Here is a 72,089-nt window from a genome sequence, read left to right on the forward strand (position 1 = left end):
AATATTGGTTTTCTTGCCTGCGTGTTTTGGACTATTGTCTTGCTACACGGTCCTAAAACTAGACAATGTCTACAAATACACGGCCCCACAGTCTTCTCCCAATATGAACATCCCAAACAATTGAAAAGCTATCACTGTCCTAATACTTTCTGACTGTATCTGCGGCAGGCTAACAGTATGCAGAGGCCAAATGAGTTGAATTAATATGGAGTACTCTGTCTAGCTAAAATGAACAAAGATAGACTTTCTGCCACAAAGCCAGAGCTATATTCAGATTGTCTTTAGCAGTATATCAAAGTGCTAATTAAAAACTCTCACATTATGCATGTTTCATTTAGGAGAACTGAATGTCAGTCCAGATGGACAAGCTTTGTGTTCATCACCCAAAAGGAAGAATTATTGCTAGAGCTGCAACTAATGAAATAGTTGAAAAATAGTGAAAAATGTCTATCACAGTTTCATAAAGTCCAAGGTGGTGTCTTCTAATGTCTTGTTTTATCAGTCCAAAACCCAAAGATTCTAAGTTTAATATGATATTGATTTAATTTCTTAAAGCCTATCATCTCAAGCTTTTTTTTTCTTTACCTACTCTCTGACCCTCTAAAAAATGTGATTATGAATCTGTATTGCAACACAGTCTCGTTTCCCAGAGCACTGAGTGAAGATACCATGGATTGAACCGGTGCCGCTCTGTGTTCACTTGGCTGTGTCTGCTCGGTGAGTGAAGAGGAGTGGGAGAGGGAGGGGAGAAAGAGCAGCGCAGCAGCGGGCAAGCCACCAGCCCTGAAACCTAGAAATATAGGCGAACTTAGCTTGCAAAACGAAAGAATAATGTACTTTTACGACATGCGAGTTTGCACAGACCAACCGGGATTTCGGCGATAAGGCTGGGTCGCCTGTGGACTCTATCCGGGACGGCTGGAAACTCAAGAGGAAAGAAAACAACAACACTGGAAAAAAGACGGGGGTTTCACACAACAGTGACAATAAAACAACACTCCCCGACAAGTGGTCTGCCTTGTGCCGAGGGTGAAGTCCGAACTAAATAACAGGAACTATTTGGTGAATTTATATTCTATTTGTGACATTGTACGTGTTAATTTCAACATAGTGCTTCTGTGTGAACTTTAAACTCAGGAAACAATGAAGACATAGCGAGCAAGAACTCATCAAGTGTCTCAAAGCTGCTAGCCATCCCGCTAGCGTTAGCTTGGCTATCTTGTAGCGAGCGAATGCGAGGTGAAGCTAACGCCCGCTAGTGCGGCCAAGTGAGCGAAGTTAGCTCTTCGGCTAACATTAGCTGGCTAGCTTAACGCGTTGTGAGAAACTTTTGGTGTTGTTTCCCCCAGAGCCCAAACACTGAAGGAGTTTTGTAAGAACAGAGGGGAAGGGCAGGTTCCCTTCTGGACTTCCCCCCTCTACATATTGTCCTAATATGATGGCTACGGAGGTCAGCAATGAGGATACGGGCTTGGTCACGACAGGGACAGGGGTGGCAGGCGGAGGAGGCCCGGAGACGGCCCCTTTCCCCTACTATCCCAAGCCGAGCAGAGTGCGAGTCTCTGATTTGGGACAAGGACCGCCGCCAACCCTCCGCCAGCATTCAAACCCCTTTCCGGACTCGCTTCCCGACACGAGTGCGACCTACCCGATGTCTAGTGGGGATGTGACCGGACCAGCGCTTTCCGCAACAGGGAGTGGCGGAGCAGTAGGTGGACATTCAGTTTTACAAGGAACAAGTTCAGGGACCCTGGGCGGAATTTGCTATTCTCCCACTTCGGAGGGTCCAGCTAGTCGGGTTTCACCCACATCAACAGGCCCGGATGGACCCGCTGACTTCCCCCCACTGCCACCACCACCTCCTCCCCCTCCGGGATGCGGGGTGCCCGGTAGCACTGTGGATGAAAGCGACATGCAGGATGGACCGGAATACGAGGAAGAAGAGGTGGTGTTCCCCCTTTCTGCACCACCTACGAATCAGTAAGTACACTACCAGTAAAAATCACATATTGTTCACTGAGACCTAGAAATCAACATTTTCTAGCATCCTGTACGTCTTGTTGTGTTGACTTCCTTCCTGCTGTCAGACACGTGAGGTCTGAATTTGACTTGGTGTTGACTCCTGCAGGTGTAATAGTGTCTTGTGCTACTCACAGCTATCGTCAGTTATGATCTACATCCCACAATCCTTACTCCATGTACTGTGGATGTAACCAATAACCAAACAGTTGTGGCCATGAAATAATCCCAATTAAACAAAACTGGTTAACTTCTGTGAAGGCTTTGTATTTGTTTTTTTACATTTTCAAACTTGATATGCTTTTTGTAAAAATATAAATTACTCCGATTGAGTTGAATTGGCAGCAGAATGTGCAATTTGATGATACATTGAGTTGTTTAAACAGTCAAAGTAAAGTCAATTTGTTGTTGTATCAAATTGTTACTCCCCCATTCAAAATGAAGCCAACAGCACACACAGTATTGATGATTGTGTGCATATTTTTTTACGATTAACATGAAGGAAAAGTTAGAGGAGGCAGCTACAGTGAGCTGGTTTGATGAAGAGTTGCAGATGACGAGGGTTTACTTTCCTCTGAGTGAGGTCAGTGTCAGTCATCTAAGTAAGCAACAGCTTTAAATGAGTCTTTCCTGTTGTCTCAAAAAGAGTGTACAGAGTTTACTTGGGTCAACAAGGAACACTTACATCTATAGGACGTCCTGCCCAGTCAACTCTAATACAATACTGTGTAATCTGTATTGACCAAATGCTTGATTTAGTTTGATTTACCAGCAATTATCCCTTTACATTTGTAACATGGAGTAAGTTAATCAACTCATTTCTGGCTGACTTGTAACTGGTACAGAGTCACACTACAGCCCCATAATGTCTGTAGTTAGTATGTCACTGTAATTAGCTTTTATTGAAGTATTGTGCTCTATCATGCTGCAAGGAGAGCATATGCTAACCTTTTTTGATTGCAGCATATTAAATGCATCATATACGTTGTATTTTAGAATTGCATCTGTAATTCTAGTTTTTTTTTTTAATGAATTTATCAGGCATGCACAAAGGCACATGTCCAAATGTGTGTGTGTGTGTGTGTGTGTGTGTTGGTGTTGTAATAACCTAAATGCGGCCCTCCCATTTGTTTCAGTCTCATTAGAGAACTGCTGAGCTTTGTCATTTCTGAACCCTCATACTGTAAGATGTGGAAGTGACTGGACCTGGAGTGTGGATTCAGCTCTTCTTTTAGGAGCACACCCTTTATCTCCCTGTCAGAAATACAGAGGGAGGCGAGCATTTCACCAGTCTTGCTCGGAGTGGTACTGAACCCCTAAATGCAACAGCAATTAAATCCAATGTCTCACACATAGTACTACTGTGGAAGTAGTTGTTCTGTCACGGCAGACTTCTTCATGTGTTTGCTCTTGATTTCCAGTTGATCAACTTGCGGGGTTTCCAGTGAGGCTGTGGAACAGTTGTGCATGGATGGCATTGATTTTCTTTGGTCTTGCTTTGTTTCACAATGAGAGTCTTGTAGTCAAATATTTATCTGCCACATCCACTAACACACACAACTTTACATGCTGGTGAGAGTCAAAATGAGTCTACTCACTCTCTCGCTCTTGCCTACTCTGAGATGCTTTTACTCAACCGAGTTGTGCAAGGCTCATACGCAACACCAGCTTTTCCTCTATATTGGTGCTGTGGTTTTGGTGAATTGCTTGTAGTGGTGAAAAATGCACCGGAAAGCTGGACCGCATTTTTGTTGTTGTTTGTAGTTATTATTAGTCAGCGATTTCCCCGACATGTGTTGTGAAGTGCATGATGGTGTTCGTCAAAGGCCTTCAAGGATGTCGATCTGTAAAAAGATAGTGACAAAAAAAAAAATCATGCTCTTACAATTTACTACCATATTCTTTCTCTCTGGCTTCATTTTCGCACTTGATAATTAGTTGACTATTATCAGAGATTTGGACGCACAAAACATCTGGTTAAAAATAACATTTGAGGTCAATTGCTGCATGTACGGTGTGTGCTCATCGTGAGAACACCTGCCATTGGCAACATGAGCGAGGCCCGACACGGGCTCTCCTAAGAGCATACAGCCTTCATTCATCCTCTTGTGTGTCAGTGGAGGCTTCTGGAGAACAGAGGGGCTATAAGGTGCTGCTATCGCCTTGTGATGATGACCCAGTTAAGGCGAGGTTCTGTCCCTCATTCAGGATTTGTCACTGATCCACTGTGATAGACGGGGGCTGATATGTGGACCCTCTGCGAGATTACTGTCTCATCCAGTAGTGCTGTCTTACAGACGATGCCTAATCTAATATACAGGGATTCAGGCAAATGCGTAATAGTCATGGACATAGCTCATAGCTTTGGCCTGTAGGCAATATAGTGAATCTCATGCCATAAAATGAACCTACCTTCAGTCACATTATTGATGTGAACATCCAATCTATGTCTAATACAATAAATACCTAATGTTCTTGCAGTGGTGGACTTTTTCTTTCATTGTGCCTATAATAGCATGTGCTAGTGGCAGCAATGGGTGTTACATTCACAGCTGACTACCCAGAATGATTCTGAATTTCACCCTGTCCTTTCAGCGGTGTTTGCTGGCTATGTAATCTGGCTCCAAAACTGATCTTGTATTCCTTTGAGTTATGTTAGCAGCCTGCGAAGTACATGTTGGAGGAGTGATGGTGGAAAACTTCCACACACCGCTGTAAGTGGTTGCACAGTGACGGTGAAAGCTAAACTTGGCACATTTGCGGAGTGCGGTAGAGTGAATGTGTTTGTGAGAGCTAGAGAAAGACGAACAGCAGTCACGATCATTCACACCTCTGTGCAACAGTCATTCATTCATAAACAATGGCCGCAGCAATGCGATAGGAATTTCACACGGATGATAGTTTAACAAAGAGGCAAGAGTGACGACGTCAGGTGGCCCGAACAGAGCGTGTTCCTGCTGCCATTAGAAACCTGCGGCCCAGTGCATGAGCTTAAACAAACCGAATGTTGGGAAATGAGTTGTTGATTTTGAGTTTCCACGAAGATTAGTGAGGATTTTAAAATTATAAAGGGTTCCCCAAGGAGGTGGTGGTAGGATGAAGGGGAAAAAACAGGGAAAGAAAGGATGGATTTGAAGAACAGTGGCTGTGTGAATGAGTTAAGCACTTGGCTGTGGAAACGTCTCTCTAACCGCAGTGTTAATTGAGTAGCCACACTACCTAATTACCCTTTGTTTAGGGAGGCAGAGACAGTGGAGTTCTGAAATCATGTCACATAGCTTAACAAGGATATTCCCTGGTGGAGATTGTTCCCACTAGCCAAAATGTTACAGCACTTTTATAACAAAGCGTGGTCTTATGAATGGAATTGGATCAGTCATTACACCGTTTTGATGACTGGTGAGCCCAGCAATTAGTATTAAGCCTGTAATTTCCTGTTGTACATTTTTGAAATTACTGTAATACTCCTGGCTGAAAACGTTACACACTGCAGCTTGTATGGAACTGTGTTTGCATCCTGTCACACAACTGCCCCCTCGTATAGCAAAGGATGCACATGCATAGGGTTGTTCTACTAGACCCCATTGATTGGAATACCAGTCCCTCTGTAAAGTCCTCGCTGTGGATTGATAAGGCAAAGCCTATGGTTTCCATAGGTTTTCAATGTGTTGCGCAACGTCCTGTCATGCCCTTCTAATACCCACACTGCCCTGCCTTTTCTCTCCTACATCCTGTTTTCAAGACTTCTGAGCCTCTCATTGTGGCCTTAACAGGATCTTCCAACTCATTTTAGTTGTGTTTGTTAATACCCAGGATTTTGTGTTTGAATGACTCCACATTATTTGGGTGTGCTTGAATAATAAGTTGGGTTCTTTGCATAGAAAATGTGACAGTGCCAGGTTAATGTTAAGTACCATAGTACAACAGGCAGGACGTCCTGCAGAACAAGTATAATAAAGGCTTGTCTTGTCATTGCTTTGTTACTTGTACACAAGAGCAGCCACATAACTGAAAGCTATTGTTGCACATTTCCATTTGATTGAGATGCACTGTCTGACTGTTACTCCACATTCAGGTTGACAAGAATCGATGGCTTAGGGTGCTTTCACACCGAACCTGTTAGGTTAGTTAAAAAACAAGCTCTGGTCAGTTGTCCCGGTTAGTACGGTTTGTTTAGGCTGGTGTGATTGCTGTCTATCAAATGCTGGTGCGAACCAAACAACCCAACCAAGACGGTCTGAAAAGGTTGTTCTCGGTCAGCTTCCAAGTGGACTCTGGTGTGGTTTGTTTATCGTGTGAAACGAACAAAGCACAGTATTTTATGATAGCGGTTATGTGATGTTAGCGAGATTTCAAAAGCTCAACCGCTAATAAATCCATCTGCTGGTTGTGAAATCTGTTGAGGAAGCGATTGCCATTGATCTGCATTTAAGGAATGTATATGAGCACGTCAGCTTGGGTATTTCCCAGATTAATAGGCCCGTTAAAACAGCCGTGCTTGTGTCTCACTCTGTGTTCTTTGTCATTTCATTAGCTCCATTAAAAAGCATGTGACAGCCATCCCACAGATCCCTGCCTCATCCACGTGTCTGTGCGCTCCCCGATGTTCGTAGTGTGCGTTCGCACCAGTTATCTGCGTGCAAAGGGGATTTTGTACAGTCCTGTCTCTACCATTATTCATCATCACATGCAGTAAATTTTCAGTCTAATAATACTAATACTGCTTATAGTGGTGCAACGGATCATAAAACTCACAGTTCGGATCGTATCACAGATCAGAGTCATTGATCGAATCATAGATTGGATCAGCCAAAAGAAAAGATGGATCTTCCTGGTCATGCTTTTTTTGCCACCAATACTAATTTCAGATCCCTTTGTTGTCCCTTTGGCTTTTTTCGCCACCATCCCAAAACATATTTCAACCTCTCTGAATGTCATCCTTTTACTTTATCATCATTTTTTAGTATTTTTCTTTTTTTCTTCTTAAGAACACACAATTAAAATGATAAGGAAATAAAATATTGTATTTTTATTGATTAAAACAAATCTTGTCATTAGTAGTTTAGATGATGTATAAGCTGCTTAGAGCTAGTGTAAACAGTTCCTAATTCATCTGTAATATCTATTTATGTTGTTGTGAAAATATCTTCAAACAAATGTCTCGATTGCATATTTTACCAAATGTTGACTAATAACGATCGTCATAAAAACTTTATTTCACACTGTGATGGTTAACGTTAAACTGTGTAATTAATCCGGACTCCACATGAGGACCGAACCGCAAGGGGGGGATCCGTACGGATCAGTGATCGACGATAGTATAAATTTACATAAATAGACACGTTAGAAGCAAAAGCATTTAAGTGCACATTAATTCTGTCAGTTACCAGAATTAGATTTCCCCATGTGGGTACGACAGCAGGACGACAATCACCAAAACGGTCTAATCACGGAGTTACCTGTCAGTCTGTATAACTTAGTTTTTCTCCTCTTGGTTTGTTTGTAAAATGGCCGTGTAAACAGGAACAGGACCAGAACTAAAATGCAACGATGTATAATGTTTCTATTTGTTCTGGACTAAATGAACTAAACTACAGGTGTGAAAGCATCCTTAAATCTGTAGGAAGAGAGTGTTCTTAACTGGACGCTCCCGCTTTTTAGGAATCTAAAGCACGGGGAATATTGTACGGGTAGATGACAGTGAACCCATTATCGCTGATGTAATGGCGTTATTTTGGGGCCGCTGAATCACAGCACGAAAGCCGAGATGTCTGCTTTGGTCCCTGTGTGTCTGGCCGCGCATTAACATGACGAAGGTTTGTTAGCGTTCAGACTGAGCAAGGCGGACGATGCATGAGTAGGTCCTTCCAATCCCTCCATCTGTACACGTGTAAGTCTGCCCCTGTGTGCTGGCATTCTCCTGCCCCGACTGAGTAACAAGCTGCGGTGGTCTATTATGTGCAAAGTGAAAGAAAAACAATTCACAGCTGCTGTCAGGCCTCCACGGCTCTCCACCGGTTTCCATTGTGGAAACTTGAGCCCACAATTATGATTAAATGGTTAAGAGATCACAATTTACATAATAGTTGTTTGGCTGGTTGGTTAGTGCATAATCCCACACTGTGTTTACATTAATAGCTCTGGCGTTCATTGACTAAAAGAATGCTTGGTGTGGAGTTGAAACCAGTTTGAAGTGTTGAGGGTGAGTGAGTGTGTGTTTAATCTTTAAGCGTAGTTGAAGCCAGGTGTATATAAAGTACTCTCTTAGGTCAGAAGGTTGTGTGAACTGTTTCCACTGATCCCCGTCTGTGTATTTGAGTGGTCATGGGCAGCACATGAATATGTATTCATACAGTAAGATGCCACTCCCTATGCTTGTTGTCCCACTGCTTCAAAAGCCAATCGGCAGCATTCTCATGACGCGTGGCTTTATGAGAGAGAAAGAGGGGAGGGTAAGAGAAAGAGAGCGCCACAGCAGGATGAAGTTGGCACAAAGACAACAGGACTAGTTCACCTCAGTTTCTGAAAGATCACTTTCATCAGAAGTAGAATCTAACGGATAACGGAACCAGACACGGTCTTCTAATCGTCCTCAAATTCGCTATCGCAACTAAATGCATGTGCATCTCCGTGTCCTCCTGTGCGTCTTACCTCCGTGGATGTTGCTCATTGACATCAGTGACGGGAGATGACTGTATCAGGGCGGCAGCGGGGTCACTTCATCATCATGCCTTGTACGGATTTAGAGCTACCTTTGCTCTGCTTTCCACGTTGGAGCTTACAGTTTTTGCCGGGCCAGCAGCGGTATCAGTGGAGTGGGTGCAACTTGTGAGACCACAGGACGCAGGAGGGAGATGCAGCAGAGGGCGAACTCGGCGTAAGTGGGGCATCCAATCACCCCGCAACTCCAACCTTACCTCCCCAACAGTAGGCGGGCAGAAAGAATCGAAAACTCCTGCTTTTTATTTTAGATTCCAATTTTACTGTAGTTAATAATACTGTTATTTAAATGAGGGAATGAGGGAAAATCAGATAATGGCATAATGTGCCTTATTTGTCTAATGATATAGTTCACAGATCTGACACATGGGAGTTCATATTACTTGTGTAACTACATGGTAATAGGTGAGACTAATTGAGTACAGTGGCTCTGTTTAAAAATGTTAGTGCAGCGTTTACATGGCATTACATTTGTGCGTAGAAAACATGTTGTACTCGATACTCCCCCCTTTTAAAAAGCCAGCTGCTCCACTGAGCTGCATTGCTAATGTACTGTAATGCAATGTTTCATTCATTTTGATACTGATGAGGGCTGACAGGACGTCTGTGGAGATGTTTGAGTACAGCTGCATCTATCGAGACAGAAGACGATGAAGAGGAGAGACATGAGCGGAAGCAAAAGAGTTCATAAAAGAGCTTAATGAGAGACAGACAGACAGAGAGACAGACAGACAAGGTCTAACTCACTCAAGTCACAGCAATCTGTCCTGTTAGTCTGATTGGCCCCAGAGACTTGGCTCCAGCAAACAGAAGTTACATTTTCCTAGATCGTGGTAACGGTAAAGCTGTATATAAAGTAGATGGGCACAAATAGTAGACTCTTTGTTCACCTGAAATCTTAATGTTGGAGGACTTGGTGTCCTTTTCAAACCTTCGCTTGTAATTGCCTAAACGTCTGTACTATTTTTGGCAATGATTCCACCCTGGGATGACACACTCTGCCCCAGAGAATTTATATATTTTCATTCTATTTCTTATATGTTATTGTCAGTAATTGTCTTATTCCATTTATAAGTCATTACGTAATTCCTCCTTTGGGTAGCATACAAAATACTTCAGCGGGTAGTCTTCCAGTGCTGTCTAAAACACACTTATCAGGAGTTTGCTGCACATCGAACAGCTAAAGCTGTTTAGCCTCGAGTTTATTGATATTGCCACATTTATATTGCTGTATACAAATATCTGTTTTGTCTGTTTGTACATTAACTGTTTCCTATTTAATTGAAACATCAATTACAGACACACGTGATATGCTCTCACATATTTTCTTTCCCACAGTTACAGCACAAATTAGACAAGTTGTGTTCCATTCTATTCTATAATTGTAGAATTAAAAAAGTAAAGTATTCTACTTTATAAATTGTGGGAATAGTGCTTCTCTCTTTCTGCAAACTATTTAATTTGGTCATCTTTGTGCAGTTTCTCTCAGACATTGTGGTTTGATTCTTTAACTTAAATATCTCTAATTCCAGTTGTAAGAATCCAACTAATCTCTTCACTCTCTGTGCTTTCTGTGGCTCCATGGTGCCACAGGTTGTTCTTTCCAAATCCAATGCTATAAACTGTGAGAAAACCACAGGGAGGGTTTAAGTGGCTCAACACTACAGGCGTAATCGACAAATAGTATGTCACCCCTGTCTTGTCAGAGCTCTTGTGATGCAAGTTTTTTTTTTTTTTTAAGGCATTCAGCCTTAAAATGTAGCCAGAAGGATTTTATACACAATAAATCTTGCTGCAGTGCTTGCTGAAGCCTAAGCTTTATATTTTGGCGTATTGCCCAAACTCACTAGGCTTGGACATGTTCAATTTCAGCAGCGCAAAGAAATATTGTTCCCGACAGCGTGACACAATTAGCTGAACTATGCACATAAGTTAACATACTAACTACTTTGCTCACAGAAAGCATGGCCTATGGCGCTTGTCTCCCAATGGAGTGACTAATTAGCTGTCTTGTGTGAAAGTGAGGTTGAGGATGTGAGCATAGGAGTGAAGGACACTGTGGGTGACTCCTGCTTACTCCCCTCAGCACTTTGAAACATACTTTGGTGTGGCGTCATTAAAATGTATTTGTGACTTGATTTGTATGGAAAAAAACACAGTATGTTGCCATGCATGTGAGTTACCTCAATTGCTTGCTTTAATATCAATCAATTTGTTTCAGTTAACCTGTTTTAGTTGACTTTGCTGGAACTGGTTGCAGAGAGATAAATGCCTTTCCCTGAACTGAGCGTCCACAGAGGAGAGAACCAGCTCGTCACTGTGCTGCTCGCTGTTCATGTTCTGACATGACGGGGCATTCCTCGAGCTGATAGCACCGCTGAATCCTATCACCGCTGGCATGGCTCATGCGCATAACGATCACAATAGCCTGTCGTAACACCCGCCCTGCCTACCTTTCACATCTCATCATGAACGGTGTATTTTAAAAATGTCTTTTGACAGAAATTATAGATCATATATAAAACTGCAGTAAACTTGAACGAAGTAGCGTTTTCCAAATGTATACGTGTGATGTAAGGTGCATAATAAGCAAAACATACACAATACTAGTTAAAACACCATGTTTTCATCTGATTCTTCCCTGAAGATTCAGACACTAGGACATTAGAGGGGTTTGTGTTAGACGTAATCAATGAAATCAACCAGGCTATCAAATATTTTGTTAAACAAACAAAAATACGACAAAGCAAGCCGTGTGCAGCATGTAACCCCAGTGGAAAGTTTGTTTGTGCTGAATATGGATCATCAATACTGTATTAAAACACACCTGAGAAGACCGGTTTATGCAGTTTATGCACCTGCTTGATTCATAACCCAATGAATGACGTAAAAGGGTCTCTATTTCCCTGTATATTTGAGGCATATGGTGCGAGCAGGATTCAGTAATTACAGGATGCTAACAAGCTGCTAATTGGTGCATGTCTGCCCAAAGCAAGAGCTATAATGGTAAAGTATGGTAGGCGAAGTTGTGGTTTAGGTAATTTGGTTTTGAGATTTAAGTATTCAAGATGACTTCAAGCTTTTTTTTACGCTGTAATAATTGTAACCTGGCTGGTTTGGTTTGTAGGATGGTGTGCCTCGCTCTTCTTCCTCCCGTTCTTCTTTTGCAGTCATCTTCCTTTTCCCATTTCCCTGTTCACTTCTCCATCAGTGTTATTTCCCCCAGCTTTCCTTTTAATTAAGGGCTGCTTGGCCCTATACTCTCCAACTGCTCTCAATCACCCTCTCCAATGCTCTTCTCACCTCAACCCCCCCTAAAGCCCCTTCACGGACCCTTAACTCCTCCTCTTCAGCACACCTTCTCCAGCTTCCTCCATGATAGAAGACTTCAGCAGGTTTTCTTTACAAGTAGGGACCTTTACTCACCTCAACCAGATGGGAGTCCTTTAGATCCCCAGTGAAAAGAGCTACTGCAACACCTCATTCATCCTCTCACTGCCGGATGTTTTTTTTCCAGTTCGAGAGGCACCAGTGGCCTAAATTTGGAAAAAATGTGTTCATTTTTTACCCCGGCTGGCAAGGCCCAGTCAAGTTCAGCCTCACCTATTCAAATTTTAACCAGTGTTGTTGCTGAGGCTTCTGTTTAATTCATGAAGCAGCAGACTTTAATGGTGGGCTGGAAACTAAAAAATAAAAGCTTTTGGATATCCATTTGTTAAAGAATACATGACCTGCTCATTCTGTCTGGGTCGTACTCTGGTGAAAGTAGGAAGTCAAATTGATTAGCTCTTCATATCTAATATTGATTTAATTTTCTTTCAGTATTTTTTTTATTGGTCCTTTACTTATTTACTTATTTCCCTCATCAAGAACTTTAGAACTGTTCTGAAAATGAAAAGAAGCTCTATGCTCTCAAGGTTTAAGTCTTGATATCTAAGACATCAGATAACCGGATGAAAGTGCTGATTCAAGTTTGCGATTCTGAAATATTTAGATTTGTTATCGCAATCATACATTTTTTATTTCTAGTTATTTCTTGAAAGTGGACTGTGAAGAACTCAAATTAATTGTCTTGTTCTATATCATTAGAAATATGTGTGATCTGTGACCTGTCATTTTGTTGAAGGTATTACTGTATGTGTTGGGCTAAATTCAGATTAATTAACATGCCTTACTTGGTTTCTGGATTCTGTTGGCCTTTTAAAACAATAAATCTCATCTTTCTCTTATTATTTTACCTCAGGAGGTTGTTGCTTGTATTGCCACAGTTCTTGTATTAGTTTGAAGTGTTTTCTTTTTCTTTTTATTCTGATAACTTTAACATTTAACTGAAATGACGTGTAGCGTATTGGAATAAATATTGTTATAGCATGATATGGATGTTTCATTTTGCCCAGTTCTATCAATCAAGCAGTTGGATTTATGGTGTACTTGCATCTAAACAGAAATATGTACTTCCCTGCTAAACAGACTTGCATCTCAATACAGTTTGAGCTAACGCACCATCTGCCACCGCTCCTGATCATCTCCTTCTCATCTCTCCGTCTCAGGTGGTACCATGGCAAGCTAGACCGAACCATTGCTGAGGAGCGGCTGCGCCAGGCCCGGAACCCTGGCAGCTACCTCATCAGGGAGAGCGACCGCCGGCCCGGTTCCTTCGTCCTGTCTTTCCTCAGCGTGACCAACGTGGTTAACCATTTCAGGTTAGACGGAGTACATGCAACACGCAGAAATAACTGAATCTGCAATAATTTCCTACGTTTAGTGCCTTATAAAGAAGTCGGTGGTCCCATTGCATTTAGCATGTTTGCAGTTGCTTTGGGATGTAACTTTATTTGACCTGACTTGGCCTACAATTTTTTTTCCCTTGCTGCTATAATTTACAGGGGAAACCAAAAGGATAATGTAAGGATCCTCGAGGTGTCATCTGTGTTTACCATACCAATTATAGAAGATAGCATACCCTACAGCTGAGAGAGCTTTGTGTTTGGAATAGTTTGATCTGACATGAACTGTTGTATCTCTATGTTCTATTGAGCCCTTTTTAGTAGGTGAAATAAAACCTAATGTGGCGTGTCATAATACGCCGGCAGCATGCCACCCTCAAGTAGAAGATAAGGATAGGGGAAGTACAGAAGTTATTTATTACATGCTCACCAAAAGGGCAGAGATCCATCGACACCACAGCCAAAGAGCAACCTCAGAGATGAGCCGATACTGAATTGAGAATGTTTAGGTTTGAAGTGGTTTCTGGTGCCATGTCATGCCACTGTACACCACCTCAGCCTATTTGTGTCACAGTCATTCGAAACAGACTTGAGAACAATGTTTTTATTATGCGTATCTACTTGCACACTGCAACCCATGACTGCGTGTGTAGTGTGACGCAGAAGACTTCTTTGTGTGGGTGGACCTGAAGTTAAAGAATGAAGAAGCACACTTGTCTAGCAACAATACCTTGGGGTATTCAACAACCTTATAGTCAATAAGACAAAACAGAGTAGCATTACAAATCATCCTCCCTTTCTGGATATGTTATAGGCTACAGCCAGACTTCTACGTTTCCATTTTAAATGCATATCTTTTGCTATGTCTACACTGAGTTTCCACACTACTCACAAAACAAAGGAGTTTAGAAGCGCTACCAAAAGCCGGGCAAGGCAAGGCAAGTTCATTTATAAGTTTGAAAACTGGACAGGCGGGACTGCATACGTTTTTAAAACGATGACATAGACACCTGCGTTCGCTACTTGATTGGGTCTTAGCAGTCACGATGCATCCTTCACTGATATGTCACGCCGTTATCACATGACCCTTTTCCAGAAGAAAACTAATAACAGCCATGATTATCAATCGACAACCAGTGGTTAATTCAACATGGATAACGGATTCCAGGCGTTGCTGACCTTGCTGACTATACTAGCAGCTGTTGTGCAGTTAAATTCAACATTTTATAGTTCTACTACTGCCGACATGTGGAGAAAGCAAGCTGTTATTGGAGTGATTGGAGAGTGGCGTGTCCAGCAGCGTTGTCAGACCTACAGAGCGGACGTTTGAAGTCACGGTTTGCTGCTTTGAGGAGGGCGACGGATACAACACGGACGACTTTCCTTTTCTTATTAATGCTATTTTGCTCTGCACAACTATTGTGAAGTACACAAAGAAACTGTAAATAAACAAAAGCATAAATGCTCTCTAGTACAACAGAGTGAAGTCTCTCGCCACCCGGCAGAGCTACGAGTGTAAAAACAGACAACAAGAAAACCGAGGAAACGAGTGAGAGACGTGTGTTGACCACTTTTATTGACCCAAAGTCTAGTGAACTTTGATTATTAAATGTTGATTTTAAAGTACATTGTGTGTGTGTGTGTGTGTGTGTGTGTGTGTATGAGAGAGAGATAGAGAGATAGAGCAAGACCTGCAGCCTTGTAACCAAGTTTGAAAAATAAAACTTTTGAAAATATAGAGGAAGGTCTTAAGTATCAAGTTAGACCTTTTTATTATTAAAGAGTACTATAATACTCTGTTGTATTTTCTGGAACTAAACAACTAATCCACTTCCTCTTTACACTGGCACCCGCATGCCCAGTGTACGTGAATAGTCATGTGATAGTCGATCAATAAGCATGCTACTGAGAATAACTTTTTAGGTTTACAGGTACCACCCAGGTTTCAGCATTCCATGGTGTGTGTTTAATACCAACTGTACGTGCTTAAAGACTTAATGTGGGCCTGTGATGAAAGTCCTTTCATCTTATCTGTCCAGTCCATTGTGCTGTTTTTGGCTAAACTGTAATTTCATAAAATGTTACGGTATTTGCTGCTACTACTCTGCTGCTCATGTTTGACCGTTAGTCCTAATTTTACCCTTTAGAAAGCAAAAGAGGGTCTGAAAAATCCTAGACATTTCCTCCAGAAAATGCACTTCTCTAATAAAGTAACAATGACATCATCTACTTCACTCATGATGATTTAGTGTGGAGCCGTGATGTCATTGACATCACGGCTCCCCACTAAATCCACTAAATAAATGCTGGTAGATGCTTGAAAAAGGAAGCCCTTTTGTAAGGAGATTATGAACATACGGTTAATTGCGTGACACTTCAAAAGGTTGATGTCCTTAGATTGTGCACACCGCAAATGAGTAAAGTGCATCTGTTATAAACCATCAATCAAGGATCCACTCAGTTGATGAACAGAGATTTAGGATTAGTGGTTCTGAACTGGGGTATGCTTTAAAACAATCACAAATTACAAACATCCTGGTCATGATACAGGACAGCCTCCATCTCTCTCTTTCTCTCACTGTCTGAAATCCTCTTTAGATACATATTTTCTATTTTCTGACATTGAAGGATTGTGGTACAGCTGCTTAGTTTTATGTTGTATCTTAGTTTATATGTGATATGTTTCATCTGTGGTATGATGAAAAACAATGTTGATGCGGAACAGTCCAGATGGATATTTCACTGTCCAATGAATCAAAGTAGAACATGTTCCATTTCCTTTACTGCACAGAGATGAGCCTGAATTTTACAAACAACTGTGCCTTCTTTTGTCATTGTCGTGTTTTTTTCTCAACAGGATAATTGCCATGTGTGGAGACTATTACATTGGTGGGCGGCGGTTCTCTTCTCTATCAGACCTGATTGGTTACTACAGCTACGTGTCTTGCCTGCTAAAAGGAGAGAAACTGCTATCGCCAGTGGCGCCCCCTGAGGTAAGACTGTATACCCTAATACTAAAAGTTAAAGGTCAATTCCGGTATGTTTTAAATGTTGCAGCATTTCCCTCCAATTTTACACACTACATGACATTACTTGATATTTTTTCCCCTTGTAGTTGTTTTTAAAAATGAATATTGTGAAATACACCTTGTCTAAATAATATGAGGTACTCCCAGTCAGTTAATTGTGTAACATTTGAGCTAAAATTGCGTACTATTTAATATTTACTTAATCTTTCATTTGTAAGGCTACAGCCACACTAATTTGTTTCTGTTTTGAAACAGGGTTTTAAAATTAAAACGATCTACTTCCTCGCGGGCGTTTCAGCATCGTTTTAGAAATATTTTCCGTCCATACTTACACGCCTGAAAACGAACATCACGTGACTATTCACGTACACTGGGCATGCGGGTGCCGGTGTAAACAGGAAGAAGATTGGTTAGTTCCAGAAATTATGTTAGTCTTTAATAATAAAGAGTTGGGCTTGATACTTAAGATCTTCCTCTATATACAAAAAAGACAAAATTTGCAGAAGAAAATAACCATTTCAAATCAAATTTACTTTAAAAATGAACACTTACAAATCAAAGTTTTTTTTAGATTATGGGTCAATACATTTGGTCCACACACGTCTCTCACTTGTTTTGGCAGCTTGTTGTTTTCAGCAATGGGTCACTCTGACTAAGTACATTAGTCTCCTATCAAGAAAAACTAAATATAAAATATTTAAAATATGCCAAATGCATGCAAAAACTGTGACAATCAACCGTAAGGTATGCAAAGCTAAGCTTGATTTCATGAACTGTTGTCCTGTAAAAGTAGTTTAACCTGATTTAAATGTTTGAGGGTTGAGAGATATTTATCTCTTTGTAGTGGCTTGAAGTCGGCCTTGATTCCTTTAATCAGCCACTTGCTCAATTTACTAGGGAGTATGTTGTCACGTCTTCCTCTTTCTTTTGCTTTCAGGCAGTATTCAGAACTGTTTAAGGCAAAGCTCAACCTAATGCTAATTACCTTTTACAGAGGAGTGTGATATCTCCCAGAGGGACTCGTGGTAGATCACTTGATTTTGTGGAGTAATTGGGGGATTTAACATGGATGTGGCTTTTGAAGGTCAGAGTTTTATTCTTTGTGTGCATGTTTCCACAGCCCGTAGAAGACAGGAGGAGAGTCAGGGCCATACTTCCATACACCAAAGTGCCAGATACTGATGAGATCAGGTAAGGCTCTCATAAATATGATCTACAATCTTTGAGACACAGACGATCCCTAATGATTTGCTTCCAAATAGCAGCCTAGTATTCCTTTTGATTTTTTGGGGTGGCCTGCTCTTCTCCTCACAGCAGCCTGGAAAGCACATCATCTGACTTGTTATTGAAAAACAGTCTTGCCCCTGTCATTAAGCTGCAGTAGGCACACTTACTGATGATCCCAGCTATCCCTGATTTCCTGAATCTGATAAACATCTGTCTGAAGTCAACCTCAACCATGAGTCTGCCAGGGAGCCTCTGGCTTAAAGGAGTAGACAGACATGCAATTACCTTCCATGTTATGAGTCAGAGGAGACACCTGCTGGTAGTGCTCTGGTATTACAATGGACACCAAGCAGACAGCAGACAACTTCTTTATTTGACATTATCTAGATTACAATGCCTTGACGAAGCAGAAGTGTGATAGAGGGAGATGGTTGTGTTGTATTACAACAACATATGCATCGCAGAGTTTACAGTCCCATTCATACAATCTGCTCAGTGTCACAATGGTATTACCTTCTCTTAATGCCCATTTTGACTCGCTTGTGTCTTCAGCTTCCTGAAAGGGGACATGTTTATTGTTCACAATGAACTGGACGATGGCTGGATGTGGGTGACCAATGTTCGCACAGAGGAGCAGGGCCTCATTGTGGAGGATCTGGTGGAGGAGGTGGTAAGTACAGCACAAGATGTGTATCAAAACATCAAAGACAATTCTATGGAATAAAGACAAAATGATTAGTGGCATCTGCACTTTAAGCTCTGTGGATCAAAAGAAACCAAAATAAGGTGACAACAGTTTATCATACCAAAAATTGCATTAGCATAGCACCAAAGGTTATATGATGTATGAATATAAAACACAACAGTCCACACATGTAACAAAGACTGCACTCGTTGGTCCATTAGAGTTGGTGTCAGTTGGTTGACAGATTTTGGTTTCTTCTATTCTTTCAGGGACGGGAGGAGGATCCACATGAGGGAAAAGCGTAAGTTGTGTTGCACTGAACTCACTTTTATTAGTGATCTGATCAATTGGAAAATTTCAAAGCAGGACGTAAAGGTTCACATGCATAGTTTTCTCATTCGATATGATTCTCTGTGATGCTGCACTCATTAGTCAACAGGATGTTATCTAACCTAGTCAGTTCAGCGTCTTTGTTAGCCTCCATTCACACGACCTTCGCTTTGTCAGCACTTTGTACACACTATGAGTCATTACTGTCTCCTGTCACCTGTGTCAGTAATTTAAGATCTCTGTGTGTAGAGATGGTGTTGTGGCAGCAGGTTCTACCAGATGTTTGCATTTTGTTGATTGAGTTAATTGTATTGTCTGCACCTCGTTCTCCTGTTGCTCTCTTTGGACCTCCTGAACAGCTGGTATCACGGAAAGATCACCAAGCAGGAGGCCTACAACCTGCTGATGACAGGTACCATTCCTCTTGGGCTTTCTTCAGGCGAGCATTATTAATCATGTGCTACGTTATTGTGCGTTCAATTTGTCAGAATTAAGTTATGAACATCAAAGTCCATTTATCAAAATCTATTGCTGACCTTTCTGTTTCTCACTCGATCTGATTCTTTCTCTCATTTCGTAGTTGGCCAGGTGTGCAGTTTTCTAGTCCGACCATCAGACAACACACCTGGGGACTACTCCCTCTTTTTTCGCACCAATGAAAACATCCAAAGGTTTAAGATCTCCCCCACTCCCAACAATCAGTACATGATGGGGGGGAGGTACTACAACAGGTACGTTTGGCAATGTGGCTTCCTTCAGCTGCTGTCACAACATGACGCTATCACGAAGAGAGATTAAATGCCAATTGTAGCATTTCAGAAGTTGTAGCTAGCCTGTAATATGTATTATGACTGACAACTGATATGCTGGATCTTGTTTTCGGCAGTGTTGATGACATCATCGACCATTACAAGAAAGAGCAGATTGTCGAGGGTTACAACCTGAAAGAGCCAGTTTCAGTGCAGGTATGTACAAATGTATTTTAGCATTATTGAGCCTGTTTGACCTTATATGTTTGACCTAAAGGAATGACAATCAAAGGGGTTATATAAGACTTGAATGCTCACATTTCTCACATGTTTATTGCCATTCAAAGTATCCAAACGATGGAAGCCAGTATCACTGAACTGTAAATGTACATTCTGAAGTAAATATATTACATCAGACATTTTCCTGTTTGTTTTCCTCAAAATCTAGAACAGCAGATATGGCACTTAATTTAAGGATTGATATGTAAGCTGCCCCTTCCAATGGAATTGATTTGATGGTTGTGTGATGGCTTGATCTGTTTTTGTATTTACCGTAGCACCAGGAACAAGTTCTTACTGACACAGTGGATGGGAGAGAAATTTATAACACTATCAGACGGAAAACAAAAGATGCTTTCTACAAAAACATTGTCAAGAAAGGCTACCTCCAGTTCAACAAAGGTATGTGTGACAGTAGCCCCTCGTAATATCACCAATACTAACTTCCCCGTCTTTGTCTTGCGATCATGTCAGTCACGATCTACCATTATGATTATTAATACCTTTTTATTGATTCCTGTCACTTTCAGGAAAAGGCAAAAGATGGAAGAACCTTTACTTTATCCTGGAGGGTAACGACGCTCAGCTCATCTACTTTGAGAGCGAAAAGAGAGCCACCAAACCCAAAGGGCTGATCGACCTGAGTGTGTGCTCCGTGTACGGTGTGCATGACAGTCTGTTTGGCAGGTGAGGTGTTCAAATATTGTTTTTGGTCTATTTCAGTAAAGTTGTTAAGAAGCACTGAATGACCAGCTGCTCAGACACCACATGAATGTAATTTCTTTAAAATGATGTATCATCTTATACAAAGTAATTAAAAAAATCTTCTCTCTTCTATTTCTATTTATTTTTTCAGGCCACACTGTTTTCAGATTGTTGTACAGCACTTTAGTGAGGAACAGTACATATTCTACTTTGCGGGGGAGTCTCCAGAGCAGGCACAGGTAATAAGAGGGTCAGCACCACCCTATTACTGGTAGGCGTGCACATCTATTTCTATGCTGAGTCCAAAATACTATACATTTACGCTCTGTCTTAAAAATAACTTTCAACACTGGGAACTGCTTCTGTTATTCAGAAAAAGAAAATCCATTTGCAGCTTGAACTGGTTCTTCATCAGATACAGAGGACCACTGAATGGTTGGGTACAGTGGTAATCAGGACCTGTATGTGACAAAGAACCATTCAAGTACAAACTGTGTGAACAGTTTACAGAGTTGGGAGTTCTTTCAGAGACGGAGCTCATGACAACTGAGATTTCTAAATGTTCTGACGGTGTTCTGTTTTTGCAGGATTGGATGAAATGCCTTCACACTTTCTGCAGTAACTTAAGGAAAACCACTCAGCCGACTACCAACAAAAGACTTAGACAGGTACATATTCCATTAGCCAGTGTGCGTTCATGAAGACAAAGTAGTAACAGTAGATGAAACCTAACAAGCCGGTTAAAAGGTATTTATCATTCCAGTAGGAGATCACCAGCAAATAATAATTGTAAAATTTTAAGTTCCAAACGAATCTAAATTGAGCACAACTATAACACGGTCACACAGAAAGACTCTAAAATGCTTGTAACCTCCTAATTTTAATATCTGAATCAGTGGATATTTTTTATTCAACAAACACAAGAAAAGACTAAGTGACCTTTTCTCCTGGCTGGCTTGTCCCACTTTGAACTAGTTCACTTTACTGCCATTGTAAGACAAGTCAATCTTGTTACAGCATAATTACACCATTTCCACACTTTGCTCAACCTAAATTATTATTTTGAAGGCTTCAAGCCTGGCGACCCCTTCAATATATTTAGTTTTACTTTTAAAGGCTATTCATAAGGTTTATTTTTAGTTCATGTCGTCTATAGGTGGCTTCTTAAACACTAGACTAGACGTACAGATTTCCATTAGAAGCGTATTGTGAACGGGATACATCAGCTTCTCTGTAGAGGTGCAGATTTGTAGGTAATGGGTGGAAATCCTTTGCTGAAAGTTTATTTTTCTTCTCTCAGGTGAGCAGCCTGGTGCTGTATGTGGAGGAGGCCCACAAGCTGCCAGTGAAGTATTTTACCAACCCCTACTGTAACATCTACCTGAACAGCGTCCAGGTGGCTAAAACTCACCCGAGGGAGGGGCAGAACCCCGTCTTCACAGAAGAGTTCATCTTTGAGTGAGTCTGTCATTGCATATTTTCCATTTTATCCCTCTGTATGCTTATATTCTTGCTAAGAATAAATAACATTTTCTCTACTTATTTACAGAATATTAAAATGTATTTATCTGTTGTTTCAGTGATCTGTCGAGTGAAATCAACAGATTTGAAATCAGCCTGAGCAACAAAACAAAAAAGAGCAAAGAAAGTGACATCTGTAAGTACATTTCTTTAAAACCAAATGTAAGCACTATACGTCTCTGCATTCACCTCATCTCCTCGTGTTTTATTTCACGCCTCACTCTCTCTCCCTCTCAGTGTTCATGCGTTGCCAGCTGAACCGTCTGCAGAAGGGCCAGATGATTGACGAGTGGTTCCCTCTCAGCTCCCACGTGCCTCTGAAGGGCATCGAGCCCGGCTCTTTACGCGTACGTGCCCGCTACTCCATGGAGAAGATCATGCCCGAAGAGGAGTACAGCGAGTTCAAAGAGGTCTGAACCGCTGGAAAGTGCTTTGATTTTTGCCCATTAACGGTCTGCTTCTCTTGTTATTCACTTAAAACGGCCAATGATATCATTGCTGCGTGTCCTCTGCAGATGATCTTGCACAAAGAGTTCCACGTTATCTACGCTCTGGCCCATGTGTGTGGTCAGGACCGCACCTTATTGGCCAGCCTCCTCCTGCGGATCTTCAGACACGAGAAGGCTGAAGCCCCTCTACTCAGGACTCTCAATGACCGAGAGATTAACGTGGAAGGTAAGAAAGCAAGCAGTAACAACAACAAACAATTTTTTCAAAATGATATAGATTTTGTGTAAATGAGTGGTGAAACCTTAAATCCTTTTCTGTAGCAACATTTCAGTCTGCAGTGTGTTACAGGGTTCAGCTTTATTGTTTGGTGTGTTCGGCTTAGAAACACCACGTGCACATACACTCGCATTAACCTTCTCTGCTTGTGCACTACTACCAGATGAAGCCACAACATTATTCAGAGCGACCACGCTGGCCAGCACACTGATGGAGCAGTACATGAAGGCCACCGCCACGCCGTTTGTCCACCACGCTCTCAAAGACACCATCCTCAAGATCATGGAGAGCAAACAGTCCTGCGAGGTAAAGAACGTACAAAGAGGTTCTCTCTTACGCACGGCAATGCAAGTTCCTCAGCTGTTTTGCCCTGCCTGTAGATGCAAATCAAAACATACAGCGACGCAGCATGGCTGAGGTCTCAAGGGTGCTGTGTAAGCCCTAATGCATTGTGTATTAAAATGTATTCATCGCCAGTTGTTTCTCTGACCTCCCTAAATTTCTTTCTAACCCCACCTTTGCTTTTAAGCTGAACCCTTCTAAACTGGAAAAGAATGAGGACGTGAACCTGAACCTGGCTCATCTCCTCAACATCCTGTCTGAACTGGTGGAGAAGATCTTCATGGCTGCTGAGATCCTCCCGCCGTAAGAACAAACCCACATGTACTCACACACCGCGTTGTCCTGTGCTGTGGGTAGATCACTCAGACTGGCTTCAAAGAGAAACTCAAAGGCAAAAGGTCTAATAAACCCAAATAATCAGTCTTTTCCTCTCTTTGATGACCCGTTCAGGACATTGAGGTTCATCTATGGCTGTCTGCAGAAGTCCGTGCAGCAGAAATGGCCCACGAACACCACCATGAGGACGAGAGTTGTAAGGTAAAGAAACACAGATAATCAATGTTGGACACACTTCTGTTGAGAGTTAAAAAGCTGTCAACATAGTCTTTGTTAACTCTCCATTAGTATCACAACTTCCACATGTTATCTAGTGTTTGTTCTTACTTCGTGCATTCTACTTCCAGTGGTTTCGTCTTTCTGAGACTGATCTGTCCGGCCATCCTCAACCCCAGACTGTTCAACATCATCGCTGGTGAGCATCCGTCCAAAAAGCACCTAAAAAGCCACCCGTTTGCCATGTGACATGTTACAATGTGTGTTTCGTATGACCCTCTCTTGCAGACGCTCCATCTTCAGCAGCAGGCAGGACCCTCACACTGGTGGCTAAGTCTGTCCAGAACCTGGCCAACCTGGTTGAATTCGGTGCCAAGGTGTGGATGATGTACTAGAAACAATAGCATGCAGAAGAAATGTTGTTTTAACAGTGGCTGCACATCAGAGAAGTCATTTGCATTGGTAGTTGTTATGTCTGATGTAAGTTATGATAGACTCATTCTACAAATGTGTTCTCTATACTGAAACAGGAACCCTACATGGAGGGTGTGAACCCTTTCATCAAAAACAACAAACACAGGATGATCATGTTTCTGGATGAGTTGGGGGTGAGTAACACTCTTTGCCTTCTGGTCAAATCATCAGAGGTCTCTAATACTTCCTTGCCGAGCCTGACCGCTCGTGACTAAACTTCACTGCGTTTGTAGAATGTCCCCGACCTCCCCGAAGCCACCGAGCACTTTAGGACGGATCTGTCCCGGGACCTGGCTGCGCTGCACGAGGTCTGTGCCTCACACTCGGACGAGCTCCGGACACTGAGCAACGAGAGAGGAGCACAACAGGTCAGAGCCCGACGATACGCACAGGACGTTATACGCTGTCCCGTTTCAGAAAGCTTTATCTAATTCACATTTCCTCCTCTGCAGCACGTGTTGAAAAAGCTGCTGGCCATCACGGAGCTCCTCCAGCAGAAGCAGGCTCAGTACGCCATGTCCAACAGCAACAGGTAGTACTGCACTCCTCTCCTCTCATCTTCCCATCCTTCCGTCAAGTCTCCTCCACCGGAGTGCAGCACCAAAGGAGACCTAGCATGCTCTACCCTCATCACCATGGCAACCCCTCCATCATGTCGTCCTCCTCCTCCAGCCCATCCCCCACCCACCCACTCGCCATTTGTCCCGTTCACCACAAGAGAGCTATGCAACAACCGACGCAGTACCTAAAAACAACACAATAAAAACAAATAAAGTTGCACCAGTGACTGACAGCTGAAACACATCGTACTCTCATAGACTGTGTTCAGGATACTGACGTGGGTACAGTTCATTCCCTTCATCATGAGGGCCAAATATTAAGTTTCTTTGTACCTACTATGTGTTCCGATAGCACAGGTTGCCAAAGTGTACCCCCCCCTTCCTGCTCAATATGAGGAAACTGACATGAAGAAGCTAGTTCTCTCAGTCCCCCTTTCTTGTAACTGGATTATGAGCGATAAAGCTTTTTATACTGTAATTTACTGATTTATTTGAAGGTTGTAACAATACCCGCAAAGTGCTGAGACTAGCATTTCTGTCTATTTGTTCTTTTTCTTTCTTTGTTTTCTAGATTGAAACAAAGTTTTTTCAGAAAAGTATGGTTATTTTATATTAAGAATAAATTCTCTTGCTGGAATCATGAGTATATAAGTGAGATGAGCTGAATTCTTTTTTCTTTTTCTTTTTCTTTTTCTCTCAGATTGTATCAGCTATTTTGATTATTTGGTCTTTTTTGAAACTTCTCAATGCCAGACAAGACACGTAATCAGAGAAACCAAGTAAAATGAAAGTGTTTACAGCAGCAACATTTTTTGAATAGTACAGATTGTATCAGCCATGCATGCACTTATTAAACAGTTTTTGTAAAGTAGATTATGGAGTCATTCATTGTCCCCTGACAAAGGTGGAGAAACGGATGCACACAGTATCATGTGGCTTGGTTACATGTAAAGAATAATTATTCTGTTTAATCTGCAGAAACAAGAAACAAAATGTAGAAAAATATCTTTATTCCTACTGCAGAACAAACCCAGGTCTTCAATATGCTGTAGAAAAGTAAATATAACATGTAAACTTCTGCAAACTGTCTTTGACTCTCCATTGTATCTTCTGTAACGGCATGGTCGTCCAATCTTGACAGTTTAATATTGGAATAAACTGTTGGTATACTAGAATATCTTTAAATCCCAAACCACTTTGGGGTAAATGTTCATAACAGGTCTTCATCGGTCCATTCCTGCAATGGAAAAAAAAAAAGTTAAAATATGTAGCTTAACTAAGTTTGTCAGAATGTAATTCAAAATACGGTCTCACCTCATCTTCTGTTAAACGTGGTTCTTTTGCTACATGACCGTCTTCTTCATATCCTCTCTTTCGTTTGCTGCAATACAAAAGTAATAAGTCAAAATAACGGCAAGTTAAGAATTTACTGTTGAATATTTCATAATCAGAACTACCGGTACAACCCTTAGCCGTTGGTTAACACACATTCAACGTTTGTGACAAACCTCTTCAAGTCCATTTTCAGCGCTCCTTTAGGAAAGTAATGTGGCATCTAGTGTCCACTACACCTCCATGACCGCCATTAGTAGTTCTAGTTCCTCCATGTCTCTTCATCTTCAATCGTTACGCAACTCCATTTAGACTAGTTCACACCATGTATGAATAAATACATACAGACTCATAGCATTTCAATAACTGATTCTCCGAGCATGGGCCTGTACAAACATGTCCACTTTATCTTACAGGACAGAGTGCACCATCATGTCACTGGCTGCTGCCATCCAGGTAATGTGACTTTTCACAGGTTTCTACCCAAGAATCAAAGCGTGGTAGTCAGACCACACGACCAGCCAGCCAAAGCGAGTCATCCCGTGAGGTGCCCGACCGAAGACTTCCGTCAGTTTGTATTTATAAGCATGTGGCCTAGATTCCTGGCAGTTCAAAATGCAATATGGCTGTTCTCCGTGGGAAACCACTTGCTGCATATCTGAATACTGTCCTCTCCAAAGCCCTTCCCCAAAACGCTTCGGACACGGTGTGTTGAACTGATTTAAAATGTGACAAGAAGTCTTGAAGAGATGATTTCTATGAAGATGGACCTGAGATACAGTCGACTGCGGAAACGTCTGAACTTCTTTTATCCCACTCCCCAGTCTCACTGGTTCTGGTTAACTGACCCTGATCAGCCGCTCCTTTCCTTGGGACAGAACTTGCGAGGATTACCGGGGAGGTGATCCAAAGCATTGAAGTAGTGTTTTTTTTCTGCCGTCATCAGGGAATTTTAACACAGCACCTCTCTCCAAGATGACACAAGCCTTAACTCCTTTCTACACACCGCCCACGTCGCCCGGTTTTATGACGAGCTCTTTCTTCATTAACGACATTGTACGAACTACCACGCAGCACCGGAACCACTTGTTAGATTATTTTATATGCTGCTTCGTTTGTTGATATTATATACTTAGGCTTGTATAGAAGCGTAGGGTGTTTGTGTGTGTGATCTAGCTGAACCGAGCTGAAAGATAGTCTGAGTTTTGTAGGAGATATCTGTAACCTGTCCTTGTGCATGTGTTAATCCTGAATGGATCCTGCTATAGTGTGTGGGCCTACATACATGCTGCTCTAACAAACTTCACCTGAACTCCCTCTACGCCTTGGGGGGGGGGGGGGGTGTAAACGAAAGCTTTCATGCATTTGCAGTCTCTCTTGCTCTTTTCAGAACACTTCTGCACCGACTATTTTCATATAGATTCATCCCGAGAGGTCATGCCATGCACAGATTTATCAACTTCAAAGTCATGAGGGGGGGTGTCCGGCCTCGTGTGCCTCCTGGTGACTCGAGCCGCTGCAGAGTCTGAATCTGTGCCTGTCATAGCTCGAGACTTTACCAAACTGTTTACTGTAGTTGCACTTAAAGATACCACGGACCTCACCAAGTGTTAACGGACGGCTGGCGACAGGTAAACGATCCGCCTCGACGTCTCCTCGTCAGCGATACCAATATCAGCCGTGCTACACGGTACGGGTGATGTAGGCGGGAATGTGGCGTGCTGTTGTACTTCCTTTCTGTTTTTTCATACAGCTGATGATGTGTTCCTTTTTATTTTTCTACCTGATACTGAACCTTGAAACCTTTTTGCATCTTAGATACGACAACCTGGCTAAAATAAAACTGTTACTCTGTACAACAACAGAAGACGTGAGTTGCTTTACTTGGGTGTGGGTGATAGAAATACACCTAATGTGCCCAAAATTACACTACACCACTACAAAATTACACAAAAAATTGCCCAAAATTACACTACACCAGTTCTGTCTTAATATAAGCACTAGATCAAAGAAATTGTATTTGGCTTCTCAACGCCACAACGTCTCATCTCCTTACTTGCTTGAACTGGAAAACTCAGCATGAATCCTCTCCAACTTCTTTTTGCAAGCATTCACCTCCTCTGGTTTAGGGAGTTCGTACTTCTTCAGGAGGGTTTTCATCCCTGGATGAACACAGAAAACATTTACTTTAGTCTTAGATCAGACTTGTTCTGTGTTACATACAGTGCAGTGGAGCTCAAAGGGCTCAACATCACCACCTTGTGGTGTGACATGAAGGTGCAGTTTACTCACGTCTCATGGAGTCGTACATCTTTGAGAGAGTCTCTTTGTCCTCTTTCAGTTGTAGACATTCATTCAGGTAGCTTGGCATTTGAAAAAAAAAAAAAACCACACAAAGACTGTTTACATTTACAAACTAACAACAAATGCGTTAATGATGCTCATCCAGCTGATTATTTCATTAAATGTATTGCTGTTCATTATTACTAAATTACTTCTACTTTTTAAAAATTCAAACTTAGCATTGTTCCTCGTTTTAACATGAGCACCTCTCCATGCTGAGACCGGCTCTCGAGGCGCTGTTCAGAATAGCTGTTAGAGCAATCTGAGAGGGGGGGAACAGTAGTCCTGCATCTGTCATGGCCGCCTGTGTCAGAAAGTCATCTGCACTCTTCCTCAGTGACTCTGGGTTCTCCAGCATGGGGTACCTTGTCTGAAGGATGACATAATTCTTTGAGACGGGGCAAAACATCCGAACTGCTAAATGAGCCAGATTTGGACTACGAGTGCCAGAATAATATCTGCAGCTCTCTCCAGGAGTCCAGCTACCTTGAGGTCGATGAGCAGGCCCTCCATCGGTCTGTAGGGGTTGTGGACCACCAGGTGAAAGTTGAGTTGTTGGATCAGCAGCAGCTCAAACTCCAGGATCTGTTCAAGAACCCTTTCCTGACCCGCCGGGGTCTCCTGAAGAAGGTTGCCCACAAACTGGGTGCTGGAAACGTTGAACTCATCCACTTTACAGGCCAGGTAGGCACAAGTCAGCCTGAAACAGGAAGGTCAGGTAAGAACGAGCCTGAACAATATACTTCTTCCAGCAGTTTTGGTGCAAAGGATATGAAGAAACCATAATCCTTTTTTAAGAAAACGCTTTATTAATTCATATTTGAATTAAATAATTGGATTTGCAGTTAGCCTACCATGTTTATATACAGCTAGGACTTTTTGGTCATTCAAGCTAAAGAAATGTTGCTTATGTAAATTTCCCCTCACACATATCTGTACTCACATGATGATCCTAGGGTGGTACTCCATGATGGAGTTGTTCAGGTAGAATCTTCTGAAGTACATGATGGCTGTGCCCTGCACAGGTGAGACACATGTAGGTCAGATATGCCATAATAGACGAATCTGGAGTATTTTTTCCTTCCTCCGTTCATGTGGCTGAGTCCAAGAACGAGCGGCTGGGAGGCGGGGTTAAAAGAAACGCTAGTGCGCATGCTTAATGAGCCCATTAATGCGGAAGAACAGGGCAACTTAGGCGTTAAAGTTAATTTTGACATAGTGACCAAATGTTGTTTGATCTAAATGATATAACCGGAAGTCAAAGTTTTTTTTATACTTCATGCGCCACTGAGCAACTTTGCTTTAAATTAACAAGTCCCCGTCTCCAACGCTGTTTAAACACACACACATATATATCATTGTTCACACACAGAAGTAAATAAAGAATACACACACAGAAGTAAATAAAGAATACACACATACCACAACAGACTTGGGCATTACAGGCTTGAAGGCATTGCAGAAGTCAACCATCCTCTTCTCGTAGTATCGGAATAAAACGTCTTCCTCGTGACGCTCCAAGAGCTTGGACTCACTTACCCCAGGCTGGTTCAGACAGAGAGGCGGGAGGAGGTGAGGTACACTGTCACACATGTACCTGTTGTCCGTGTTATGTTAATGTTTGGTATTATTTTTATGTGACATCACATCTTACCTTGCCACCCTCTAGTATCTTTTTGCAGAAATTCTGGTTGGCCTTGTATCTCTTCTGCTCAACATCGTCTTCACTTGCAAAAATCCAGTATTTACCCTGTGAACTTTTGTGGAACATGGCTGCCTCTGCAAGAAAAGAGGAAAAACCGTGACAGAAAATAAAAGTGAACGTTGGATGTGACGTTTTCCCGGTTTGCTGTAGAATCAATTAAACATACTTCAAGTGTTGTCTAAATATGCACTAGTCCATTCAAAACCGGGTCGCAACTGTTTTGTGTCAAAGTTGTCCCCTTGTGATGACGTGTATTACCGTAATGTATGACACAGTGCGCAAAATAAATATTTATTAGACGCTTCTGGTTCCCTGATATCGGCCATAAACTTCAAAACAATATGAATATGAAAATATTGATGTATTATAAAGCTAGAGCTTGAAGAGTAGCCAGTTATTTTTATTCATCCATGGTTGTATGAGGTACTTATCCATGGTCGATGTATTACCTACAGTTAACTTCTATTATGGATACAGTTAAAGTTAGAGAGAGCTTTTTACACCTTTTATTGTTATTTCCATTCCACTCAGTCACGTGAGGCCAATAATTCCTGAGGACTGGGTTTGGTATGAGTTATTCATTTGAATTGTCCCCATTTAGGATCGGATAGGAAAGGCTGTCTTGTTTCTCAAAAAACAGATTTCCTCGTTGTCTCTCTCCTTGCATCTCTCCATGCATAGTTGAAGGGACTAAGCAAGTAAGGGTAATGTGGATGCAATTTAGGAGACTTGATGCACCCACAATGTAAAAAAGTCAAAATCTATTATGTCTAAAAGGAATTGAAAAAAGGTCATAGTATAAAATGTCGAACAAATCATAAAAAGTCATAGTGTAGTAGTTGAAAACAAGTCATATCATAGTACGTCGAAAAAAAAGTCATAGTGTAGTATGTTGAAAATAATATATTGTATTTTATGCCGAAAAAAGTCATCAAAAGTTTAAAAAAAAGTCATAGTATAGTATGACACAAAAAAGTAATGAAAAGTCAAAATAAGGCATGTTGAAAAAAGTAATAATAAGTCTAAATATAACAGTCCAAAAAATCATAGTTTAGTATGTTGAATAAAAAGTCATCGTATAGTAAGTTGGACAAATGTCATAAAAAGTCATAGTATAGAAATTCATAGTATTGTATGTCGACAAAAGTCATAGTATAGTATATCAAAATAAGTAAAAAAAAGTCAAATTATATATTAAGTTTAAAAAAGTCATAGTACAGTATGTCAAAAAGAGTTGTAAAAAGTCAATTATATTATGTCGAAAAATGAAATAGTATAATATATCGAATAACTATTCATAGTATAGTATGTTGTAAAAAAGTCATAAAAATTATAAATCTTTTTTAATGATATTTTTTCGACATACATCGAAAAAATATCATACAAATATCAGAAAAAGTCATAGAATAGTATGTCATAATAATTCAAAGTATAATATGTCATCAAAAGTTTTATAAAAAGGCATTGCATAGTACGTTAATGAAATGTCATTAAGATTCTGTATAATTTGCCATTAAAAATGAACTTTCTGATCTGACACACTTCCCAGGTTCATAACTTATTTGACTACTTAACTTTGTGAGGTAGACCTCAAAACCTACAGATGCATATATTGATTAAACCCACAACCTCCAGTGTTCAGACCAGTCGTCAAGCACCCTGAGCTTTCTGATCTCACACTCTTTGTAGCATATTTGACTTCTTTACTTTGGCTGTTGGACCTTAAAGTTCACTGTAGTACATAAAGGATCGAACCCACAACCTCAGGTCGTCCAAGCAGTCCATTAACTATTTGATCTACTTCCTCTCAACTTAAACACACAAGACCCCATGAAAAACTAAACTTTCCAGCATGACATATTTTTAACAATCAAAAATAACAATCAATTTGCATTATAAAGCTTTCAGCTTTATTTTAAGTGTTTCATATCTGTTGTGGAAATAGACTGAACCTCCCAGAAACAGCGATGGGTTTTAATCCTTTCAAGTTGTCATGAATGAGTTGTATCAGCACTTTATATTGGTGACCTACAAAAATACAGACATCCAAATAATATTAACAACTTTTAATTAAAACAACACTGGATCACAACAGGAGCGTTACATATGATCTACATACATACGATATGTTTATAGACTTTGATATCAAGTGACTGTCTGTTTTTCAACATTTGGATGAACATCAAACTCTCAGAATTTAATCCTCAGTACAAAAGATCATACAGTTTTGCTTTAAATTTAATACATAATTGTAGTAGTTAACTCAGGTCCCAGAAAGCATTGCTGTAAGAAACAACCAATCAGAGAGCTTCAAAGTCTAACTTAAAGGTTATAGAAGTTGAGCCTAGAGCCTGTGGATAATTTCACACATTTGTCACTTGTTTGTCTACAGGTAAGAGTGATACATTAGTCCAGCTGTAAGAACAAAAGCAAATTGTTGTTGTTATGAGTTCTAACACCCACTATGAAAAAGTCAAATATAAACAGTTCTAAGTGTGCATGGCATTGGTGGCGTGGTTGGTTAGTTCCTGGGTTGGAAGTTGCCAGGTCCAGATTTGAGTCTTCACCATTGTAAGGACACCAGTGTCCAGAGCACCATCGCACCGGTGGACAAGGGAGTATGGGACTGTGTGTCCTCCCGCTGTTTTGGAGAGATAGTTGGAGGGGGTTATGGAACAGAACTAAATTTTTTTAATTAAACTGCAGCATCATAATCTGAGCGCCAATCTGACATGGGCTTGTTCAGACCTCTAAATTCATATGGTACAAGATGTTGGACAAAGTGAAGAAAATCCTCACTTTTGTTCTGGAACTTTGAACTCATCTGAGGAGGAAAAAAAGAGAAGGCGAAATAACAATTTGCATCACATTCAGATACATGTGTGTCTACTACTACAACAACATCAAATACTACTGCAATACTACAATAACAACTACTATACAACGGGAGTTCTCGATGTTTTGATGAGCCAATTTAGGCAGCCAGCATAAGATTGAGGGCAGCACAGAAAAAGTGACATTTTTTATCATACTTTATCATTATTGATGACATACTATGCAATGATTTTTTTTAAGATGGCTATTTCTTTTTTGCATACTATTCTACATTTTTATAAGTTTCTATGACATTTTTATGGAATACTTTGCTATGACATTTTTAATGATATTTCATTGACTTTTTTCATGACTTACTATACTACGATGTTAAACTATTGCATTTTGTACAACATACTATGCTATTATTTTATAGCATACTCTACTATGGCATTTTTATGGCTAACCATAATTATGACAAAACGATGGCATATATACATACTATATTTCAGTCAGACATTATTTTTTTAACTTTTTTAAATTACAGACTACACTGTACTATGACATTTGAAAGACATTTTTATGACAATATATCTATCTTTTTTAAGACATACTATGGCTTTTTCATGAAATACTGTGCTAATGGCATTTTTTTTCATACTATACTATCACTTTTTCATGGCATAATATATTATGACATTTTATATGATATACTGTGGCTCAATGGAAGAGCAGGGTCATCCTTCAATCAGAGGCTCGGCTGTTCGATCCTCGGCTCCGCTAGATGTGTCCTTGGGCAAGACACTTAACCCCAAATTGCTCCCGCAAGCTGTGCCTGCGGTGTGTGAATAGGTGTGAATGGTTAGATAGAGTCCTGATGAGAGAGGGGGCACCTTGCATGGTAGCCCCTGCTATCAGTGTATGAATGGGTGTGTTAAAGTGCTTTGAGGGGTCGGAAGACTAGAAAAGCGCTATACAAGTACAGTCCATTTACTACGCGCTGGACTTTTCATGATATACTGTACTATGACTTGTATTATTTTTTTAATGACATACTACACTATGACTTTTACTGACATTTTTATGGCATACTATAAAATGAAAAGTTTCATGATACTTTGATGGTATACTATACTATGACATTTTTAATGACTTTTCTGTGACATACTATACTATACCATAATATGACTAATATTTATGACATTTTATTGGCGTACTATAAGGCTACATCCACACTAATACGTTTTCGTTTTTAAACGGAGTTTTAAGTAAGTATTCTGTTTCAACTTTTATTACAACTACTAATATTTTTAACATGACAATTCCGAATTAATCTGGTGTGCACTTTTTTAAGGATTGAGACATACTGTGAATGCAAATAAGGTGCCAGAGTGCATAAAAAAGAATCAGAGCTTGTTCATAAAAAAATAAATTCATGGGGAGGATCCCCCAGACCCCCCTGCAGAGGTCCGACTGTGCCCATAATGTCCTGAAATAATGGAAACACCCTGCATTTAAGCCCATAAGCCTAGCCCACTATCAAAAATGCACAACGTATACACTGACAGGACCAACAGGTTGAAAAAGCGGTAGCGAACCATGGTCTTGAAAAATCAAATGACAGCCTGAATGAGGTTTACCCCCAAACATAGGCCTCCGCTGCATGGCATGTTACACTATCTGCCCATAGCCTACATTCCCACTGACCACCTGGATGAAGCTTCGGAATAATATGCCGCTTTATGGGCATGTTCGTCAAATTCCTGGATGTGGATCATTTTAGATGGAAGAGCATAACAGAAATTGAATCACACGGTATGTTTAGACGGAGCTACTCAACCCCCACCAGTGTTTCCGTATACCGTAATTTGCATAAACATGAGTAATTTATGAATAATAAATGCACTTGCATTCAGCGGGAGCCGTTAATTTGCATATCACCACAGCTACAGTTTTATTTCCTTAGTGCGGTGTGATCATGAAGTCCTTCAAGCCTGCACAAACCAGAATCAAAGAAATAATGCTTTAACAGGTATGTGCTGAGGACTGTTTTATTATCTTAATCTGTTTCTCTACAGGCGGAAACGATTTTAACTTTAATGTCTGAGCTCCGTCTGTGATATGCTTGTAAAACGCTGTATACTTTCAATGTGTGCCAGGCTTACATCTGCAGCTATCCGTCGCTCGGTCTTGCCCTGTAGATTGCATAAACATGAAGTGCCGATGCATTATTGATGAGACCATTGCAACGTTTACTGTATGTGCGCCCGCGTGTGCGCGCACTGATAGGGCGTATAATGTTTGTGTGCGTGATCGACTGACAGTGTGCATGTACGTCTGTGTTGTCAGTATAACCAAACACCTTTCTTTCAGTATATTTCGCATAATTCCGCAGTGTGGCAGATGACTTAGTTTTGTCTCTTTTTTTCATCCTGTTCTAGAATATATTAAAACGTAGGCCGTGTTGGACTTTTTTTTTAGATCGGTGTTGAATTTTCTAGTCATATTTTTGGCAGTAATGAGACTCAGTCAGTGCAGTCTCTTTACTTAGGGAAGAAATGTTTGGATGCTATATTGACACAGGCAGCAAGTAAAGATGTAGCTGTGTGTGTGTGTGTGTGTGTGTGTGTGTGTGTGTGTGTGTGTGTGTGTGTGTGTGTGTGTGTGTGTGTGTGAGAGAGAGAGAGAGAGGTGGTTTGTAAAGAGAGAAAAATGTTAGGTCAGACTTGTGTGTCTATGACTAAAGGTTGTGCTTATGTAATCTGACAGGCAGTGTTTTATGGGAAATCAGACTTGGGTGATTTTGTGGCATCACCAGATCAGCTGAATGATCTGTGAGCCTCCCTGATCAAGTTAGTCTCATCCACACAGAGTCAAGTCTGCCCTCCTGTCTGTTACTTCTGCATTTGAAAAACATTTCCAGGCATGGGGAAATTATTGCAATTCAAGGACACAAAGTCAGCCGTTGACCTAACGGATTGATGTTGTGTGAAGCATCACCTTGGCTTTACACATCTTTTTTTAAACATGATAATGTTGTGGAGGAGGAGAAGAATCGAGAGGAGGAGGATAATCCCCTTCCCGTGGCCCACCTCCCCACCGTCTCATCTCTGAAGTTACTTTCTTGTATGAAAGGAAATTATTTGGAAATAACCCTGACGATGCGAGTCATTTCTCTGACCAATGAGCTTGCTTAATCTCTTTTTCCCCTTCTCTGATATTTCCCGTTTTTGCTGTAGCGTTCAATCCATTTCAGCTTCACACACCAACAAATGCAATTAAACCCTGATTCAAACCCCCTACATGTGCATATTAATTATTCCCCCACACACACACACACACACGTACACACACACACACACACACACACACACACACACACACACACACACACATTGCACCGCGGTTGCTGTGGCAACCAGGGGTGGCAGTGCTGATGTCAGAGACTCTTTCAAGGACACTCATGCAGGGGCTGGGTCAGGTGATGTACTGCTGCTGGGCATCGTCTAACGCCCAAGAACAAAATGGCCGCCACCCCCCTTGTGTTTTTTGACGCATGGGAGAGTCTCTCTTTGAGCTTTAAACAAAAGAGGAAGTGCACCTGTGCTTGCCTGACACCTTTTTTATGACATGTGTGATAAGGATGTTGTGGAATATTCTGTGTGATTGGTTGGACCGAAGCGCATCACAGAGCTGAGCTGTCTGAGCCCCTCAGAGATCAGCTGCCTGTCTGAGGAATTTAGAAAACTGCCCGGCTATTTAAGTGCATTCTCATATGTGTGTGCCTTCGTGTTTGGATGTGTCCGTACATTGGTTTCCTCAGGTTGGCATTAAGCAGCCAAGGTTTTTTTCTTCTTTCCTTTCCCTTCCCCCTTCCCTCCAGACACTCAAAGCTCCCCCACCATCTCTCTCTGCCTCTCTGTCTCTAATTGAGCTTTGTGTCTACCTCCATCTCCATTCAAATCCAGAGTCATTTGCATACTGCCGCCGCACGCCGGACAGCTCCCCAGCTGTACAGTACAGAACTAAATGAGGAACACAGACCCACTTTACGTGACGTGAATACTAAGCAACCAGGAAAGACATTTTCCTGTTTCCTGAAAATACAGCGACCGGAGAGATGAGGGGTAGAGAGGAAGGAGGATGGTTGTATCAAATCAGTGCATTCAGAGCGAGACAGGCATTACCAGCCTGAAAGGAGATGCTGATGTAGAGGAAGACTTTATTATTTCTAATAAAACAAGACATTGCCGAAGGTATCAAATGCTGTAATTTGACGTAAAAGTAGCCATATGATATATAGAAAGAAAGGTTGTGATAAAAGCCAGTTCTACATACATGTTTGTATTCAGACATCAATTCTTCCGCGCTCCAATTTCACCGTAATATCAGATTTGTTTCATATTACAAACAGGGTTTACAGGATTTACCCATCTTTTTTTGGGTACCACGCTGACATGATAATTGCTCCCGTTTGGCTTAAATATTGCCAGGTTTAATTTGTACTCAGTCACCCCTTGGCTTTTCTTTGGCTTCAGTCCTGTGGAGGCCTGACCCTAAGCTCTCTTGCACGTCAGGATCAAGGAATTTTAGGGACCTTTTGCTTGAGTGCGTGGAGACACGTAATGATGTTGTATTTTTGATGCACTCCAACCACACTTAACTGAATATGTTAAGCACACCCTTAATGGGAACCTTAAACCCCCAAGGCCAATTTTCATTTCTAGCATATTGGTAGGGATTTGGGACATTTTCACTCATTTCAGGATTCAATCAAAATCATAGCTTCAGGGAGAGCAAAAATGGCATGCCCTTTATGGCAAATCCAACTGTCCTTGGTTTGCTATATGCATACAACTCTTACCTCCACAGTAAGTCCAGTGAGAAATGTGTGAAATTCAATGAGCCATTTAACTTTACCTTGACGACAAATGTAAAAAGTGCAAAAATGTTTGAGATTTGTTCCCTTAGTGAGTTTAAATGGAGATGTTTTATTTATAAATACAAAGTAACTTGTGTTCATTTGTGAATAGTTGCTAGGATTTAAATCACTGGGGAGTGAAAAACACACATCGTGCTTCATCACTCTGAGCACCCTAGCTTTGAGTGAAATGCAGAGAAGGGCAGATAGAGGGATGTTAAAGTGCAGCCATTCTGGTGAAAAGCCAATCCTTCACAGAACGAAGCTCCAACAAGTCCTCCAAATGACTCTTTATATCAACGTGCAATGTCCTCACCTTTCCAAACAGCAAGGCCATTTGGGTGAAATGGGTGCATAGTGTGCTGGTAGAGTGATGCATGGCCCGTCTGTGGGCACTTTTCAAAGAGCTGGAGTGTGTTTGTGTATTTTAAAATGGATTGTGTTTTGCAATTATGTGGCATATTTTTTTCCTATCAAAAATATACATTTGTTTATTTTTACTACAAAGGTAAAAGTGTCACAATAAATTCAACATTTCAGTTCAAATTATACAATTAAAAAGAAATGCATTCTTCCAGAAAAATAAAAGAAAGAAAAAGACCACTTTTGCCCTGAATTTTTTAATGGATGTGTACATCACTAAAGCAAAGCTATATATTTAGCGTGTGTGTATGTGTGTGTGAGATTCATACATCAGTGTGAATTTGCTCGCAGTGGTGGGTTTTGCATCTTAATCTAATTAAGAACTAGATCCTTGAATATAGACGACGAATTATTTGAGAATGGGGGAGGGGAACCGTGTTTCATTAAGTCAGGTTGCCCAGCAACCGAAACCATTTATTTCAGACAAAAAAGCCCTCTAAGATTTAATAATCAGGTTGTCTACATTAAAATGCAAAGGAGGCTGTCAGGCTGCACCTGAAGGACAGCAAAAATTAGGCAGGGTAATTTCTCGACTTACAGGTGAATTGCTGACCTTCTGCAGTGAGTGTCTGTCAAAATCAGCACTCAAACACTGCAAATCAGCCAAAAAAGGCTTTTAAATGTAGCTTGTAAAAAGGGAAAGTATATACAATCGAACTGGCATGTCCATACAGTGTATTCTTCCCATTTCAATTTTGTTAATTGAGCAGACTCAAGTGAGTTCAAACGCAGTCATTATGAATTAAACACGATGTTCATTTTCAATTTTCTGATCAGACAGGTTCACTGTTTGCATGCCCTGTTCATCACAGGAAATAAAACCAAAAATATTGACAAACAAATAAAGCAGACAAGATGAATTTCCAAATATATCTTTTTCATGTTTCTTATATAAAAGTAATGTAAATTTTGTCACAAAATTCACACACATATTTTTTTATGAATATAATTGTATTATTTTAGTCTCGAGCTAATGACAGAGCTTTCATAAAAAACATATTTCAAAAATATTAACTGAAAGGTGTATTTTCTGACGCTTGTCATTGCTCCTCTAATTGACAGAGTGAACACTGGGTGTTGGCTGTTCAAGTGCTCCTTCTATAATCACTGGCACCCTTCTCTCTTGTTTTGCTAATTGCCGCCATCCCTTTTGTTAGAGAGCATTCTTGCATCAATCCCTGTTGCAGAGCGCTGAAGGCTTCCTGTGGACTTCCTGTGGACTTCAACAAAAAGCCTTGTCAGGTGGATCGGCCATTAGTCACCACTCTACCATGTCTCTGACAAATCTGATGTTTAAAGTACACACGTGATTCCAAAGCCCCCTCTCTGCTCCACAAATTGCACGCGTTTTATCCTGGAAATGTCATAAATGTCGGGTTGAACTTTTTACAGCAACATGTTGGTACAAAATGTTGATTTGAGCCTTTGCTCAGTCAAATCTCATCTCATCAAATGTATGTAGGAATAGAAAACAGCTAAATAAATAAATTTTGGTGTCGACAAAGATTGCTATTATTATCATATCAGAGAATGTTAAAAATTGTAAAAGCAAACTCAAGACCTACCTTTTAGTTTGGCTTTTAATTGAGCTTTATTTATTCATCTGTCCATGTCTTCATTCTGTCAGTTTTCATGTTGGTATACCAAGTTAGAGTTTTCTCACTGTAAATTGATATTTGTGCTAGGTTTTTCTCAATTCCTGTTTTTATTTTTATTGAATGCTTTTTATCGAATGTCATTTATCTTTTTCTAAATGAAGTAGTATTGTGTGAAGCACAATATTTGCATGAAAAATGCTATACAATTAAAGTCTGATTTGACTGATCGATTGATATGGTACTGGTATGGGTCACTAATCTATTTCTTTAAATATTAAATAATATATTAAATGCATTTTTTTCCAATGGAGATTGTGTAATTAGGATTCTAAATTCATAGTTATGTATTGTTTTGTGAAATAATATGTATCGTTATTCTGAATTGTGATCAATCTTTTAATGTTAATTTAAATATCCTAATAATAATCCATTTATCTGAAACAAATCTTTCCATATATTTTTTTACTGTGTGTGTAGTATCTTTTGCTACAATACCCTGATTAAATAATGCCCTCTTGTGGTTTTTGTGTGAGGAATATTAAACAGAGGCAAATATATAATTAATATAATGATAACAAGACAAATACATTTGTGTTTTTTCCTTTTACTAAATCTCCAAATATACTACTATATTCACATCACATTTTGAATGTGAACACTTTCATTTCCTCTCAGTTTCTTGGGAATCTTAAGATGTTCATTTACACTAAACACACACACGCAATCATTCACTTGTGTGGACGATGGGAATTACTCTGTCTTATCACTAGATGGGGTAAGAGCATCATTTAAAGGCTTTGAAACTGATTGCAAATGTTGCCCCACTGCACCTTTGCAAAAAGCAATCTCTTAATAAAACTGCATTTAAATTCATTTAGGATTTTTCTAGAAATCCAAGGTTTTGGCGAGGTCTGAACCTAAGTCACCGTAGCAAGTTGTGCATGTTGTGAACCTCTGAAGAAGGTTTTTTTCCGCTTAAATGTCCGTATATGCATGGCTGAGGTGTAAGCAATACTTGTAATAAGTACCTAAGTAACTAGTGTTTGTATTAAAAAAAAAATTTTATTTCACTTTTTATTTGCATACATTCAGACTCTTAAAGTTGCGTTTCTCTGTGATTCATGCAGTTTTTCCTGTCTGTCCTTCTCCTGTGCTCCCCCCCCCCTCACCTGCTTCATACATTGATTTCAGAGTAGCATATCATTAGCTCATGGTTGTGTTATGGCCCGCTGTTGTTCGTCTTGTCTCAGCTCCTCAGTGTGTCTGAATTGGCATGGGAAAGAGAAAGGGAGAGCTTAGCGGCCAGAACTGTGAGGCTCTGTTGAGTTGACAAGTAGCTCCTTGATTAGCCCATAGGCTGGTTGAGCGGACACACTGTGTTCTTTATTCATTTCCCTTGTCCTTTTCTTTCAGAAAGAGACCCAATAGGGCCCAGCAGGTGAATGTAAAGAAACGCAAGAGGACTCCCCTCTGATCAACCTTTTCAGACCCAGACAATGGGCCAGCCCACCTCTTGTACAGCTGCATTAAAACCCTGATTAAAGTTCTTCCTGTTAGCGATTGATTGAGGATGCAGAGCCAAAACCAACAAAAACCTGCGCTGCTGAGGCCTGATAATGACTGGGCCCCACCTACAAAGCACAAGCTTCAAATGATTAGTGGGGTTTTGTTTTCTTAGTAGGTGTGTGAGTGTGTGTTTATGAGTGTGTGTGTGTGTGTGTGTGTGTGTGTGTGTGTGTGTGTGAAAGAGAGAGGTGAGGGAGGAGAGGTTGACAGATAGCTCTAATTAATCAACGGACTCCCTGAAAAAAACAAAAAAACCTTTCTTTCTGTCTTTCTTCCTTAGCAATGACAATGTGTGTGTCTGTGTATTTGTGAGAGTGCATGTTGCGTGCTATGTGTACAATTGAATACAAATTATATATATATATATATATATATATATATATATAAATAAATCAATATGTCAATTAAAATACACATCACTATTTGAAGTAGTCAATGTGTTGTTTTGTACTCGTCCTTTAATCCTCAGTAGCATTACGAGTAGCAAAAGAATAAAATGTTCTTCCACATATATTTGAGGGACTATTAAAACTTTCACATGCTTATCATAATCATGTTTTCAAGTGTGGATTTTTAAACACTCTTGTCATTGTTATGTAAACAGCCTTTTTTGAATGTTAATCCTTTTATGGAAGAACGTTGGGGAGACGCATGACGACATGGGAAATGATTTGTAGAGAAGACGCTGACAAGACTTTAACAATATGCATGTGTGTGTTTGTGTGTCTGTGTGTCTAGAGAGAGAGAGAGAGAGAGAGAGAGAGAGGTTCTTCAAGAAAGCATAAATATTGCATTTCTTTGTTTGACGGATGTGTGACACATTTTCATGTTTCCTCAACAAATTCCACTGTCATATTTTTCCTTTCGTCAGTCATCTTCCAAACAGCAGATCCTGACAATTATCCCAGAGAAAGTCGTGATCAAACCATCTTATTCCGTCTGCTGCTCAGCTCCATCACACGCACTGATTCTGCATCACTCTCATCTTCCACTCACACAATCTTTATTTGATTCTAGCTCGGTATATTGCGCCACTCATCAGTTCAAATGCAAAAATTACATTTACAAAGTGTTTGTGTCATCTATATTTCACACATTTTGTAATGTCTATTTGTTGATGCACAGTGCAGTTATTACAGTGTTGCTGCAGAGTGATTGTCCTGAGGCTTTCTGTCTGTGCTGTAACAAAGCAGCTAATTCACAGTTTCAACAGAGGAGGGCTCGAGTTTTTGCCTTAATATGGACCGGTCTCAATGATGGACTAATCAGCAAAAGAAAAATTATGAAAATGTCTTGGAAAAGTCTTTCTAAAAATATTGACAGGGTTTACCTTTTCAAAAAAAGTCAGTTCGGTGTGAATTTGATTTGGAGATATTTTTAATATTTCAAGTCAAGGCTGTGAGGGTGATTTAGTTGGAGATTTTTACAAATTAAGCAGTTCCCTACAAAAAATGAATAAATAAATTCACACACTCAAAACTACAAGATACACCTTTTTTTATTCAGACAATACTGGAGAGTTTGAATAACAGGAGAGTGGAAAATTGAGACAGGCAGGTAGAGGAAGGCACTGAGGAGGCCCTCAGGCTACAGTGAGGGTCTTGGGCAGATTGGCTCTGGGGCTCCACAACGATCCTTACAACCCACACATTTATCAGAATAGGGTTAGCATACCACTGTGCCTACACTTACACTGTGCAACATACACACACACACACACACACACACACACACACACACACACACACACACACACACACTTAGACTCAGACGTACGCCTACACCCGCTGTAAGCCTCATAGCCTTTTTAACTTCTCCTCTGTGCACCTCTTCCTCCCACTCTATTGTTATTAGCCTCAGACAATCAGACTACCTGACTCCACCTCGGAGCATACATATGAGTCAGAACGACCTGCAGTCACAGTTACTTTAGAGAGCATAATTGTTCCGTGTGTATGGTGTGCATCAAATTGCCAATGCCTAATCAAAGAAATGGTGCGCTAGAAGATTGTAGAATGTATAAAACAACGAAAACATAAGAGATTCTTTAGAAATCATATATCAATAAGAAATATATCCATCATGGCGAGAAAGTACACAATGCAATGTTTGTGAATACAGTTAAAGGTGTTTTGCTATATACAGACATTGCAGCTCAGCAAACGCCCCGTGATTTTATATTTTATATATGGTCAGGTGGTCTTATTTAGGCTTAAGTGATGCAAGTGTGGCCTCAGGCGCATGAAAAGTGAGTTGGATAAGAGCAAGGGTCTGTTGATAAATCCAGCTTGGTTCATAGTCAAACTCTAACAATGTCCTCACCAAGTCCTCGCAGCTCAAAGCTGTGAAATGCTGTTTCTGTGTAGCGCTACTATCCTGTATTCACTGCTAATTTTTGATCAGTAGAACACACTGTTACTGCTGCCTACAACTCTGCTTTTCATCTGGATTTGTAGAGGGTCAGAAATTAATGACCACAAGAAAGTGCACACGTGACATATGGGGAAGTCAATTTTGATAAAACTCATCTGTATTGTTGAAAAAGGCGGTCTATATATCTAGATATGGCTATAGATATTTAATTTATTTTTTTAGAAAGGTTAGTTGTGTTGTCACATGCTTCATGATTTAAAAATACAGAGAAATTATTACATTGTTCTGATTTATGTGAATTCTGGGATAAATCTGAAAATCAATGCGGAATCCAGATGGTGTGAAAACACTTTAGTGGAAGTATTTCCCCGCCCTATCATAACCACAAAGACTGGCAGTCTCGACACAACCCCTGTCCTCAGCTTCAACCCCCAGCTCCGTCCTTGCCCCCACCAACCCACCTTCAACAAACCTCGGTCCTCTGCAGCACAAACAGCAGCACGTTGTCACACACTCGACCCTCTGGGCCAGCACTGGGTCAGGGAGGCCGCCAACGGGCTGTGTGTACCATCAAACACACATGTCAGTGTGAGGGACTGCCAGATTGTAAGTAACTCTTCTCATCCAGCTCTAAAATATCTGGATGAGATATTCCCCCCCCCCCTTCTCACACACACACACACACACACACACACACACACACACACACACACACACACACACACACACACACACACACACACTCACACAGAGTGGCTCAATCCTGATCTGTCTGACCCCGGTGGATGTGGATCAGTGCGGAGGCACTGACAACTGAAGCTCTGGCATGCCAACAAGTCTGGTGTCTATGAAGTGATGCTTTGAATTAAAAGTACTTTTGACGCTTAAGAGGAGCTAACCTGATTTGACTGGCTAACGTGATTTGAGTGGGCTCAGAGATAGAGTGCTACACTGTGTGGAGGGAAATGGATCTCTGCCAGCCGAATCTGCTTATTCAGTCGATAATGGAAGCAAATGCAGCCAAATGAACCCCGCAGTTCAGCATGGAGCTAATCTGAAATGTTAACAGTAGCCCTTGCATTGATGCTATTCTAAGTTTTATCACTATGGCTATTTAATAGCCTCCGCTAAATGCTTTTGAGCATTACAAGCATTTAGTGTGGTGATCATTGATAAGCTCTCACATTTTTTTATGTGACGTTCAGTGAATGAAAGAAATCATGTGTAATCCAAATGTAGTCATGCCTAAGTGTGTTTTGTTTAATGGTTGGATTTTTGATCCCACTGAACATCTATGTTCCTCTCTATTTCCGTATTTGGTTACCACTGAATATATTCATTCTTAAAATATTTTCTCTTGCCCATACTGTGGCTAATTTTGTTGTGAGAAAAGCTATTGATGAAAGAGGCCGGGCTTCTGCGTTGTTTTTTGGAGGTGAGAGTGTGTCAGAAATGGTGAGATACAGAGTGCAGAAGCGTTGATTGGGGAGAGGTTGGTGGAGAAAAAGATTTGAATGCTTGAAGAATGATTTGAAGATATTAGGATGCCCATTTATATCTGTGTCTATGAAGCACAGGCAGCATGTGTGGGTTTCTCTTACCAACTCTCTCTCTGTGACATCACTGTTTGTGTAGCAAAAAGCAGGGTCTTTTGCTTTGTATGTAAAAAAGGTGAGGCGCAGCGCTTCACCCCCCATCCTCAAAGAGCATTAATCATTGGTTCTCAAAGACACAGTCTCTCTGAGGAGCAGTCACTCACCCCAGAATGACGAGACACACATGAAAGCTAGCAAAGGGAGGTTCAAGATAAGGTATAGCGAACCATCCAGCAGGGAGAAGGGGGTGAGGATTTCCCCCTCTCATTAAAGATCAACTGCTTGGCTCTCGCCTAACGAGAACTCCTTCTTGAAAGCAAACAAAACAAACAAACAAGCACTCACTTGGAGGGAACCATAAAACGGAGAAGAGGCTTTCCGCAATAGACTATATTGCAGATTGTTAAATCTGTACCTGCAATAATCTCTCTGGCGTCACGCATGTCAGCATAAGCTGTGGTTGTGCGCTATCAATGTGAGGTGATAGGTCACAGGTGGTATCAAGGGGGGGAAGCAGACCAAAGCTGAGCCATCTTCTGCTCTTCTCAGAAATGCCTTCATGATCTCCAAGCGTGAGACCTCGACCCTGTGGACCAACCCTTGCTGGGCCTTTAATCCTGTCTAAAAGAACCAGGAATATGGCTTCTCTGCTCCTTCTCTGGCCTTTGGGTCCTCCAACAGTTCCCAGTATATGAGGGGATTAGCAAAGCAGGCCTCGAGCACCCCCGCTGTCTCAGTGTGGAGCCGACCTTGCAACCCTGTGGCCAGGTGGAGCTCCACGATGGGTGGACACCCACGACTGAATTAGCCTCTCTCTTCCTCTCTAAATGAGGTGTCCTGAAGGGCGCCAGGTAAGACAAGTCACGAGGGGTCGACAAACCCCTGTGGTCTGACACAAAAAGAGGCAGAGGATCACCTGCCGCTTGCCAGATCAAATGAAGGCTTAAATAGGGGGCTCCTCTCTTGTCAAATCTCTCTCCATGAATACTCAGGAAGGCCAGAGACTACTGTATAGCCTCCCCCAGTCTTGGCCTCCTGTAGACCCGAGACCCTGTTGACTGCTAACACCTCTGTACTTCAGCCCAGGTCCCCTCGCAGTAGCCATCAAGCTCTTAATTCCTACTCTCAGCCCATCACTAAGTACTGTGTGCATAATAGACCTATAATCAACCCCTGGCCAATGGAGCCTTTTCTCTCAGCGTGTCTGCACTCATGTTGAGCTTGCATGTCGAGTTGCAATGAGATGCTAATTAGACTTCATATCTACAGGGCTAATCTGTGTGTTCACATTCAGGTGCTTTTAATCCACTCCATAGCCGAGCAGTTTGCTAATTTGCAGGTAGTATTACCATAGTGGTCAAGGGAAAAACGCAAAAATTATCTTTTGAAAAATTATGATGTAGACATGTTTGAACAGAGCTGTTCTGATTTAACACGACGCAGTAATTATCTATGCGCAGGCATAGTGTGTTCTGTGGCCGTAAGGTTAATGGTCAGATTCTGTTCTCTCTACCAAATAACCTCATCAAACTGCACTGCATGACAGGGTAAGTGAGGGGTGTGGCAATCTAGGTGCCCAACACAATGCCCTTTGTCAGTCAGCCTCATTCCTGGGGGTGAAGAGGAGCGAGGGAGGGTGCGTCAGAGGCAGCCACAGGCCATTGGGTCTGTGCGATTGGCCTTAATCCGCCAGCTAATAAGTTCAGAGAGGGGCCATATGCTGCAGTGCAATGTGTGGGGAGGGGAGTGTTGCCTCATGTTACTTACACCAGGCCGGCGCTTTCTCAGGTACCGCCCTCCCACGGTCTGTTCCTTTGTACTGGGGGATCAGCCCTCTCCACGCTGTGAATGGTCCGAATTGATTAAACCCCACCGTATAATTGTCAGCAAATCCCAGCGAATCATTTCCCATCCATTTGAAAAGTACAATGTGCGTTTTTCTTTTTCTACCCACCTCCTTTCTTCCTCACCCTCCCCACCCCTCAATGTCCTTCCCCTCCTGTTTTCTTCTTCTTTTTTCTTCCAAGGTCTCAGGTTTGTCCCTGCATGCCCATCTCGGTCCCCTGCATGAGAGAGAAAGCAGAGGCAGGAGGAAAAGGAGGATAAGAGATGCTGGAGTGAGGAGGCATAGGGTATGCTTGGCTGGACAGTTGGCCGTAGATGAAAGTGGGCAAAGGGAGACGTGTTTTAATCTGTGGCCCGGGCCATAGAGTGGGGTGCTGATCTGAGCTGCCACCTGCCTGGGCACAGCCAGGCCTGAGTCTGGTCACAGCATCAGGTTAACACCATGGCATTCAACGTTTTAAGGAGGCAGAAGAAGTGGAAGAGGTATCGCTGTAACAATTGTAAAGTTTGTTTTTTCTGATCTGTCCTCCAATCAAATCATGTTCAAGTGAAATTATTATAGAGACAAATCCACATAGGGAGATGGAAGGGGGGTGGAACTTAACACAGAAGACTGCAATTTGTTTTTCAATGTTGTCTTTTAAAAACCATGACCACAATTGTTCCCCAGCCTTAACCAAGTGGTTATTACTGTAAACATGACAATGGAGATACCCAAACCTCTACATTTGGACCCAAACCATGGTGTTTCCTTAATCTTAACTAAGAACTTATTTAACCCAAACTGTGATGTTTCCGTTACCAAGTTGTCTTTGTGTCTTCACCTAACCAAATGTTAACAATAGTGTTTTAACATCATGATTTGTATCAATTGTAAAACATCCTGTCAAAAGAGGCATCAGATCAGAAAACGCTGGGTCGTTCAAGAGGCTAGTTTCATTTGAAGAACTTAATGGATAACTTAATTAAAAAAGGAGTGTTGGCATCTTAATGACAAGTGACCTTTTACGTGAACTTGTCTTTTAGTATTCAAATCCAAAATATCCAGCTTGCAGGCTTTTATGATATTACATACTTATTTACACGTTTTTGGATATAGAAAGGATAACAGAACTATTATCTGTAACACTGACCACAGACCATCACACTTGTCCTTCCTCTAATCAATCCCCCATTATAAATACACATGTTTAACTCTCATTCATTGATCTAAGAGGTCCCTAGACAGAGGTTCAAGACTCTCTGACCTCAGTCATTTAACCCTTGACCTCAGCTACCACAATTTGCTCTAGAGTAGATTTTGAAACTTGCAATCACATTTTTAACATAATCATCCTGGACAAAAAATAGTACAAAGAAGACATTGAATTAAATCATCTTTTCGAGGTCAAGAATGAACTTTCACAATGTAAAAATATCTTCTTTTTTTTTTTTTTTTTACGGCTGATTGATGGACAGATCTGTTTAAAGGCCTACAATTCAGTTAAAAAGGAGCTCATACCATTATTTGAGTGTCATATCCAGCAAAATGCACCTCATCATAATGGATCGTATCTGACGTTGTTCGCCAACCACATCCCTTGGAGATCCTCTTTACATATGGGGTCATATAGGCCTACATACAAGCAATCCCTGTCACAAATCTCGTAACCTGACATTGATCTTCAACTTTGACGCTTGGCTTTCATTACTGGCTGAAGGGCGTTGTTTGTGAGAGTGATCTTCATGTAAAGTGCTCATAAACGATCACGGGCCATGCAGGCAGATTTATGATTATGGGGGGTTACAAGGAGACGCAATGCAGCATCCCATCTATACTCTTATAAATAGCAGTCGTCTGAGTTTGGGGTTTGTATGCGGTCATGGGGGTGGTGTTGATAGCGATGATGATGATGATGATGATAATGAGATGGAAAAATATGAGGAGGCTGGGATGAGGTGGGAAAGCCAGAAAGTAAGCTGTTATGCAATAAGTTGTGGATATGATGCTTTTGGACAGATAATAGAGCCCGACCGAGTCTGTGCTAATTCATATGAAAACTACCATTTAAATGCTCATATGGACACAAAACACATATTAACATGCTAATTCTGAATGTAGCTCATGGTCAGGAAATGTTGCACCTCTGGCCCCTTATTTCCATGCTGAATAGTTAACCTTGAGATCAACGCTGGAAAATGCTATCCTCAAAGACTGCCCCTCTAAAGACCCCATCTACAGTTTCCCACTCACAGTTCTGCATTGTTAATGACTTCCCGTGCATATTTTCTCCGCTTTTCAAAGTATAATGCTTTCTATCATGGGGCTTTATCCAAACAGGTGTTGGACTGGGGAATTCAATGACTACAATGTGGTCTTATTCCTTGTCTGCATTATAACTCAATGTATTTGCCTGGCTTTTTGGCCATAATTCTGAACGCGAGGTTAGTCACTCATCATTAAACCTTCACTTGCCAAGCCTAAGTCCTTAATGATGTCCGTTAACTAGCACAGGAATCCTTCAGCAAGGGTCTCCTGGGAATGAGGTCGTGGTGTTTGGTTCATGACCTCTGACCTCCAGTGACCATAGTGGTCTGACCCACACATGTGCTCTTGTACCAATGAGGTCATCAATGAGATCTTGTCAAGGGCCCTGAGCAAACAGATTAGGCCCATTGTTTGTAAATAGGGTGACCAGCTGCCTCACTGCCCGTCACTATAATTATGTGACCCGTGAAGAAGAAAACTGACACAAGGCCCAGTTTTATTGGGAGCTCAAGTGGTTGTCAAAGTCATTTAATGGCATCACTTGGTTAGATGCATGTTTATATTTTTCTTCTATAGAGCAATTTTCAATGAATAGTTTGAACAACACCTTGTTATGACAAACCGGTGAGCTTACAAATTCTTTTGGACCCTTTTTTTTTTAAAGTCAAACTCAATTAAAATTAAAATATCCTGCAGTGTCAATCAATAAAAAAAGCAAAAAAATGATTAACCAAAAATGATTCTCACCAATCTCACATTAATACGAGCAAAAACAATCAAAGCCAAGGTGTCTAGGATTAAGTCAAGTGTTGCTTAATGCCCATCATTCCCTCGTTAACACCCTGCTCCACAACAAATTGCTCCCCTACCATTGCAAGAGACCCACCCTACCTGTGTCCACCCAGTCGTGCAAACCCCCCATGACCCTCTGGAGGGAGCGGCGTGGCTGACCATATCCTCATTTGACCTGCATCTCCAATATGGAGAGGGACACTGCCGAAAGGTCAGAGGTTAAATGACCAGGACTGTTTACAAGGCTGTGGGGAGGTCAAACAGCAGACGCTTGTCCAGTCTTTGTCCTCACCCTGTTAATGACTCCATTAAAGGCAGACAGCGTAGAGAGACATATTTAAGCCATTATTGGTCAAAAGTATGAATATTTATTTGAAGAATAAATTATTTAAAACAATTGATCCAAATGGTGAAGTTCATTAGTAGCGGATTTAAGTATGGAAATATATGAAAATGCAAGAAAAATATATAAATGTACTAATGAATAAGCAGCTAGCAGTCCAAACCTAAAACTTCCACACCTTAGCTTCTATACATCTTCACAACTGGGTTATGAATCTGATTAAGACAGGGTTTGCTTTTATTTGGACACCCTGTGTTTACATAAAGAGGCCCAGTGGGACCAGCCCTGCAGGTCAGAGGGTCGAACTTCGGTTGTCAGAGAGCCTTGTGACATTTCTTTCCCACGTTTCCCGGCTCCTATTGTCCGCGGTGAGGAGCCCCCGTTAACGTTTGGCCCTGGGAGGTAGTGTGGCGTGAGAGGGAGGCCTAGGGCCCTCAGCGGGTCCCTGGGAAACGGGCGTAACCAGGCGGGGTTGAGGCGAGCGGGGACAGCATGGGGTCATTTTCCGGCTTGCTGCCCCTCTATAGGGCTTTGGAGCACAGTATTGGCCCCTGGAGGAGTGCTGGTGTGGAAGACAGTACAAAGGGCTTTGTCTGTGTGTGTGTGTGTGTGTGTGTGTGTGTGTGTGGGTGTGTGTGTGTGTGTGTGAGAGAGAAAGCTGTGTGACTGACTACACACATCAGCAGTTTTGTGTGAGTATCAAAATGTTTATTTTACATGTCTATAAATCTTGGTCTGCGGTTTTATAAATAACTAATTGTGATAATGGATAAGCAAGTCAAATAATGTCATGGTGATTTTAGCCGGGCACGGGCAGCAACTAGTAAAAAAACTCACAAAATATGGGATGATGATTCAATAATGATTGCAGCTGCCCTTGACGAGTGGCCAGGATTGTCACATAATTGCTTATTTACAAATAAATACTGTAATGTAAGTAGAACGTAAAATATCTTCAATAATAAATTGGATTAACATTCTGTATGTGAGAAATAATTTCAGAGGTGAAAAAATATTTGAATTGTGATACAATGACAGTATTCTAAATGTACATATATGTACATATATGTATAACGAGGCATTAACCGATTTACTGACTATATACTCTTGGAGCAATCACAGGTGGTTTTATCATTCAGATAAGAAAATGGGAACATTTCAATGTAAATATAAAAGAAAGAAAAAACACTTGTACAATAGTCTGATTATAATTCATTAACAAGCCTACTTTTTAGTTGTTCAATTTACTAATTTTGCAATGAATTTATTTATATCACAGCATGATCTTGCAATATTAGCACACAAATTCCTTCTTCCTTACACATTTCCTCAATAAGTAGACATGCATTTACATTTTGCCTCTTGTAGTCCTAGGATTTAATTTGAACCTAACACACTGAGCCATTGAATAATAAATAAAAAACATATCACAATGAATAAATAAAACATATCACCCTGCCATTATCACCTTTTCTCTGTCTACATGCCAGAAAAATATATAACCAACGATCCTACTTATAAAAAGGTCATCCTTTTTTAATTTTAGCCCGCTTGCATCTTCAGGGTCTCTGACAGAGTCTGGTTTGGCAGTGGAAACGACATGTACAGTAATGTGTGACTAGGGCTTTGTTGATCTGAGCTGGGTGCGTGTTTGCTAGCTTTGAGAGATGATGGTAGAGAAAGACCCCCTCCACCCCAACACACACACAACCATTGTTCCTGTGGAGAGCAAAAACAGAAGCAGCAGAGGATGTTGAGGGAGAAACGGTCTGTGGTGCACAGAGAGGATCTGTGCCGTATCCCTCCTCCTGGTGCAGCTTGCATGTGTGGTGACGAATGGCAGCCACTTCGTTTTATAAATTCAAGTCAAAATTAAATAAAAAAAGATCTATTCTAACCCTTTTAGATCACATCCCCGGTCATATTGTGCATCGATTGAACAAAATCTGCAAAAGAATTTACAAAAAATAATTTTTTTAACGTATATGACGCATTCTTACTTAAGCTAGTACCAACCAATTTTACCATGACATCCATCTATCAATCAATGTGCAATTTTGAGCAACAAAGGAGGTGTGTGTGGAGCCACAGTCCTCTGTTGTTCTGTCAAAGATGCTCGCTCCGTATTGCACTCCATTCCAAGCCCACCCACTTTTTAGTGTTCCATTCAAATGCAAAGGATTTGATTTAAATTCCTTTTGTAACTGTACACTAAGGGTGGGAATCTCTAGGCACCTGATGATTTGATTCCAATTCAGAGTGCTACATTATCAATTCATCTTGATGCACCAAAATGTTTCTGTACATGATTTCTTATTTTTCACTGTCACTATCTGCTATTTTAAAAACACTGCATATTTGTAATACTTATTATGTAATACAGATGAATTTACTTCCATTATCTCTTATTAATTCAATATTAGTAACAAATAGAAGAGATGTGTCAACTGGAAGGTTACATTTCCAAGCATTGCAAAGAGAACCAACAAGAAAATGAATAAAATTGGGCCTGTAGCAGCATCCTTGTAGTAAAAACACATAATTCAGCAAGTTTTAAGTCATGTGACATAACAAGCTGCCCATCCTCCTGTTATAGGCAATGAGCATTCAGCTCGTACAAAAATAACGCTTTCTAAAACATGTGGTAAAACTATTCAGTGGTAGGTACTGTGGCACTACATTATGTGGCAACGGATGTCCACTCATAGAGTGTTACTTATATCCTATCCACTGTCCTCAGTGATTCCATGACTTTAGCTTTGGTTTTGTTGTAGAGTATCACTGTGGCCGTAAAACCGTGGAGATGAATGTTCTATCTCTGTTCCAAAGTGTGCAACATAGCTCTGATTCTCAATGACTGAGTAGAGGCGCAAATCCTTGGCAAAAAAAGTTGCAATCTACTTCGTGCTTTGCTTCGCCCTTCCCTAGTTGGGTGTAAGAAAAAGCTAAATGCTTCTATATGTTAGCTTTTAAGCTAGGTGGTGCCAAAACTCCGCTAGTACTTAGCCTAGTTTAGAACGTAAACAAGACACACGTGTATTACGTTCAGGGCCGCCGGTAAGGAACAGACCACCCGGTGTCACAGAATTGTTACAGGTGATCATAACGTTGAGAATTGAGTTTGATATTTCCAATTATTGAGATTTCTACATCGAGTTACAATCGTTCATGAGAGAATCGCGATGCATTGAAGAATCAATTATTTCCCTCAACCCCTACTGTACACCGCTCAAATATTGCGTTTCACTGGAAAATACTCACAGTATAGAAGCTAAATATCCTCCAACTCCCCTCTCCCATCTTTAAATGTATAGAAGTCATTCTTAGGAAATGTGAAGAAGAAAAAAATACATCTAAAAAGACAAAAAGTAGGAAGTATATGTATGTATTCACTGCACTGTGGTGTCAGTTTCACAGTATTTGACAACTGAGATGAAACAATGTACAACAAAGTGCATACAGCCTGAGCTTATTCTCCTAGTAATCTTTCCAATCTAAATTGTAAACTTCCTTATACGGTTTTCAAAGGGAAAATAACAATGTGCATGCCAGATGTTTTCACACACACAAAGTAATAAAAGACAAGTCCAGAGGCCTGTTTGAGTTGGACGTTGAATAGAGGATGTGGTAAGGTACATGCAGAGTTAGATATCAGCCTGAACAGTCTAGTATAGTATAGGCTAACACATCTAGTGAGAGCCGGAAGATCTGTATTAATAAACATACAACGGGCTAGATTAGACAGTTCATTCACACTACTTAAGCGTTTGAATAGAATTCCTCTTTATTAACTTTCACCATCTGACCGTCACAGTGATAACACAAACAGCAGGCCATATTCTCCCGGTTAAAGGCCAGAGGATAGTCACGGTGAAAATACAAACGGTAGTGATGTGTTGTTCATGAGACCCAAAGTCGGACTCTCCTCGACCCGCAGAGTTCCTATCCCTATTGATGAGTATAAACTAAATCTACACACCTTAACTTTGATTTGTTCTCCTTCCTGGAATAATGTAATGTTTTCCTGTTTATCATCATATCTTACTTATTAACTTGAAATGTAACCTGGTCATAAATGATAGAACAGGATACAGAATAATTTTGGGGTCTTTATTCCCTGACTGAACTCTATGATGAGCAGCATTACTTGTCATGTTGTTGAATGTTCAAGATAGGATGTAAGGCAACAAAATAATTGTTTTTCACCTTCAACCACACTTAAGACTACCAAGTCTTAAGCAGTTCTGTGAGAATAGAGTCCAATAAGTACTGTGAACTAATAATACTCACTCAGTACTCAGCTGTACTGAGATAATCTGCTGCTACAAATTTTCACACACCTATAAACTACATAGTCCTTTTAAGAACACAAGACAACAGTGAACTTTACCGAGTACTTCGACAAAGGTAGTAGCCTCTCATGGACATAAAATAAAACTGCATCAGCAATTACACATTAGCTCATTACTTCACAGTGAAATACATCAATTAACTGGCCAATGTATATACAAAGTAAATAATTTGTTTACAACTTGTTCAAAAATAAACTCTTTCATTTAGAGGGGAAATCATGAACCCAAAGCATTAACTCGTAGGTGACACACCCACCGACGTACACCTGTGGCACTCAACACTGCGTTTTATCGGCCCTCTGTATCAGGCAGAACATACAACAACTGCACATCTTCATGACAGTGGTCAAACATATCCAACCATATGTGATTATGTTTAATCTGTATTGTGTAAATCTGATCGGCATTTACCACTTTGTCTAGTTTCGGACCCTGGCCCGGCAGAGAGCTCACACACGTAACAAAGCTGCACACATTGGAAAGAATACACAACATGTTTTATAAATAAAGGAGTTCTTACCATCTAGCTGTGTTACTCTATTAACTCTTTTCCGTCATTGTGTGTGACGTCATATCACTGGACATTCTCAGCATATTTGTTGACGCATACAAAACTCTTAAAGTGACAGCGTCAATTTCCTAGAAAAAAGTCAGCCAACACAATACTTAACATGCTAAATGAACAACATTTAAACAATGCTAACTGTCTCAGTTAACAATTTATACCTGGTTATATTTCATGAGGCTTTTTTCAACATAAAGTAATGATAAAGCTACAATCTGCTCATGCGAAAAAATGGAGGAGCACAGTTTGTTTGGCGACCATGCTCTTGGATGCTATATAATTACCTGGGCTGAACGTATTACCAGTAGCATACCAGCCACAAGAACTGATAGAATCTCTCCACTCTTCCAAATCGCAGACAAAACATTGCAATCTAGCGGCTGTTTGCGGCTATTTTCTTGCTTCTCACTTTTGCAGATTGTTTCCTGGCCCTTACGAATTGAAATTATCAGGTATTGAACAATGGAATAGGGATGCTTTATCAGGTGTTAAACAACAGAATAAAATATTGTGGAAAAGGTCACAGCTTTTTACAAAACTCAAAACCAAACTTTGTTTCAATTTTCATTTCGGGAAGAGGGCAGAAGACCTTTAGATCTGGAAAAAAAGAAGCACTGGGTGCTTTGGATGCACAACAGCATTTCCACACATCTCTTGTCGAATAGCCATGACGCGTGGGAGGGTGCCATTTTATTTTCAAATGTATTTATTCATGGATCTGACATTTTAAACAACCTCTGCGTGCCTGTAGAGTTACAAAGCAAGCTAATTTTCTATCATATTCCATAGATTTAAGGCTCTATCACGTTCCATAGGCTGTAAGATCTGAGGACTATTCAGTTGCTGTCTTTCTCGCTTCGCCTCCTGCACTCCCAAAGCCTGAACTTGAACTTGGGATTTCAGGCATAGATTTATATGCATGCCCCTCCTTTGATGACAGGGTAAATATTCACACAGACAGTCAAGGTGCCCCCGTCATTACCCATGTGCTGTGTGTTTGCCCACCAGTTAAATTCTTAGGGGGATTGTTTGGTGAGATGAATGGGGCCAAAGTGCTGAAGGACGTATTTGAGTTCAACAAACAAATCCTCCCCTGATTGGCTCAGCAACAGCTCGGTCCAGTGGGCAAAGTTAGCAGCGAGGAGGTGAGAGGTGGAAAAAAGAGCCGTTGTACGGTTTTGCCTGTCAATTAAGGCTGCTGTGAATGGCTGGGAGGTGGTGAGCGCTCGGCTGTGCTCGCCATCTTTCTGGTCCTGTTGGATCTGTGGAGATAGCTGAGGTGTCGTTCACCTCAAATAGGAAAAACCCTGTCAATATTCGACTATTTAATAACCCTGAATGTGGAGCTCACGATGCCTTTTGAAGACTGTGGGGTCTGCATTTCCCTTTGATGTACTTTCATTGTCAGACTCTCTATCTGAAATCTTCGAAGATGGAATTGGTGACATTTTCTCTTTTTTCATTCATTCAATCCAACCTCAAAGGTTTCCAGCAGTATTTCTCTAGTCCAAGATGCTTTGTTGTAAGGGGGGTGGGGCATTCAAGTTAGCTGTAGTTCCTCACTAGGATTTCTATCACTGGGTAATGGAACATCGAGAGAGTTTGGCAAAGACGTTACTGACGAAATATATACTTTTTGATGTGCCTTGCCTACTAACAACACTAACATAGAAATCAGCGTTTAGATTGCTCCAGTTTAGTTCCTTTTTCCAAAGTCAGAAACACAAAGTTACAAAGCACATTTGAAACACTTGTGTACTCACTTTAACTGAATTATAGCATGCTAGACCATAACATAGTTTAAATTACACATGTTATGGCTCCATCCCAGGATCCTCAGTGACTGTGATATCGTAGATCTACCATTACGGCTCTAACATTGAAATTATTTGTTTGATAGTATTATATAATACTAAGCAATGTGACTGGATCCTATTATTACACGCATCATCCCTGAAGTCACAGTACCAACCGAATTCTGCGTACAGTAATAGGGGAAGGAAAAATAGCCTGTTAATAAACTGTAAAATTGTGTATTGATTATAAACCCACAAGTCAGTCATACACTTGATTAAAAAGCTTTTATAGATTTTATCAATATATCACTTACTAACACCAGCAGCAGGAAAAAGGTAAACTCAACCGGGTCCTCTAATGTCAGTCAAGGTTGTCAGTTTTCCTCTATAGGTTGTGTCACTCTGGCTTTGCCCTTTATTCCCTTAAAAGCTTTTTCCTGAATTGTATGGAGGAGCTCGGGCTCATTTGTTGGTTGAGGTGTTTAATTTCTGTTGGTGTAGCTTCAAGCTTTTCTTTCAAAGGGAGCCAACTCTCTGTCTGTTTAGGTTAATGTAGCAATCAAATCTGTTTTGCTATAAATCAGTAGACTTTGCTTGTTATTTTCACATGTGTTGATTTTCTTTTTTATTGTGTCGATAACTAATTATTTTTGTTTATACTGCATCGAGTCAAAAAATTCACCGGTCCCACTTGTAGTTGTTGCCAAGAGGCTAACTTCAATGGATTTTCCATTGCAGGTTGTATTTATGGTACATTTGACATGTCATAAATGCAGCACTAGTAAATTACCTTATGTGTTATGAAGTCATTTCCTGGATACAATGCATCCAATAAACACAGAGAGCATTACTTAAGAATATATCTGCAAATTTATTTCATTTTAGAGCTATTATTTGCAGAATTTATTTGAGAATGACATATTAAGATGGGATTCTAGTTGCAGCAGCTATAGCAGTCACTTTAATCACCAGTTAGACTTCATATTGTATGATGTAAGCTTAATAGGAATGTTTTCTGAGCATTATATTTCAAGATTTTATTATATGTGGTGTGCAAAAGGTTTTGCAATGAGGAAAATCACAGAGTAAAGTGCTAACTTTAATATTAGCACATTATAGGCATCATTTTGTTGTAGGTGTAAAATGTTAACGGAAATATAAAGTGTGATGCTTTTGGCTTGCAAAAGGTTCATAGACCCCTTTTTCACTTGTACTTAGAATTTGACTTCCCTTTTACATTTACTTCAGCTCCATGATAGCGCCCCCTCCTTAACCTTTCTTTTCAAAATATTCAGTAAACATATAAAACATCGGATGCTAAGAAAACCTGAAAGAGTCCAAGTGGAGCCCTGAGCCAAGGCAGTTATGATATTGAGTGTGCAGTGCTAGTTCAAACAGAGGCTGTGAAATGAATATTGTGGACTTTGCTCGCTGTAAATCTTTCAAGGTCTGTCTTGAGGAGGACATAACTATAGAGCCAACACTCCAGAGCACGTTGTCTAACAACTTCCTCTATTTCTCCTTCTCATATTCATCTAATTTGAGTCTTCCCGTCTCTCTGTGGTGCTGTGTGCTCTATACATCTTCACCCACCATTCCCTCACATTTTCACTCTGTGCACTCTCACTCTGGAGGACCTATACACTGACAGATAAGAGGAAATGAAGTCTCGTCTGCACAATTTGAAGCACTGCTTTGAAGCTGAATGTGAAATAGCGGCTCTGCTCCTCTCTGGCTGGTAAAATAAGGGCCCTCTCGTTAAAAGCACTTTACCTGTGCTCCCTCTACGGATCATTGATCTCATTAAATAGATTTGGGGTTACCTTCAAATCACAATTACTCCAAGCACTAACTGTTACTGGGCACAAGGGTTGAGAGAGTAAGAGAAATGTTTCTGACATTTCTTTTTATATCTCTCTTTGAGCTTGGATGAGAACACATCAAAAGGTGTAAGGTGAAGCATAAACTAACCTAAACCTGAATGGGGATTGATTTCAAAGATGTGAAATATTGAACTGTACCTGAAATCACAGCCAACTTTTTTTTAACTTCATGCTAGATGTTAATATTATGGTCTGCTGGGAAAAGCACTTACATAATGGTTATGTGTTGAAAATATATAACAGAATTTTACCTCCAGACTGTAACTGGAGCGCATTCTTGCCCTCATGTGACCTTTCAGTACTTACCAAGTACTTCAATATGTAACACACATTATTGTGTGCCTGTGTGAGTTTGTGTGTTTGTCTGGGGAGTGTTGAATGTACTAGACTGACTAGAACACCCCCTGGGTCTTACTGCACAATGCCAAAAAGAGTGCAGGGAAGATACTTTCATCTGCTAACCACAGAGATCCTGCTGTGTGTGTGTGTGTGTGTGTGTGTGTGTTTGTGTGTGTCTGTAGTGTTTATCTGAATGGTAAACGGGGGAGATATGTCACCTTAGGCTCTGCAACACAGAATAGAAACATACTTTTTTGCATTGCACATACAGTAACTGTTCTTAATTTGACACTTGATCAGATAGATTTAACAATATTCAAATGTCTTTACACTTGGCATCAATTGTTCCTTGGATAAAGATAAACCTCTTTAAAACTCATCGCTTCCTCTGTGAGTAACCTGCTGACTGCCTCAGGAAAAGAGAGTGATATTAAGTTTATAAATGACCAAAAAGAAACAGATTGTGGATATTTCCTCATGATACATTTCAATGTGTGTTTCAGAGAAATAGAATATACAGTAAGCACAACATTTTGTGTGTATTTGTGAGCATGCATGTGGTTGCACCTCACTGCTACGATGTTGCATGTGTTTGTGTGTGCGGTTTTGCCGTATGTGTGAGGGTCTCTCCTGGTGACTGCCTAGGGCAATAGCACAGGATGTAATCCCATGTATGCCTCCAGTCTCTTAGCTGCCTGCATAGATGTGGAGGAACGTTTTAGCCCCTGCAGTGTGCCGTAGGGCACAAGTGCTCACCCTCCTGTACTGCTAACAGACAGCAGCTGCCTGGTGCAGTTTCAACAGAGTTTCCTCAAAGCTTTCACCATTTGTGTGTGACTCTTTCTACACTCTTCTTGTGTGGCACAGTTCAATTTGCCGCAATGAGAGACGGCTGAAGGAGGGATAAATTGACTTTTCACAGTCATTATATTAGAGTATGCACACTTTCACAAATTTGTATCCGTGTCTAGAGGTGAAGAGCTCTCTCTTGCTTGAAAATCAAATCATCTACTTAATGTATAGCCTTTTCTTGATTGGCACTTGGTTGTGGGGAAGCTAAGAAATATAGTGGGTAAAACATACTTCCAGTAGATCCAAATGTCATGTATTATTTGAAAACAGTGTGAAGACAATCCTTAGTGCTCAATTCAAGCTCCATGACAGGCAATCAAATTTCATTTGACAAATGAATTCAAGGAAACGTTCTGACATGAATGGCTTTATTCAGTAGGTGCATAGATAGAAATCAGATCACTTAAAATAAACATCAAGGGAAGTTATCCAAGCTTTTTCTGTGTTCTGAAAATAGTTGAAGCAGATTTTCTGGTAAAAACGAAAGCTACACGAGCAAGAATGGTAAAAAAAATGTGCCTGTAATTTTGGCCTAAATCACAAAGCGGTGTTGCATCAGTGGAAGAATCCCTTCCTCTTGACTGTAGGTTTGCCCTATATGCATTCTGTTGTTGGGTATAGATGCTCCTCCACCTTTTGGAAGTAGCAAATCGTATGTGAGCACACTAATCTGGGTCTTGCATCTCTTATCATTTCTGAATCATGTGAAATACAAAATGATCACATGGTCCAGCTGCTAAAAAGCAGCATTGTGTGTCCAGGTTGCTGTAATGTGATCACTACCCAGAAGCTGATATTTTGGAATTTAAATATGCTGAGCAAAACTGTATTACACATCATTGTTTTTCACCGGGATTGATTGTATAGCAGAAATGCCTTCACTCTTTTACATGATCGATATTATATAATCACCCAGTGCTGTCAAGATGTTGAATTGATATGATGGCGGAATTGTATTCGCTTGATATTGTCACTGATGCTTTTACCATTTGCTGTGAAACCTGTCATAGCCTATTTCCTTTCTGTCTGTGTCCTTATCCTTTCAACTGGTTTATTATTACCATGGCCTGACCTCCTGTGGTGTAAATTGAGAGATTTGATGAGGTTGTCGAGGAAGGTTGGAGGAGTGACAGGTGGTCTTGACGATAACTATCCATCCACCCCTTTCCATCTCACCACGGTGCAAGCCTCCACCACTGATCTGATCTCTGATGTTCACAGTTGCAACAGAACACAGCAGAAAGGTAGATCAATAGGTGTCATAATCGATAGGTCAGAATGAAGAATCACTGAAAGGTCGGCGCCAATCGATTCCCTCGTTATTGCACTGCAACCTCTCTGCTGTTGCGTGTTGGTCGTTAACTACGAAACCCTGCAGGATGCCAGCTCCCCTGCCTGCTTTTAGTAACATCAACTAATCCTAATTATTAGTTCCGCTCTGGCTGGAGGGGTAGACGACGACATTTTCTTCATCTGAGTGTGATGTGTTATGTTATGATATCTACCTGGCTCTAAAACCCTTGACCTGTCTCTCTGTGAGACAGTTCCTCGTTAGGAGAAAGTCGGCCCGCCCCCTGCTGCATGTAGCTGCTACCATACAACCATCATTACTGAGGGACAGTGCTGTATGTGGCTGCCGCGCCGCAAGGTTCTTGGACCAGCATTCTTGAGCTCCAGGAGGCTATCCTGGAGCAGTATGGGGTCCAGATCACGGACCTTACACCACTCAGCCCACAGCAATCCCGTTCCACCATAGAGCTTAGCAAGACATCCATGTGAGTTCTCAGTTCTGCAGGGGAAGAGGACAGGATCACCCAGTTGAGTGAAATCTGATTTTCACCTCTTTCTAGACCGTTGTAAAGCTATGATGAAGTTTTGACTGGCTTGAGAGATTAAGTGTCATTGGGGTAACAAAATGGAAACCAGCTCGTACAGTGTCTCATGGAATACAGCTATTCTATATTTTTAAAACATAAGTGATAGGGGAGCAACTACTCCCCCAAAATTCCCTGCATACTTACATCAGGTAATCTTACAACAAAGAAGAGAAAATAACATATAAAACAATTTGAACAAATTGAAAACTGGATACTGACATGCATGTTCAGTGCTGAAAAAAGAAAATCAGGCCAGTGCCGTGGCAAAGCAACTACACGGCTCTCTTTTGACCCTCTAAACCTGTTTTGTCCAGCACTTCTTCCCTGAAATGGCATTAGCATAAATCTCCAGCCCATAGAGGTAATGATGGCGTGAAATTATAGTTGCCTCAGCAGACCTTATTCCCCTCTCTGGTCTCCCTCCCTCTGGGTCCAAGGCCTCAGCCTTCGACTGAGACCATATCCCATGCCTTCTTTCTCTCCTTCCTCTACCTCTCTTCTCCTTTGCCTCCTAGTTCCATTCAAAGGGAATGTGTAACTGAATTTGAAATTGAGTGCCCTTCTTTCAAGGACCACAGCTAATGAGACGTTTTGCCTTGAAATCCAGGCTGGATGGGGGGAGACCCTGATGGGCGAGGCCTGGAGATGATAGCCACCCTGTATGTCAGGTGTAAGGCTTTTCGGATCTCTTACCGCTGAGAGGGGTAAAGGTGTTTCTATAGGTGTGAAAAATAAGGACAAGCCTTTGTAGCATGAACACCCTTCTCTGGGTCACCTGGGGCTGCCATTGTGAACCTGAAATAGTATGCATGATGTGATCTGCATCTATGTTCAAAGAGAAGACCGACACCAGACAGGCCTTGCCGTTTGCATACATGTATTAAGAGCTGTAGTGAAAAAAGAGAAGCTCATAAGGGTCTGGAGAGAGATAGGAGGTGACAATGAGATTGAGATGGAAGAAAGTACACTGGAGTGGGTCAGAGTGAGTTGAGGAAGGATGGAGCGTGGAGAGATGGAGAAGAGAGTCAAAGACAGAGAAAGGAGGTCTGGCCCATACAAACAGGTATACTTGACAGTTTGCGGTCCAGGGATCATCCGAGAGACGCCGCATGGGTGTAATGATGAAAGGAATCGAGAGCTTTGCGTCCTAGGGTTTCCTACGTTTCTCCCTTTAATCAGGGGCCCTGAGGAGAGAACCTTGCAGCCGATGGGCCCCTGGCCGCTGCTAGCCACTGTCATGCTAATGAAAGAGGCTCAGGGTGTGAATGGAGACGCTAGCTTGTTACCAGCGTGCTAATTAATGCATACGGCAGGGGTGTGTGTGTGAGTGAGGGTATTATGCATTTTAATGAGGTCTCTGTGTACGTGCGGATGTGTCTATGCATGTCAGGATGACAGGGATTTGAGGCATGGAGTGAGACGGATGTGCAACCAGGTTTAAAAATGGGGGCTCAAGAGCAGATGCATCTGGGAGGAGTGTAGAAATAATTTGTTGGGAATTACCTTAAGTCGAGACTGACTTGAGGGTGCCGCCAACATCCTCTTACTGCTCTATAATATGATGTTTATTATTTTAATCAGCTGTACAGTTAAAAAGCACACAAGGGCTACTGTGGACTGCATTGGCTATAAACCAAAAAAAGCATGCAGATTCTGTATATTTGCAAACTCATAAACTGAAGAAAAAAATCTATTTTATTATCACTAGTATTATTTATTAATGCATCTAATTGACATTCCTTGCTGCAACCTGCATTGTGATTGATGATTGATCATTGTGTGGAGGAAACAATCCTGTCTGATTTACTTTCTCACGACTACATCACATTGTCTGTCATGTCCCAGACTATTTGCCAAAAAAAAATATCCTTGGAGATCTGGTAAGGGCCTCAGCCCAGACAACCCTTTCTGTCTACCCGTTGTTCCCACGGACGAATAGATAAGGAACTTGTGGCTGACCATAGGCGCAGCATATGGCTCCTGGCGGCAGCATTGTTCTGAGTTGTTTGCATTAGATGACGAAACGGCATTGTTGCACGTGTCACTCAGACAAGACGTGGGCGTGTTGTGTGTCAGGGCAAAGAGAAGCCATCAAAGTCCATGACCTTTTAATTTGCTGGTGACCTCTCCCACAGACCTTTGTGTCGGCCGTACATGCCCCACTCTGTGATTTGGGACTCTATCAATCTCATCGGTATTGACAAGGAATATGTTTGCTAGATTCAATTTGACTGATGTAACCCAAGAGGACAATCCATAAGTAGAGGTTTGTTATAAGATGTTAACATGTATAAAAAAAAATTCACTATGGGAGCTGAGATAAATAAAGCAAAATGCTATGATGTTATGGCCTGTGAGATAATTACTACAAGGCCGTATCTGTTGTATTGTCATCTGCGAAGAATTGAAATTATTTTCTAGAGCATCAATGTGAATATCTCTGAGGATGTGACAGTACAGACGTGATACACTAATGAAATATTCTCTACTTTTTCTTCATCAATCAGTTTATGTACAATTCTGAACAGCACTTGGAGTTTTAGTAGGTTAAGGTCTTATCTTTTGCACAAAGGCTACCACAAAGTCAAATATTATTTAGTGTAATAACAGCAGATGCGTATAAAAATCATTTGATTAGTGGCAACATCATTCTTGCGTTTCTGTTCTGTTCATTTTCAAGGCAGTGACTTTCATGTGAAACACAGTGTACTGAAGGACAGAAAATACTGTAGGTTGCTGTCTCTCTTCATGAGAACTACATACACTGCAGGTCCCTGTGTTTTGTTCCATCAGTAGTGCCGCTCATATCCCATCCTACCCCCAACCTTGTCCACCCTGTAAAGTGCCATTATAAAAATGTCAAGGGGCCCTCTCTCTCCTCCTGCCTGTCAAAATCATGTGCCATTATGCAAATCAATGTGTGAACACACACTCTCAAAGATTTACATAGGCTATATGGGCTATAGGCAGTGGTGAATTCACATGATTACAGAGTTAATCCAAGAGATAGGCCTACATATACTGCATGTATACATTTATGAAAATGAGTGAATATTTAACATTTGCCCTTGAAGATTAAAACATTATCAATGCATTAACATGTATGTGGCGGCTGTGTCAGGTGGTAGACCGGGTCGTCCACTAATCAAAGGGTTGACAGTGAATCTTCCTGTCCACGTGTTTTGGGCAAGGCACTGAACCCCGAGTAGTTCCCGATGGGCTGGCCAGCATCTTGCATGGCAGCTCCGTCGCCATCGGTGTGTGTGAATAAGAGGCACATTGCAAAGTGCTTTGTCAGGTCAGGTAGAAAAGCGCTATATAAGTGCAGTCCATTCACCATTAATTTCAACAACATAATTATTTTCTTTTTCATCTCTGTCCAGGGGCTGTTTAATTCAACATTTGTGTTTATAGCATTTTACCATTTTTTCCCTGTTTTTTTTCTTGGTATTAATTCTTCAATATAAGTAGATAAAAAATTAATCAAAATTGGTGGCGAATAGATATATGAACAAATCCAAATCTGTTTGGCCTCCAGTTCAATTCAAGTCAGTCAGACACATGCTCAAATCTGGATATATTCTTCAAGCTAAGAGGATTTTCCTCCATTGATACTTTTTATTGAAGAGATCATACTAAATGGTCCAATGCCAGCAGCCCCTTAAATCTGGTTTAATGTGATTTTCTCAGTGACTATTAGGTAGAAGTGCATATGTGATTTTATCCTTTTACATTTCTTAACTCTTTCCTCTTTCTCTGGTCTTAAATGTCTGTGTTTGAATTGCAGTGTCTGGAGTGGCTTAGCGGTTTTGCAGAAATGGAAATAGTGTGTGTGAAAAAAGAGGGAAAGAGGGATATAAAAGGTAGAAATATGTCATTTTGGGTCGAAAGCGTAAATGTACCTGAAGTGGAGGTCAACCCGATAATGTAACCATTTGGAGGGAGGCTCATTATAGCCATCTACTATGACGCTCACTGCATTGCTTCTTAAGTCCTAATGACAGAGGTCCTCCTATTGAGAGAAAGTGAAAAGAGTTATGTGTATCCCTCTGGTGCACCTGTACGATACAGAATGTTACATTACGGAAAATCAAGAAAGGGCAGTTAACTTCACTGCTCTATGACACATCAGGATATCCATTAGCAGCAGGAAAAGCACAAGAGAAAAAGACTGGGAGAAAGAGAGAATGAAATAGAGATGGGGCCTTCTGTTTTGACAGCCCTGAACCAGAATATTGCTCCATTGTTTGTTTCTCAGAGCAGAGAAGTCATGGATGTGGTTTGAGTGACAGTGAGTCCGATGTACACTGACATGCGGAGCTGCTTCACATTTCCTCTAATTGCTCCGCATTGCCCGAGCTTGGCACACATGTAGAGCATGGTAAGAGGCGCCTCTTTTCAGGTCGAAACAGAGGGTGCTGTGATTTGGCATACAAAGAGAAAAGGAGGCACGGGGGGGGGGTGCTTGAAGAGGAGGCATTCTATTATTCCTGATAGACTACTCTGAAGGACAGAAAGGTGATGGCCTTGCTTGTACAACTCTGTGGCATAATAACATCCTGCATTAAATCTCTGGCCAGTTGAAGCACAGATATAGTGCCACCACAGCAGATCAGGTACATTCTACCAGGCAGGTGTCAACGATGCAAGCTCTTGTTGAAATAACCAAATGTAGAAACAAAGAAGGGTATGTGAGGGGTATGATACGGGGGCATACACAGCATCAGTTTTGATTCATGGTGTGCTGAAAAGCACTGAGATTGGAGGAAATCCTTGCAAGGGATAAAAAAAAGCCTCTATCCTTGCTGATGCTATTTTAATTAAATAGTTGCTAGGTTACATCGTGCAGAACGACAGGGGTGGGTGGTGTGGTACAGGCATCCGGGTGAGGGGAATGACGTGTGTGTGTGTGTGTGTGTGTGTGTGTGTGTGTGTGTGTGTGTGTGTGTGTGTGTGAGGGGACATGTCCCTGAACAATGAAAGCACATCCCTTTTTTCCACACCCAAACTATAATAAGGATTTCAAATGTGAGACATATTGACATGGAATACAGTGAGAGAGATTTTACACTCTCTAAAACTCTCTCTAGGTCTCTTCCTCTCCCCATATTTGTCTGCCTATTTTACTTTCTCTCACAGATCAGAGTGTGGGGGGAAGCCCCCTTTCATCTTTGTGACAGTGCTTTTCACCTCATCTGGTGACTTACCGAGGACTAGTGCTCCCATTGCACCATGGGATGCCAGGCAGTGGAGAATGCCACTGGCCTGTGTGCCCTGGCAACCACTCCTGCTACAGATACCCCTCGCCCCCCCCCCCCCCCACACACACACACACACACACACACACACACACACACACACACACACACACACACACACACACGCACACACACACACACACACACACACACCTCCAGTCTCCTTCAGCTCTCCACTCCCGAGTCCATCCAGGACACTGACCACACAGAAACCCAGACAAGGTACTGATGGATGGGGTTAGAGACAGCGGAGAGTCCCTTGATGTTGGAAATAAATCTGACAGGCCCTACTGGATAAGGCCAAGCATAATCTTTCTCATTGACTTCAAGCTGAAGGATGTGTGTGTGTGTGTGTGTGTGTGTGTGTGTGTGTGTGTGTGTGTGTGTGTGTGTGTGTGTGTGTGTAGGTTTGTCCTTTTTTCCACACCCTTTTCTTTATTTTCCACACCCTCCCTCATTTCCACCTCGGCCCTTCTTTCCACCTCCTCTCCTTCCCTCTTTGCCAGCAGAGATAATGCCATAATTTACAGCCATGCATTGTAGAAGGTGAATGATAGTTGCTTTTCTCGCTTAATATGCATTCACCACTACCAGATAATAGTCTTTCTGTAGGAAGAATAAAAGAAATACCTTCAAAAGGAATTGAGCAATTGTATGTTACACTCTCCCCCTAATGTGCTAAAAGTGAAATATAATTCTGTCTTTCATTAGAAACAAAATTGATAATGATGAAAGTGTTCTACGTTTTTCTATAGCTGCTCCTTTTTCATATTCTTGCGTGAAATATTGCAGGGTGAAAAAAAGTTAGCTTTTCAGCCCCCCCCCCCATATACCCCATATACCCCTGAGTGTATATGGAGCTGGCTGTAAAAAAAGTGGAAAACTTACACACACACACACACACACACACACACACACACACACACACACACACACACACACACACACACACACACATCATTTTGCACATGTCTTTTGCAAAAACATCCACTCTTGATGCATATACAGCATAAATATGTATTCCATGTCTCAGTCACAAACATCCATTTCTCTTTTTACCTTCGCTTCCATGTCTCCCCAGCAGACAGTGTAGTAAAAGATTCTGGAGCTACAGTACGCGTGTGTTTCTGCACCAAGAGAAGCTGGGGGCCCTTGTGTCCAGGGGCCAGTTTCCCCTCGGGACTCCTCTAAAGGACTTGTTTCCCTCCTCGGTGGTTTGCAGCAGGTCACAGCAAGAGGTCAAGGGTCGCTTGAAGCAACATGATGTCAATACGTGACCTTCTCACAGACAAACAGGATCAAACGATAAATTAACTATCTGAAAAGGTCCCGTTTTGAATTTTGTTTGAAGGATTGACAACATTACTAATTTTATGGAAAAAGTACAATTATGTTAGTTTATTTAGTTTCTGAATTTGGCTTCCTATTATCACTTGAACAAAGTTACTTATTTTGGTTTTCATCTCATAATCTCATCTACATACATCTCAATACACATTCTTGCTAATTTTTTGTTTTAGATGCATATATGTTTGCAAGAAAATACAATTCTGAACATATAAATAGTATGATGAATGCATTTTTCTCTTTACCAAGTCAAATCTAACAGACTGGGGATCCCAGTGTAATCAATTACTTGAACAAACCCAAGACATGATCAGATAATATACTAGTGTTGAAACTATCACAGACTACAGTCAGTGAAACACAAAGACAATACTCTGTGTTTGTGCATGTTTTTAAATTATTTTTAAACATGTCTATTTTTTCTTCTATCTTCTGAAGTAAGTATCACTACATACTGCATGTATATCAGTATCATCACAACTTATCTGATGGTATTTATAAGGTACAAGCAATGAACCGTCTCTGGTACAAGATAACTGACAGAAATTTCTCCCTTTCTACAGACTAATGTTGCCAATGTGCCACCTTCTTTCCAATCAGTTTTACATTTCCTGAAAACACCGCAGAGTTACATTGACTTAATTAGGACATATATAGCAATTTGGGGTTGAAGTGCTCCGTGAATGCAATGTGCATCATCAGCCTAATAAAATATAACGCTGCAAATGAAGTCTGTTGGACTTGAGGCACGCAGAACAACAGGATCCCTGAAGCAAAAAAGCTTCTGTTGTGAGAGTGTGTGATTATACCCATGTATGTTTATACTGTATGGGTGTATTTGCTAGAGAGTAGAACCACAAAGCAAGCGATAATAAAAATATGTTTGTTCCTGTATTAATTCTTTCTTTGGTATAGAGCTGACAAAACCCTGCAAAGAAAAATGTGATGTAGGCTGCAGCCCCTTTGTCCTAGTTTGAGCACCACATTCACCAAAGTGCATCAAAGTGTCAGCAATTGAAACATAAAAAATGGATGAGGACAATGGTGCAATTCTCACCATTTTTTTTCGAATAAACTGTCTGTCAAACTGCTCCATGAATGACACTAATATCATATGATGCAGCATTCCATATCAAAGATCTCATCGATGCTCGTTCCCCCTTTGGCTCAATCTGAGGCCTGTCCTCCCCTCTTATTATTACCATCATCATTCGGACATGAAAGGAGAGAAACAAGTGCTGCACCATTGCCAAGGAGAAACCTTGATCTTGGAGCATTTGCATTCGTCACCTAGTTCCACTGGATGTGTGAACGCGTTACCAAGGTGCTCTCTGATTGGATGGCACTGAAAAGCTGGCATTTTGCTAATGCTCGAAGCAAGCAGGCTCTCTCCCTTCCCCCTCCATACACTGTCACACTCAGTAGGTGGCACTAGGGGGCAGTCCACTCTGTTGGTTGATATTGTGAAGGAGGCATATACAGTAGGATTTTCATCAGTAGAAATAGTACACAACAAGAGTTAAAATATATAAAAAATGAATAAATTCATTCATGTTGATTTCTTGAAAAAATCCATTAGGTTTCTGTGACCTTAATGTCCTGCTTTTTCAATATGAAAGACATTAAACTGATGGCTAATTAATCTGGAATGTACCATTCATTTGTTGCAACAGTCAAGTACAGGTTTCCAATAAATTACGGATTACATATAAAAGACACAGAACATCAAATCAAAGTGGCTTGGCTGGTAAATATTCCTCCAGAGCAGTGCTAAAGTTAAGCGCATCTTATTGATACAACATGAGATAATTGATTCAAATCTGGTAGCTCCCTGTAAAAATAGGGTGATCTAAAATTGTTAGTGGGCAGGCCAGTGTTTGAATTAATTATTACTGAGTGATGCTTGAAAGAATGATAAGCTGCACATAAGCTGTACACAATACATTTCACTTTAATTCACAATAGTATTTTAAAAAAATGCCAAGATGTATATGGAATAATAAAACTCAATACTGAACTTAAAAAAGGGAGGAAAAGTCACTGTTGGTTTACATTAAGCATCAAAGAGAAGCAATTCATCTAAGCGCTAAATACACACACACACACACACACACACACACACACACACACACACACAATTACACTTTGAGCTATACAGTAGCAGTTTGTCTGTGGTATATTGTCAATCAGAGGGCTGCTGATGAAGCATGGAAACCCCAAAGGAACTATGTTGATCTGGAGATGAATTAATGTAAGAGCAGTGGTGATTACCACGAGGGCAGTCATCCATTTCATATTTCCAGCACGAGGCAGTGGAGCTCAAATCTTAACCATGAGGAGATTTAAATGTACTTTACTTGACGAGAATCTGTTTCTTTTCCCCTGCTTTGCACTAGTAACTGGTGAATGTTTAATTAGGTAATAATACACAGAGATGAACCATATTTCCTATATGTGTGGACGGGAGTGAGGAATGGGTTAGCATTAGTGTGCGTGTATCAGAGGGATAACACAGACATGAATGTACATGTGAATGTATCTTGACTTTCTGTGTATTATGATGTATGTAATGTAAGTATATTATGCTCCTTGTGAACTAACACAGAGAAACCTAGATGCATATAACACTGTATGATACACTTGTATATTTGTCTATGATTCAAATAAAATCCCAACTTGTATTTTCTACTGTATATAATATTTATGTATAATATGTATGTCTCAATACAATAAAAACACTTTTCACAATAAAACTGTTTTACTTTATAAATTGTGTCATCACATCTCTCCCTTTTTTAACATTTTATGCTGCTTTGTGGAATTAATAAACAATTTTGCTGAATAAACTTAATAGCTATGATCTCCTTTTGTTCTGAAATGTCAGTTTAGCTGAAAGACACTTAAATGGTTTGTGCTACAGCTGTTGCCATGGTAATGAAGAGATGATAATTGCATGTATTACATTTAAGGTGCTAAATGCTAATCTTCAGTCAACCAATCTGTAACTGGCACTTAATTCAGCAGGGGGGCTTTTTCTGTTTTTTCTAATCTTTGTCATAGCTTGGAGGTATTATTGTAAAGAAAGTAAAAATAAAAAAATAATAAGTATAAAGAAAAAAACAGGTCAGAGGAGCTCAAGCAATGTAAAGTGTTCTCTTTTAGGCCTTTCACCACACAAGGTCGGTCATGAAGTATGGCTGCTCGACGCGAGGGTGGGATCACCTCCGTGTCACACAGAAAGCACACCATTCTAGCGTCAGCCCTCCAGAAGATTCTC

At 40.9% G+C, this 72,089-nt stretch overlaps 2 protein-coding genes across 3 annotated transcripts; one reads left to right on the forward strand and one right to left on the reverse strand.

Moving 5' to 3' along the window:
* The first annotated feature begins 718 nt into the window (after nucleotides 1-718).
* rasa1a (RAS p21 protein activator (GTPase activating protein) 1a) lies at nucleotides 719-25,516 on the forward strand. Its single transcript, XM_068703121.1, has 25 exons — nucleotides 719-1,980; nucleotides 13,290-13,442; nucleotides 16,324-16,459; nucleotides 17,616-17,686; nucleotides 18,275-18,392; nucleotides 18,677-18,708; nucleotides 19,097-19,149; nucleotides 19,318-19,468; nucleotides 19,624-19,702; nucleotides 20,044-20,167; nucleotides 20,296-20,452; nucleotides 20,622-20,709; nucleotides 21,058-21,138; nucleotides 21,771-21,928; nucleotides 22,051-22,127; nucleotides 22,229-22,401; nucleotides 22,507-22,666; nucleotides 22,881-23,023; nucleotides 23,247-23,362; nucleotides 23,510-23,596; nucleotides 23,743-23,810; nucleotides 23,900-23,988; nucleotides 24,142-24,219; nucleotides 24,319-24,453; nucleotides 24,538-25,516. Exons 1-25 carry the CDS (start codon nucleotides 1,436-1,438, stop codon nucleotides 24,619-24,621), a joined length of 3,156 nt encoding a protein of 1,051 aa, XP_068559222.1. The 5' UTR covers nucleotides 719-1,435; the 3' UTR covers nucleotides 24,622-25,516.
* A 122-nt stretch (nucleotides 25,517-25,638) lies between these two features.
* Nucleotides 25,639-30,237, reverse strand: ccnh (cyclin H). Of its 2 annotated transcripts, XM_068703123.1 has the most exons (10): nucleotides 30,192-30,237; nucleotides 29,975-30,099; nucleotides 29,743-29,865; nucleotides 29,264-29,337; nucleotides 28,807-29,020; nucleotides 28,527-28,690; nucleotides 28,270-28,340; nucleotides 28,034-28,139; nucleotides 25,960-26,026; nucleotides 25,639-25,882 (listed from the first exon to the last, which is right to left on the reverse strand). In XM_068703123.1, exons 2-10 carry the CDS (start codon nucleotides 30,089-30,091, stop codon nucleotides 25,856-25,858), a joined length of 963 nt encoding a protein of 320 aa, XP_068559224.1. In that variant the 5' UTR covers nucleotides 30,092-30,099; nucleotides 30,192-30,237; the 3' UTR covers nucleotides 25,639-25,855. The 2 variants fall into 2 exon arrangements, with proteins under 2 accessions (XP_068559224.1, XP_068559223.1); XM_068703122.1 differs by having other exon boundaries at nucleotides 29,975-30,227.
* Nucleotides 30,238-72,089: the final 41,852 nt, after the last annotated feature.

This window comes from Cebidichthys violaceus, unplaced genomic scaffold (genome assembly GCF_023349555.1).
Source record: "Cebidichthys violaceus isolate CVI_PGR_0920_01 unplaced genomic scaffold, fCebVio1.0.p SCAF_9, whole genome shotgun sequence".
Lineage (NCBI taxonomy): Eukaryota > Metazoa > Chordata > Actinopteri > Perciformes > Stichaeidae > Cebidichthys > Cebidichthys violaceus.

Excerpts from the sequence above, each read along its gene's own strand:
- ccnh (XM_068703123.1), bottom strand. The coding sequence starts at position 30,091 with ATGTTCCACAAAAGTTCACAGGGTAAATACTGGATTTTTGCAAGTGAA. Across the intron at positions 28,140-28,269 it reads GATGTACGACTCCATGAGAC|GGATGAAAACCCTCCTGAAG; the intron begins GTGAGTAAACTG and ends GTGTTCATCCAG. Across the intron at positions 26,027-28,033 it reads GAGTTTTCCAGTTCAAGCAA|CAAACGAAAGAGAGGATATG; the intron begins GTAAGGAGATGA and ends TTTGTATTGCAG.
- rasa1a (XM_068703121.1), top strand. The coding sequence starts at position 1,436 with ATGATGGCTACGGAGGTCAGCAATGAGGATACGGGCTTGGTCACGACA. Across the intron at positions 16,460-17,615 it reads CGCCAGTGGCGCCCCCTGAG|CCCGTAGAAGACAGGAGGAG; the intron begins GTAAGACTGTAT and ends ATGTTTCCACAG. Across the intron at positions 19,469-19,623 it reads GGGGGGAGGTACTACAACAG|TGTTGATGACATCATCGACC; the intron begins GTACGTTTGGCA and ends TGTTTTCGGCAG.